This window comes from Salvia splendens, chromosome 19, assembly GCF_004379255.2.
Source record: "Salvia splendens isolate huo1 chromosome 19, SspV2, whole genome shotgun sequence".
Classification (NCBI taxonomy): Eukaryota; Viridiplantae; Streptophyta; class Magnoliopsida; order Lamiales; family Lamiaceae; genus Salvia; species Salvia splendens.
Window position 1 is genome coordinate 26,071,207 of NC_056050.1, and position 59,683 is coordinate 26,130,889.

The following is a 59,683-nucleotide window of genomic DNA, read 5'->3' on the forward strand; positions in this document are numbered from 1 at the left end:
AGCCAAATGGACTATAATACCCTTCAGCCCATTTGGGCATTTTCGTCTGAAAAATGGCAAAATATGCACTGTTTGTGATTATATATTTTGTTAGATACCTGTGTAGTGATTTTTAAATGTTAGGGGTGTCTGCTGTTACAAGGCGAAAAGTTAGGGGTCTTTTATGTAGTTCACTCTTTTAAAATTTATGGAGTAATATAAAATTTCAAATATGGATTACTATCAATTAAATTAATACTCCTAACAATTCTCTATAGAAGATGTTAGAAATATTGGATATAAATAAGTACTCCTACTTATTTTAAAAAGTAGATCGAATTTTGATGATTTAGTTATTTTTTGATTCAAATTTATAATAATTACAAATTTACAATATATTTGTAGTATTTTGTCATTGATAAATAAATAAAATTTAAAGGTCGAGTCACACTAGATATGACCAGAATCGAACACAAGACCTTTTAATAGTGTAGTTGTTTAAGATATGAGAGTCACACTAGATATGACCAGAATCGAACACAAGACCTTTTAATAGTGTAGTTGTTTAAGATATGAAATCACAGTCATCATAATATTATGATTAAATTTCTACCAACACATTAACATTAAATCATATAACATGTACACATTATTCGATAAAAGAACTAAAATATCTTATTCATGCATTACATAAAACACCTTTCAATTTAATATGTCAAAAATCTAAGAAAATTGTTTTTTAAGTGCTCATATTTGATCTTTTAATAAGTTTGACAGCTTATGTTTAGTTGATGCCAATATAAAATCATAACAAAGCATAAAGCGATTTAATCCTTTAATGCTATTTATATTCAACTGTACATTTTTATGGTAACGATGGATTATACTATAAATTGTATCCGAATTGACAAAAATATTTATAATTTATATTCGTATTCATTTTTCATATGTCCCAAAATTAAATGAGTTATTTTCCTTTAACAAAAACCAACTATTTTACTATGTTATTAGTATTTTTTTCTTATTTATTTTATTATAATTTCTTTTTTTATTGTTTAGGCAATTAACTCAATAAATATCATATTTTTTAAAATTATATCTCATATTTATTAAATTCAATTCTCTTGACACTTGTATGAAAAGAAATATCTCGATTACTTTTGAGATGGAGAGAGTATATTATTACTATTTTCGAAATATAAATATAAAAAATTAGTATAGGTGATTTTTATTCGGTTGACCAGTACACAAAGAGTGATGGATTAGTAGTTGACTTCAGTCAAATCAGTTGCTATGGGCTAATTTCACTATGATTTATCATTAGGATAAAGTGATCAATACTATATTCCCAAATTAACGATATTTATGGGATAATAGTTCACAGATTAGATTATTGTATCACCAGTTCACCACACAATCACGAAATAAATGGAAAATAATTATTGACCTCCTCCTAAAAATACCTCCCAAATTAACTAAATAAATTAAATTCCAGCAACACATTGTACGGCCTCCACGTTTTCAAAAAGGGCCTTTTTCATCTCAGTATAAAAGCGAGTTTTCCACCTTTCATTTCTTCATCAACTTTTCCTTTTCTCTTTGCGAAATTCGTCGGAAAATTCAGATGTCGACCTCCGGAGATTCTCCGGCCACCGCCACGAGCGGCGTTAGCGAGATCATGCTGTTCGGTGTGAGATTGAAGGTCGATCCGATGAGGAAGAGCGTGAGTATGAATAACCTCTCCGAATACGAGCAGGTTAGTAACGCAAGCAAGCCGGAGAAGGCGAAGGGGCGCGGCGGAGCTGCCGGATACGCCTCCGCGGATGACGCAGCGTCTCAGGCGGCCGGAGGTATCGGCGATCGTAAGCGAGGTTAGATCTATGAGTATTTTTGTTACTACGAATTTAAGTTTCGTTTTTATTTAGGTTATTAATGTTATGATCGTGAAAATTGAGTTGTTAATTTAGCTTAATTTCAGTTTCGTTTTGATTTAGGTGATTTAATATTACGATCGTGAAGCTCTTGAGCTGCTAATTCAGCTTAATACTTTCTAATTTGTTTATTTGCTTATCCGATTTCTGTGAAGATTAATTTCGTGTAGACTATGTAGTTTACTTGTTTGTGAAAATTACTTCAAATATATGGAATAAAAGCATGTCAATTCCGTTCACGAAAAGAAATCGAAAAGGCAAGTACTTAACACAAAGTTAGGATGTGAGTATTCAATCTGAAGATAGGTTTTATTGTGCTTACTTCTTTGATTAATGAAACTCGGTCTCACAATTGAGTCGGTGTGGATTTGATTTCATTGTTCAGGAACTCCATGGACAGAGGAAGAGCACAAGCGATTCCTCGTTGGATTGCAGAAGGTTGGGAAAGGAGATTGGAGAGGAATATCTAAGAATTATGTGAAGACTCGAACGCCGACTCAGGTTGCTAGTCACGCTCAGAAGTACTTCATCCGCCGGAGCAACCTCAATTGCCGGCGCCGCCGTACCAGCCTCTTCGACATCACCACTGACTCGGTAGATCACCTAACCAATAGCTCTTGTGCTCATGGTGTTAATTGTTTTTGCTTCATAATTGTTCTTGCTGGTTTATGAATCTGATTGAACACTCAAGGATATAGATTTCTGATTGAAAAGTATGTTTATGTTCACTAATGATAAATCTGATTGAAAAATATGTTGTCCTGTTTCGAATTAGGTTGCTGCAATGCCAATGAAAGAGGCCAGAAACCGGCAACAGATCCCGGCTCAGCCCGTTGCACGGCCACCCTCTGTGCCTCGGCCATTGACATCCAATGCCAATCTATTCTCAACTATGAATGGTCCTGTTCTATTACCAATGCAAGGTGGGAATCCATCACAAAACTGTCAAGATTTCTTAGCAAACAACTCATCAGCCATGTTTGTTCATCGTCGCTCTCCGCCTCCGACCTCAGCCATGGCTGAGCTGAGCTTAAACCAGCAAGTTCCTCCCGAGCTATCTCAATTGTCACTGCGGCTGTCCCTGTCCACGGGTTCATCGTTCCCGGTGACGCCAAGCTACAAAAAGGGAGATGGCATTGTTAGTGTTGCTTGAGGAAGAATAGTTTTGGAAAAGAATGAGGAGCATGGAGGAATAGGGCACATCATAGGTATTAACATTCTTAAGATAAATAGAGAAACATTTATTAAGAAATAGATTGCTCAACTAGCTTTGGACTATTAATCCCTTCTATCTATGCATTGTACATGCTGGAAATAGTATATTTAATGTCTTGTACTGCCCATTTTTATGATATTTACAGTAAGTATTTTGCTCTGCTTCTCTCTTTTCTTAGTGGTTTTTTATTGAATACAAGTAGTAAGGTGTTGAGTGGATTACTAAATATCATTTCATTTGTTATGTTGCTTCTTTGTTGGGAGTACTCAAATAAATATCGTATAATTGACCAGCTCAAATTTTTAGAAATGTTTAACTTTATAAAGTAAAATAAAAAAAATTAGTGAATCTATTTTTGTTTATATTGGTTTTATATAATAAAATATCATAATTAAGTATACATCATCAATTTTGGGTCGGTTTGATGAATTTAAAATGTGATACTATTGTTTATACAATTACTCACCTTTTCCACTTTTGGCCAAATTAATGACGATGTAGTTGGTAGTATTATTTGTTTGTCACATCACATTAGTATTAGGTCTTTATCAATTTGGTGAAAAATGTAAATAGTGCAATGTTTTTATGTCATGAGAGTGTCACCACACTAACTCCAAATTTGCTAAAAATTGAAAATTATATGAAATTAGAAAATAATAATGTGAGAAATTTACGTTTAGATATTTGTATGCAAAATAGGAAACAATCCGAAATCTATGTATTTTACGTAGTAGCCCCATAATAAATTATTTAAAATGAAATTTTTGAATAATCAATTTAGAAATGAAATGATAGTAAAATGGAATGAAAGAATGAAATGAATATTGGATTGTCATTTATCTTATAAACTGAACAATGTTTTTGCATTATTAATTATTTATTACAGTATCATCAAATTTCTGATAAAATATTCAATAAGTAGTCTACAAATAAAAAAGTATACCAATTTTTTTAGCAAGAAGAATAAATAAAACTGAACTAAAATAAAATAAAAAAGAATGATGCAATAGAGCTCCACATATCCATCTTCTCCACTTGAATTCCCCAAAACTGAAAATCAAAACCCTAGCGATGATGCGAAGCCTCTTCTCCCGAAATCTAATCAATGTCGCCAAATCCTCCACCGCCGTCGCCGGCGGCCTAAGGTGCTATAGCCTGGTGCCCGTGGTGATCGAGCATTCATCGAGAGGGGAACGCGCCTACGACATTTTCTCTCGGCTGCTGAAAGAGCGCATCATTTGCATTAACGGCCCCATCTCCGACGATACCGCCCACGTCGTCGTCGCGCAGCTGCTCTTCCTCGAGTCGGAGAATCCCGCCAAGCCAATTCACATGTACCTGAATTCCCCCGGTGGCGCTGTTACTGCTGGTACATTTGTTAAATTTCCCGTTTTGTTGATTTTTTTGTTCAAAATAAGTTTGGTTTTGATATTTTTGATGGAAATTTTAGTCAGTCTCGGGCTACAGAGGTTTTTTTAATTGATGAGGAGAAACTAGGAAATTTTAACATTGTTTATCTATCGTTGAGCTGAAGTCTTATGATTAGAATTGGATATCTCTGTGATAAATTTTGAATGGCATTGTAGTCGATCATGATAAAGTTTCAAGCTTTGGTTAAACCGAATCAGGACTAATACTCTAAGCTTATCTACATTAAGTAAAGTCCCGTACAAGGCGATTGATGGGGGATTTTGTCCGGTTTTCAATTTTTGTGAGCTGTGTTAATGTTTTGGATTCTTAGTGGGTTTAGTTTGGGGGAGATGATGAGAATGTCATAATTATTTTTTGTTACTGAGGAGTTGTGCATATATATTGCAAATTTTTGTTAAATTTGGTAGGATTTACTGTCACAATCAATGTTCAGGAACAGTAGAGAACTAGAGATTAGTCTTGAATATTCAAGCTTTGGTAACGGATGGGGATGAACTTGCACTCTGATTCAACTTGATGATCCTTATGCAACTTAATATGAGGAAATGTTCCTATGCTTTTTTGCTACTTTGCAGAGAATCCTACTTTGCAGTATGTATTTATATTTAACTTTCTTTGAAAACTCTCGAACTCAATGTTAATTGATTGATGATGTAGGTCTTGCTATCTATGACACGATGCAGTATATCCGGTCTCCCATCAATACTATATGTCTTGGCCAAGCTGCATCAATGGCTTCTCTCCTACTGGCTGCTGGTGCAAAGGGTGAAAGGCGGTCCCTCCCAAATGCTACAATCATGATACATCAGCCTTCTGGCGGCTACAGTGGGCAGGCTAAAGACATAAGTATCCACACCAAGCAAATTATTCGTGTTTGGGATGCATTGAATGATCTCTACTGTAAACACACTGGACAGTCACTTGAAGTAATCCAAGCAAACATGGACTGTGATTATTTCATGACAGCGGAGGAGGCCAAGGAGTTTGGAATAATAGATGAGGTTATAAATGAAAGACCGATGTCACTTGTGGCTGATGCTGTAGCAAACGAGGGGAAAGATAAGGGTTCAAGTTAATCTCAATGTAAGATCATGATTTTCATCACATTGTTCTTTCCTTTTTTTTACTTTATGTGATTACCTTTACTAGGTTAGAAAATATAGCTTTTTATATGAATCATGTCACTGATTTACAAATATGCATGTTCAGTTTTTGAGGGGTTGCTTTGACCTGGAAGGCTGGAATTCAGATTGTCCCTTCAAACAGTTTCAGTCGCAGGCCTTGTTCACGAGTACTTGTCACCTTTAGTAAGTGAGTTATCTTTATATATATTTCTTGGACTGGCACTTGAGTTTTCTTATATAAGTATGGTGTAGTTTAGATTAAGAAAAGAAGAAAAAAGTTTTAGTTTTTACTTGCCATTTTGCTACCTACCTAAACATTTCAAACTGAGCCATTTCATCTGATTCCTATAATAATAGAGTCCCTGTTAACTTATTACTTCCCTTTGCTACTTTATAGTAAAAAACCCAGAGAACTAAGATGTTATGGAAACAAAAACTCGATGGTCCTTCATATCCTGACAGTCTTCATTAAGGAATGGCATTTAGATGACTAGGACAGAAAGAACTGACGCTTTTACATGGATCCCGTGTTGCTCTGCGTCTACATCCTGCAGTTGTTCCATCTTGTACTTCAATTCATGTTATCTTCCTTTGGTGCAGTTATTCCCATCTACTGGATGCAATTCTGACGTCGCTTCTTGGTGAATTCTTCTTGGCCAAGAGTGCACTAAGGGGGAAGTAATTGTGACCAAATCACAATAAATCTGTCACTAATCTTGTTTTTCAATCTTATTGTGGCACAATCTTCATCAAGGAAAGAATCATCTTTTGTTCCTTGCTTCCTTCCTACTCACTTCCCCTTCTCTTTGATCGTGTAGTTATACTTGCTTTTGAAAGTGAACTGGTTTGTTAATTATGTGTTCCCTTTGTATTGTTAGAAATCTAAACCAAGTGATGAGATTTAAGCAGCAAATTTGTAAGAACTCAACTCATAATACTGTTGCTGAAATTAATCAAAATGTGAAAATGAAGCTGCCATTAACAAGAATTCAGACATGAACCAAATTTATAATAAAGTGATTTTGCCCCCAAAAAATTGACCAAACCAGAGACTTACAACCGTCTGCCATATTTAAGCTATCCTTCACAATAAAAAGATTATGTTTTATCTTTGAAAGTAAAACACAACAACACAACCTCTCACCCTCATTCAAACTAATATGAAATGGCAAATGAACAATATACAAATATGGAAGTGAAACAAAAAAGTTGCCTCAACCGAAACCGAAGACAAGGGCAGAGAAAAAATAGCCCTTCTCTGTCACTCACCAACTATGATACAGAAACCATGTTCAGTTCAAGAGGCCTCAAAGCTCCTTGAACAATCTCTTGAACGGATCTATTACGTCTACAGACCTCGGATAATTCTTCGATTGGAGTCGTCAGGCCATTTACAGCTGCACCAGACGTCGAATCTGACAAAGCTTGCAGAAAGCTTGACCTTTCCACCTCTGTCACCGCGTTTGATGGAATTAAGGAAATAGCCTCCTTTGCCCACTCTAACGCCTTTGAACTGTAGGCTCGTGTAATAGCTAGAAGCGTGTAAGTTACCTATTGCAAATGAAAATTGAAGTGTTCAATATAGCAAATGGAAGCCTTTATCATGCTAGCATTTATCTGCTGAGGGGTCAGAGATGTAACCGTTTCTAGTCGCGAACTTGGAAGTGCTCCTGTTAGAGCAGCTACAAGAACTCTGGTGATGACAGCTCCTCTTGGAACAATCACATTGTCCCGGATGGGTACATAAGGCTTCCCATGAGTAGAATTTGCAAGATCAAAAACATCCGATAGGAAATTTAGTATGGAGTTGGAGGCCTCCCTGCGGTGAAATGTGACAGTTTCAATATTTTATCAAAATCATGCTTGTCGAGTAAGAACATAAGAAAACACTAAATTTTAGAGAGGGAAAGAGAACCTATGCTGCACAGTGATGCCAATCATAGAACAGTCCACCAAGCAGGGGAATACAGGAGATGTAAAGAATAATTGCGGACAATAACGGATGCATCTTGATGCTAATAAAAAACAATCATCTACCAGGTCGGGTCGGGAAGAGAAGTCCTGCCACATGGGTAATAACATCAGGAAAACATTTCACAATCTCAATAAACAGAGCTGACAGTTATTAACCAGAGACATTACCTGAACTTTTGTAAGCACAGATGTTGTATGGTTGAAGAGAGATTCAATCAAGATTGTCAAATAGTTTGTACAAGATGGATCTGAACCAAATATCTAGAGAAGAGGATTCAAATATAAGTTAATCAGAAAAGGAAAACTTATCGAGCAATATATTGACCCAGAAAGAACCAGGAATACGAACCTTAATAACTTCACTAGAGAGATAGAGGAAACAAGGTTGCTGATGTTGTTTGTACAAACCTTGTATCTCCTCGAGCATTACACCAACCGTAACTCCCATAAGAGTTTTAGAGGTCCTCACCTGGAAAAGAAAAATCTCTTATCAGGAAGACTCTCATACAAGCAACATAATGATGCTGGAAACAAAAATTGAAATTGGAGTACATTCCTTTCGAATACTATTTGAATGCTTTCTGCTGTGGACAGTCCAATGAAAGTAACAAGCTGATATAATAGCATAAAACAAATTGAAATCTGATATGATACACGCAGAATTTCTTACGACTCCAGCCAGTGTAAGTTATTATTATGAAGTAAGAATGACTACTATGGAGAAAAGGCGATAAGGGTTCAGCCATGTTACAGAAAAAAAACATAACATTGTTGGAGGTTTTAGAATTACAAGAGAAGTACTGCCAGCACGATAGAGAATATATGATCTGTATGCATAGCCATACCGGGATGAGTAGATTAATCATGGTGTCATCAGTCATGTCATGTGAAACACACTAAAAGGGTGCTTCAACTGGAACAATGGGTATGGCTGAGAAGGTCAATTACAATGGAAATCAAGTTGATCAATTGGAGGGTAATTATTTGATTCCAGAACCAACATACCAAGTACCATGAATAGAATTGATTCCCCTTGGGCTCTCATTAAATTCTATTATCCCCATTTACCATAGTTGATAAGTGAGAGTGATAATACTAAAAAAGCAAATGCTGTCTGCCGACACAAGAAACTTTGAAATAACCCCTCGTCAAAATTCCATAGTTCAGAAATCTTACCGCATTTTTGCACGCTCGACAAAGAGATTCCATAGTCCGCATGTCCCAAGAACGACTGCAGCACAAATATTTGAACTCAAACTTATCTTGAATAAAGTACCAAAGGCAATACAATTAAAGTATTTATCAAATCAGCTGATCTAGCACTGACATATCAAAGATTGATTTGAAGATTGGCCAGAGTCTTTGAACAGCATCTGCAACAGCCTCCGGATGATTCGCATGTCTGAAGTTGCATAATTATTAATTGAGCTTCATAAAAAGGTACGACTAATATAACCAATACAGATATATGTTGCTTACCTAAATATATTTGCTAATCGGTCTATATGAACAGTTAAATCTCGAGCAGACTTCTGTCCCAATACTAAAGGGCCTTGATTGATGATGTCCTGCTTATTGACCATGCAAAGAACTTACTCAACAACATATCAAAACATGCCTGATTCCTTAAGACAATACTAACCTGTAAAGGGGCAACAGTGGGCAAGCACAGTGCCTCCAAGGCTTTCTTAGCATGTTCAGAAGGAAGTTCTGTGACGACCATACTGTGGATAAAGATTTTCTAAATAAGTTAACACAACACAAAATACCAGCCAGTGTCTACGAGTCATAAAAATCATTAATACCTAAGAGCCTCAACTAGATGCAACGAGTCTTCTGCAGAAACCTTGAAGGGGCCTTCTCCAATCATTGCCCCTTGGTATATTTGAAAAAGACCATCCAAGGACCCACATAGTTTTTTCTTACAGTCTACAGGCAAAATAAAATATAGGCAGAGTTCAAGTAAAATATAGCTATTGCAAAGCCCGATAACAAAGGTATAAAATTTTGTGGGAAAAAAAGCAATAAGGTAAGAAATAATGGACATAAATAGAATATAAAAGAAGCCCCTATTCAAGAAAAATAATGCTCGACATTTTACTCCTAGAACGCAAATTCTTTGTTATTGTGTAATCTCATAAAGACTAGGACCATCAGCCAGAGCTACCCTATTAGAAACGAAGAAGATCAAAGTTTGTTGAAGAAGAGAGAAATAACAATATCTGAGATATTACAAGAATTAAACCATAAAGCATGAAATTAGAAGCTTAAAAAACATTGAATGTTAGTTTTAGCTGTAAACTATTAGTACTAGTCAGGAAAACAAACATGAGAAGCTAAGCAAACAAGACTATTTACCATCACATATATGACGAAAAGCCACAGCAGCTGCAGCTGCAGTGTCCTCTGATATACTCATACCGCTAACAAGAATATTTATAAGAGACGACAAGAATGAAGGTCCACTTGGTGCAGTGTCGAGCCATTTTGAGTAAGCCCCAATTACATAGCATACTGAACAATGATACAAAAAAACATAAATAAGTAACTCGAGAACACCGAGTCAAAACTACTCCCTGATGAGGAAGTAATAAAGACATTTTGAGAGACAAAAGGATGTTCTCGTGGATTTTAGAACATATAAGGCCATTACCTGTCTGTAGCAGTTGGGGTTGATGAGGAAGTTGAGGAAGTAAATTCATGATCTGACAAAACAAAACATGTTTGATATGTCTGAATTGGTAAAGCATTGAACACAGTCTTTATTCTTTAATTATGTGTTCATACACCAAAGGACTAAAAGGAAATTTTGTCTGATCAATAACTAGGAAATACATTGATCAATGGGAAACACCACAAAAAACGTGAAGCAAAGCTAGCTAGCTTTATAAATTGACAGCCTGATATGGGAGAATGTTCAAACCTGAGGCATCACATCTCCTTCAGTATTAGATACATAATCGGATATTGCTCGTATACTATATAAAGCCGCTTCTGCTGGACGCCAATCAGTTTGCTGGACCTGCCCGCAATTTCTAACAGCCTATACATGATTTAAAAGGGGGAATGAGACATCATTGATAAATTCATGTACAAACAATATTTTGAATTCAAAGAATTGCATGATATGTAATACTATATGATAATTATGTTGGTGGTCTTCAGAGTGGGCCCCAATCTCCCAAGTGAGCCTGGGGTCGAAGTAGTGGGGCATATGGTGAAGCCTTAAATTGATCTTTTTACCCACTGTCTCTTTTTCAGATCTTTTTATCATGTTTCTTTCCAGAAATTGGGTTCAACATATATTTATTACACATTGCAGGTTATATCAAAGTAATGAGAGTGTGAAAGCTACAAGAGTCAGGAGTACAAGGGAAGTTATTTGTAATGTATACAACGATTATGAGTTGTTCCTAATCTTTGGGGAAACAAGATATCAATGAGTACAACACACAACTAGAAGATCTCCAATATCTTTTCCATCATAAGCTGGAACCAGAACTCTGCCATAATATCGCTTATATTATTATATATGTATAGAGTATGGTGTTTGGCACATCATAAGAACTTATTACGTACATAGCCTTTAAATTCTTTTCCATCGTGAGCAAAATATCTATATGATGAGTGATCATACAGACAAGAATTTGTAATGGCTGCAAATGCTGCTTTATGCCTTTATTAATTAATTTGTTACAGAATTTTAAATGGTTGACAGACAGTATCTCTACAGCATTAACGAGATTACATGTACCTCAATAAGCTTCATGTAAAGAATCTTCAGTGTAGCATCACCACCTAAAACTAGAGCTGCATCAATGAGGACATCCGCAACAGCTGCCAGCATGATAGTTTTGTGAAAACCACAAAAATGTTAGATCTAAAAACACGTCACCTCAAAAAGTTTAGTGGGAGGGGGAAGACCTATAATGTTAACATCTAGACAAAAACAAGGCTATGACTAAAGCATACAAGTCATGTGTACATTAAATAATTCTGTATGCTTCAAATGCAGAAGGCATTCTGAAATGCCTAAATAATACTCCCTCCATCCCTGAAAAATATGCCTAATTCCAAGGCAAAACAAAATGTTTCTTCTATGTATATCGTATTTGACAGTTTGTTATATATATATATATATATATATATAGGGTAGTGATATAATGTAAACTCATATATTGTACAAACTCCAAACTATGATCTGGACCATTAAAAAATATCAACAGATAACAAAATAGTAGCAACAAAAAATGTCAACACAGTGTCAACACAGCATCAACCGTTGACACTGTGTTGACATTTTCTGTTACTACAATTTTGTCATCTATTGACATTTTTTAATGGTCCAGATCATAGTTTGGAGTTTGTACAATATTTAGGGTTTGCATTTGATCACATTCCTATATATATATATATATATATATATATATATAAACTACATAAATCATTTAATAGTATGTAGATACATGCAGCAAACCATTATCAGATCAAACGGCAAATGTACCATATCTGGTTTGCTTAAAATCTTTCTGGTCCTCTCTTGAAAGATCAGCATAATCCTGGGGATATTCAACCTTGACACTAACCTGAGAGAAAAACAAATAACAGCTCAATCATATAAGAAATCATTTAATAAAAGTAGTCAGCCTTAAAAACTAGTAACCACATTCTTAAATACTTGGGAAGCTGTAAACAAGGAGGCCAGAGTCATATCCTCCAGATATCATTATGATGGTAAGACAATTACAGCAATGATCTTTGGAATGTATTTATATTATCTCAAAGCAAATGGAGAAAAAACACCAAGACATTAGTATACCTTGTTATGCTCTTATTTATTTTGGAAAAATTATATTACTAGTTTAGAACAAAATGCTCCTCTCCTTTGGCATTCTTAAGGAACTATGCAAAGTTGCAAACACTTCCATTTTGTATTAGAAGAAACTTAATCTCGATGCAAAACCTAAAACTATGTAAAGACCATAAGAAAAGCCTCACCAAGGAAACAAGTGCTTCATACGATGAATGGAATGCCAGCAGCTGAGGGGATTTCTCAGGTTCGGAAGATGGTTCATGACCGTGCGGATGAGGATTACTCCTAATCCATTAGAAATTATACAGTCATATAATGATCTAGCGCACACACATAACCTTACAATAGAAAATGTCAGTACCTCTCAGTTATTAGCATTTGAAGACTATGCCAAAAGTTAAAGGTCATTGAAGCAATATCAAATTCTGGATGTGAAGTAGCTTCAAGTAGTGCTTGCACAATCACCATTGATTCATCAGAACCTGAAGAGAAAAGTTACTTTTTATTGTAAGACGTGTCCCTGTTGTACAAGAAGCAAGGGTAATGTCCTCACTAAGATACAAACTAATTAAGCATATATAAAACCCCAAATACTAAATTTAAAAGAAACCAAGTGTGTAGAAGGTTGCAAGGGTTTGCAGGCTATATACCAGTAGCAATCAATTCAACGTATGCATCTCCCATGTCAGCAAATAAGCGAGCAACAGCCTTCACATCCTCCTCATCCTGAGATCAGTGGTGAACAGTTGTCATATAGAAATATCATATATAACTGCACAGAAGAGAGTATAAAGATGGCTTTGAGCTTGTACTGCAAATAAGAAATTTAATGTTTATCTAATTATCTCTAGCAGACTTATCATATATACATATACATATACATATATGACATGTTGAATCTAGTCCCATCGCACGTTCTTTCCACAAAATAAATCTAATATAAATGGCAAAAAAATGGTTTTCACTGGAGCCCAGACCAACTCTAGGTTATACCATAATCAAAATCCACTTGTTTTTACATGCTTATTGTTTCAATCCAGGTTTCAATTTACCTTATATGAAACTCATGACTAACATCTTAAAACTACCTTGGAACCATTTGTTGAATTTATTACATTAGTAACTTTCATTACCATTTCACAAAATCACAACCATTGACACCACTCCTCCATGCTAACATTGTCACTGTGCAAGACAATTTCATAAGAACCACAACTTAATACGAGTGACATGATGCAGAAGTACATCAGGAGGACTAGATGTCCCTCCTGTTTCATCTAAGAAGAACTAATGGTGAGGAATGGTTCGAAAAGAAGATGGAAGACTAGATGCACATAATTTCCCACCCAAGGCTAACCTGCTGGGGTCAAGCAAACTGGTCCAGTCTCCCAACTTCTGATAATAAACCTTAGTTGCTAGACGTGGTTCTTCATTTTGCACTTCTTGTTAGTTTGCAGATTGCGAGGCTAATACGAGGTAGAAATCTAATGGAGCTCTAACTTTTGCTGGAAGAAACTCAGACCTTCTGACACATCTCCCAATTGGAGGCTCAAGCCAGAGAACTCAAACTCCAACCTTTCACTTGATCACTTCCAGCCTACTATTGTCTAAGATTTCCAACCAATACTATGTTATGTCAAACAACTAGATCAGTACCATGTCATGATTTGTGTAAAATGTGAATAGCAATGGACACAAGAATATAATTTCTAGAAGTCTAATAGGATTTTGAAAATGAGCATATAAATGACAGCACCAACTATGAAACACAGCACAACTTTCAAGCATGGTTTACAAAGTGATGAAATGACCATGTATACGGGCATCATCTTTGACAAATACAATGACAGATTTGAATGGAATAAACACAATACTCAAAATGGAAAAGAAAAAAACTAAGACCCTGCTTATGTAATACCTTGGATGGATCTCTAAGTAGAGGCTTCAGATTCATAATCCTAGGCACAAGTACTTGAATTAATGGCATCTGAGAAGTAACTTCATCAAGGTTTCTCACTGTTGTATAGTGAATCAATTCAGAAATAACTGCAGGTAGAGAATGGATAAAGGTAAGCATCCTTAATATTGTATATAGCATTGGTGATGATCCTAAAGAACCTAAATATCAACTGGATAAACATCATGCAATAGAGAGAGCGTAATCTGACATAACTGTTTTGCATTGCCTATGCATTTCTAAACTTTATGTGAAGCTAATTTCTGAAGCCAAATCCAAATCTTTGAATCCTACTGCCTGATTAACTTCACCTAGCAACCACAAAACTTAGCTAGGCTACACTCATAAGTGTTGAGGCCATTCAAGAGCTACTTTAATCAGCTTCCCCCACTAAATATGACAGCTATCTTTAGTTTTGTTGAACTTGAATCATACTACTACCCATACTGATCCAAAATGCCATGCTTATACAGAACCCAAGATACTATACCCTATATTTATAAATCCAATAAGGAAACTAGTATTTATTTCATATCAAAAAAATTTCTCTTTTGGGCAAGCCATCACTTTGATTTTAAGTTTTCATTGTTGAAACTATCAGTCACTTGTTCTTACATTTAACATAGAAGTTCACCTCCATTCAGAAAATCATTTCCCTGTGACTTGGCACTAGATAACCAGCTAAAATTCTGGGGAACAAAGACTGTATGTCTATCTACTTTAACTGAGTTCCATCAGAATGAACATGATAGGGGTCTATAAAAAATGCTTAGGAAGAGACCTAAAAAGATTGAAGAGTAATATAGTACTAATGCGATGAAAGAATTAGCATGTAACTTTCACCAACCATTAACAGATGCTTCGGACAGTATATCACTATTCAATCCTGAGAGAGCTGTGTGCACCAACGGATGTGAAGCCAGAGCTGAAGCTGGAATCCTGGAACCAATAAGTGAATTTATCAGTGGTGAAAACAGGTGAGAGGATGGGGGAGGGGGCTACAGCCCTTCACAATCAGAAACTCCCCCTCAGCAGGTTGGGGTTGGCGGTTTCCCGGGCTACAACCCCCATAGAGGCTGCATCGTGCGCAACCCACTTTTATACATACATTCAAATACCAACTACCATTTCCTCACACAAGCACTAATATAAATTCACTAAGTGTCAAAATCAATACTAACATTTAAATGTATTAAATATTTTCAATGCTTTCATAATTATGATTTTTTAATCGTAAAATGTCATTATTAAATTTATTCTAGTGCATGAAAAATTTACATTAGATGGTAGGCTCCTGCTACTGAACTTAAGGTGCATGTAGTAATTCACGGATCCATTGGAAAGACAAGCTGCTTTTGCTAGCATGTACCTCATGTCCGCATCGAAAAGAAACATACTTCAGAAACAAATATTCATATATTGCTGCCCTAAAATCCATTCATTTAACTCAACTGTGGTAAAGTGAGATATACAAAGATCCATGAGGATAGAGCATACTATTCTCCATCTGATAATATCAGAAAATGCAAGCAACAAGTATATCTACGAGAATGAAGTTCCAGTTCAGATTTGGTTTATGTAAAAGAAGTGATTACCTGTGCCTTAGCCGTAGCCATGAAGCAAAAGCCTCAAGTGCCTGCCAAGTCGTAAGAATTTAGAAAGGATAACAACAATTTTATGCCACAGACACAATAAGACTTTCAAAAAAGCAGTATAAAAATAGTTCAATATTTTAAGGATTTATAAACCCACAAATATGAACTTCATGACAACACATCAAACTATATAGCATACCTGTTCCGACAGTCCAATTATATTCAAGCAAGCGGTGAAGACATTAAGAGCAATCTCCATCCCAGCAGCAAGCTCATTTTCAAAACTCCGGCGCCTATCGGGACGAACTGCTATTTTGTAGTTGAAAACTTCCTGGATTTAAGGAAATTGTTGTTAGCCATTTATTCTGATACCAATAAAAAAGATGAAAATAACTTCAGATATATTACCAGATTCACTACAATCTAATTTAACTTATCTAAAATAAATAGCTTATCCAGGCACATCAAATTCTAAACTAAGAATGGTTTCACGATAGCCTGCTATTTGGGTGGAATGGTGGATACAAATTAGATAAACAGTCATGCCTGCGAAAACACACACACACACACACATATGCTTCACACAAGTAATAAAAATAAAACAATTCCAACAGCAAGTAATCCAAAAGTTCAATTAGACATTTTTAACAAATACGCATCATGGGGCTGCTATAACACCCTTGAGCTTAACGGATTGACTCAGTGTTCTTTGGTATACATTAAAGATTACATATATTAACAACATAAATCAAAACAAAACTGAAGAGTGTAACCATTTTTTGCGTGCCAAGCATTGATTTACTATAGTATAATATTGTAAAAGAGCCTGACTTTTGCCAATCTGCACATTCGCATTCATTACACTATTATGATGGTTAAATCCATCTTCCAATTAGGTAACATTGCGCGCGTGTGTGTGTCTGAGAGAGAGATGGGAAATAACAGATTTCTCAATATTCGTATTATACTTACCTCAGGTAAGACTCTCAGAAGTTCCAGAAAACTTGGTATGCATTCAGGGTGTGAGTTCATCTCATCTCTTATCCAGTTTAAAATACCACCATCTCCCCAGTCTTTTGCTGGTACATGAATAGCCAATGCAGCCACTGCAAGACTAATCTATATCTTCCGACATTTAGCCTTCTTTGAATGAAGATGTGATAAACCAATTGAAGTAACAAAGATTTACCTGAGTCCTAACTTTAGGAGGTCCCTTATGAAATGATTTTAGTAAAGTCTGCATAAAGTAGATCAAAATTATAACACTGGATAATATCATGGATTTGATAAAGGTTGTTCCAATAATAGATGTAGCATCTCAGACATAATACCAATCAATGAATGAAAGACTGCACAAACAATTGAATGATACCGACTAAAGCTCTTAGCTACCTACAGCTACACATTTTCAGGGAAAGAGAGAAAATTCAAAACGGAGTACTCTGTGGAAGAATGAGATGGATCAGAAATACACAAGCTAATAATACATCCTTACATTTAGAGAAATACGTAGCGGACGAAAAGCTTCAGATGGCAGTTCTTCAAAATCACGCTGCACCTGCTTCCACAAGAGAACACTTGTAAAAATCATCTTGGCATACCATTGGTGGTTTTATAAAGAACTAGGAGTAATTAACAAGGAGTAAATACTAAACAGAATCTTGATTCCAACCAAAAAAAGAAGGAACTAAGTACCTTGCTTCTGAGAGTTTGAGAGCAGAATACTGAAGTTTCTATGTTGCTGGAAGTATCATGAAGCAAATTATCCGCCACCTATTCACATGTGAGCAGGTCTAATTTTCAGTAACAAAGACCAGAAAGAGAGAACATTGCTGCTCTAGATGTTTTATAGAAAAAATGCTAGAATAAGGAGAGGTAACAAAGAAGTAGAAGGGATCACAATCATCACATTAATTTCACTTTTTCTAGCGATACCTTTGCACCAACAACTGGTGATAGTCTTTATATCTATATAGTACTCCTAGTAGTATAGTACACACCTAAAATAACAAAGACCAAGACCCTCCACGTATTTTGAGCCAACCTAAGCTGCCCTACACCTAAAAGACAACATGAAACCACAATGCACTAGCAAGTAACACATTTCCTTAAAAAGCATATGAAGCATAGCTTTCTGTCATACAATACAATATCTAAAAACATGCCAAAAATCAAATAGAAGAAATCCATACTTGATAAGTAAACTATCACACCCTACCATGCATCGACATCAACTTCTGATAATCAAATGCATCCATTCGAGCTAATAAACCGAGACTCAATCGCAAAACAGAACTACTCCACATACTAGTCGAATACTTCAAATTCAAATTCAAACTCAAACCCCAAAATATTCACCTGAAAAACATCAATGCTACCCCTCACGATATTCAAGCAGATTAACCTATACAGCCGCACTCAAATCCGAGGTCAAAACCACTCTTAACTTAATCCGAATCAACGCTCCAAATCCTCTCCCCCAAATCAACAACCAATAAAGCCACTAGAAATCCGGCAATCAGTTAAAAAATTAAAAAAAAGCGGCAAAATCACCTGCCAAGCATCAATCGTGCGCTGAAAATCCTGAAGCCAGCGATCGGCCTGCATCCGAACGGCGTCGTCTGGATGGTGGTAGAGCGCGTTTAGGGCTTCCTTGACAGTGTTCTGCAGCTCCATAATTTTTGATTCCGATTGATTGGATTGGCGGATTGATGCAGAAAGAGATGAATTGATGATGGGTTGGAGTGTCTTTGCTGTGCAGTCAAGCTGTGTTTTTAAAATTGTGTCTATCTGTAAGTCTGTTTCTGTGCAGATATGTGTATCTATATATATATGTGTGTGTGTTTGTATAGTGGTCTGAAATTGAGAATGTGTGTTTATATAATTAATTAAGAAAATATTAAATAATTATAAAATTATAAATCATACTGTACAATACTAATTATCAGTGTTATATTAATACAGTAATCATATTGTTATTATTGATAATTTTTTAATATAATCTACTAAAATGATAATTCGAAGAAATTTGAATAATTTTCAATTGATTTTCTAAAAATTGAAAATGAAATTTGTTTTGATTGTTTATCAGTTAATAATGTTGAATATTGGAGTATATTTGGAAACATTATTGATTTGAAATTTATTTAAAATACAATCGATTTTGTTTTATTAGTAGTAATAAAATACTATTAAAGTTTAATTTATTTATATATATATTTTCTTATTATTAATTTCAAGCTGGACACACCACACGCCGCCGCCGGCTCCAGCTGCCACCGCAAACGAGCTTAACGAGAGAGAGAAGTAAGGGGAAGAGAGAAATCATCTTCACTTCTCAAGTATGGAGGCAGCTGCAGAAAAGGAGAGCCCTTCACCAAAAATCTTTATTCCTATTGAATGGTCGACGGCAGCCGACTTGATAGCCTTTGGCTCTGTTTCTTTTCCTATTGCTTTTGTCTGCGGCCCCAAAAACAGCGGCAAAACAACCTTCTCCCGCCACCTCGTTAATGTGCTTCTCCAGAATTATACTCACTCTTTTATGGATTGCAAAGTTACTGTCTTTTTTCGGTTTTTGTATGGGTTCTTGATGTTATATGATGGGATTATAAGTTGCACTTTGTGGAAGTTAGAACCTGGAAATTGGCAATATTCTTGCTTATATGTTTGTGTAATCTGGAATATCAGAGGTTGTGGTCATTTTAGGATTATTGTGAAAAATTTATGCATACACAATGACATTGTGACTTGTGAGAGGGGATGCTTGATTCATATTGTTTGATTCACAATGACATTGTGACTTGTAAGATATTTAAGGCATGTGGAATTGCTTGATTCATACTGTTTTGGACAATTGAGATCATTTTCAGGCACAAAAGAGTGGCTTTTCTTGAAACTGATGTCGGGCAGACGGAGTTTACTCCGCCTGGTCTTCTAGCACTAACTGTTATTGACAAAATAACTCCAGGTAAAATTTGTTTTTGTAACTTTATGTTTGTATGTTTTTGTTTTTGTTCTTGAGTGAAGTGGTTGTTTGGAATAGTTATTCTCACAACTGTCTCTCTGTTTGGTGCTAGATTTGACGATTCCATGCGTGAAAACTCCTGCAAGGTATGGTGCTTTAGTTCCATTCTTACTATTTTGTATTGATTGAAGCATGTGTACTTTTTTCATTCATTTTGGATACAACTGTATAAATGTAAATATTATAAACCTGGCAAAACTGGTGCATTGATTCTTATTTCTTGTAAACTGGCTTATTGACAGATTGCTTTTGCTAAGTTGGTTCAATTAAAAAAAAATGCAGGCTTCTATGGAAGTTGCATCTTGCTCATCTGACATTTTTTGTCGAAAAAACTAGACATGAATGATATGAGTTACAACATGAAGTTACTTATGAGGATCATTTGACATATATAATGTTTTTAATTTATTTTAAATGTGAATCCAAACTTTTCTAGTATAGTACTTTGGCTGTTTAGACTTTAGACTCACAGTCATGGATTCTTATCATGCTGTTCACATGCATCGAAATCATGTTATGTGTTGATATAGGTTCATATTTAGCCTCCTGAAGATGGATTTCTCTATTATATAGCAATGCAGCAGTATAAGTTATTTATTTTTAAATATAATTTCAGGTGCTTTTTCTTTGGTGACATATCCTCTAAAAGAGACCCAACAACTTATCTGGCTTATATAAAGGCCCTTTACGATCACTATATGGAAACAGAAATCCAGGGTGCAGGGCTACCGCTCGTCATAAATACCCCGGGCTGGGTAAAAGGTTTGTTCTTCTGTTTTCTTCCTCAAAATAAAAGTCCTGATGTTTCCGTTATAACTGCTGTTTCTAGCACATAGCAACATTCTATATTTTCTGTTCCAGGTATCGGTTATGAGATTCTGGTGGAAATGCTAAGATATATATCTGTTACACGTGTGGTTAAGCTTCAAAGATCGGTTCTCGCAAGGAACTTACCAGATGGGCCATTTTGGTTAGACGAGGGGGATGCTGATGCTGCCACAACTGTCATTGAGATCAATGCTCCTCCTCAGAACCATATAACTTCAATGTATGCTTCTCGTCTTCTTGATTTTGGACATGAGAGAGTTGGTTATGCATCTTACCCGAACTCAGCCTGTTTTGAAGTTCAATTTTACTCTCTATTCAAAATGTGTCGGTATGCTTAATCCCTACTAACTAATTTTCAGGGCGCCAATGCGAAAGGATGCACTTCTTCAACGGGATCTGCGACTAATGGCATACTTTAAGCAATGCTTTCCAAGTGATACAATTATCTCCACGATTAAGGAACTTTCTCATGCATTGGTTTCTCACCCTCCTTATGAGATTCCCATATCGAGCATCAAGATAAAACACCTCCATTGCCAGGTAGATCCAGCTTGTCAGTTCTTGAAATATTGATGCAGCAATCATTAGCATAGGAGTATCTTTCCTGATTACAGCAACTTGTTTCTCTCTATGTGAAGGATACTTAGGTTAAGGATACAGTAATATCGATACTTCATTTTGAGCCGTTGCTTCTTTTCCTTTTCAGGTGCAGGGCTGTATCGCCCCTTACTTATCTACGAACGTGCTCTCTACTAATTAGGATATACTACTTGAGTTGTAGTCGTATACTTATTTTACTATTGTTGGTGGCCTTTTATGGGTATAACGCATGTAGAAACGTAGATCATGGATAGTTGAACTGATTTTTACCTGCACATTTTATACAAATTTCTCAAGTTTATGACCAGGCTACCTAAGTTCTTGAATGAGTTCCATTTTTTTGCAGTATTTCAATATTACACATAAATATAGAAAGATTAAGTCCGTTTCTGTTCTCTAGCTTAAAGAAAGCTAAACTGCCTTCAACTTTTACATGCTCTTCTTCACTATCTTCTAAAGCATGTAAAACCTAAACTTTGCATACTGCCTATCATCATCGGAGTATATTTCCATCATGGTCAGAAGGAAAGGCTGCCTTCTGAGTCGGCTTTCTGGCTCGTCTGGCCTGCGAGTAGAGCGTCTATGACCTGAACATGTCATCCATTGCACCAAGATTCTTGAATCGGACTGAAAAGCTCCATTGCAACTTCACCTGAGCCACGAGCAATCAGGTACGTACGATCTAACGTGGAGAAAAGTAATGGAAAACAGAAGGGAAAGGAACTGCAAAAGGCAAGAAAAGGATTTGAGAGTGTTATATTGTAAATGATCGATATATTTCCCTATATGTTTCTACCTACATGACTCAGGTTCATGCATCCACTTTGGCGGTGAGAGGTTTCGTGCCTTGCCTAATCGCACGGAGATGCTCGGCTATCTCCATCAAAAGCTTAGCTCCTTCCTCTCCTATCTGGATGGTCTTAGCTGCATGCTTCAAGAAGCCACTGTCTGCTTCAACCACTCTCAACCTCTCCTTGATCATAGACACCTCTCTTGTAAGTACAGCTTTGTTTTGACCTCCTTCTACAAACATATCATTGTTTCAGTTTAAGTGACATAAATTAACCAAAAGGAAAAAAACAAGGGAAAATTGCCATATGAATCACGAAAGATGGTCAAATTCTGGTCCGTCCCACACTTTTCAAGAACTGAATTATAAATAATGAAGTTTGTAATTTTTCACAATCATCTCATCTGTCTTCTTTACAGTAACTCTCTTCCCTAGGGTGATACATGTTTATGTGTTGGGTGACGTGTTTAATATCGGCTGCCACATTATCGCGTATTTTGTCAGAAAGGAGACGGGATGTGATAATTGCAAAAATTGCAAACTTCGTGATTCATAATTTAGTTTTTGAAAAGTGTGGATGGACCAAAATTTGAGCATCTTTCATGATTTATTTGGCAATTTTCCCAAAAAACAATCTTGCTTGTACACATACCTTTGTCTTGGTCATCATTCTTGATTGCCTCCATCTCTGCGAAACTCGATTCTCTATCTGAACTCATCTTCTTCTCCAGATCAGTCAAAAGACCGAGAAGATACGACCGCTCCCCCTCAAAATCTAACGACGACTCTCCCTCCATAGGGCCCTGAGAAGGATCCTCGCACTCTCTCTGCTCACCACCATCCAAACTATTACAATCTGACAACCTCTCACTAAAACCCGACGAGTGAGACTTCATCTCCGGGAAATCATCATCAGCGTCAACTTCACAAATGTCGCTACCATACTTATTGATCGGCCCATATTTCATCCGGTAGACGTCGAGCTCAGAGCTGAGAGCCTTGACATCATCCTCCTTCTTGAAGAGCATGTCCCTCATGAGCTCCAAGGCCTCCTCGTCGTACTCCGCCTGCTCCTCCATCATCCGCTGGTACTGCAAGGCCTCCATTTGGATAGCCGCCTTCTCCTGCTGGATCCGAGTGATCATAGCCATCGCATTGTTGGCGGCCACAGCTGCAGCACTCCTCTCCTTGTCCAGCTCCATGTACACCGCCATCAGGGTGTCTTGGTCGAGATGGGCTTGCTTCTTGAGACGGTTGAGAACGTCGCTGTCGACCTCGTTGAGAGGGCTTATGTCGAGGGGCTCGACAAGAGTGTCGACTTTGTCGAAATTCAGTTTCTTGCTGCTCCTGCTCAGACTCAGCCATCTAGGACTCTCTTGAGCTGGATCGAACGGCGCCCCGAAATACTTGTTTGCTCTCATGTAATTCGGAGTTCTGTTTGGATCTTCGCCTAGATCCTTCGAGTCTTGCAAGAATGGCGTGATTGCAGCTCGAATGTCCTCTTTGCTAGCTGCAGCTCGCCATTATCAGTAGTCATGTTTTTTCATTTTGATCGTCTACAAAAATTAGTCTCGTTCCATTTATTGGTAAGTTACCTTCTCTAATGAGCTAGACTTATTTTCCAATAACAATATTGGTTAATGTCTTACCTTGATTATCAGCATCATTCTGTGCAGCGTCCAACTCGACGTCGGACATGAACTTAAGCTCAGTGTACCTCGACCGCGGCGTCTCTATCTGCCGGAGCTCGTCGTTCCTGTTCGTTAGCCACGACATCCGCGGAGACAACGTCTCCATCGCCCGGAGCTCGTCGTTTCTGCTCGCCATCCACGACATCCTAGGCGACGGCGCAGGAGCTAGAGATTTCGTCGACAAATTCCTCAAAAACTTCTTCGATGCCCTCATCGTCAGCGGCTCCCCGCAGCAAGAGCACCACGAATTCGGACCAGACCTGTCATCACCACCGACGTCGCCGCCATCCTTCTTCAGCCGCCTGAGCATCGTCCGCCTCTCGTCGTCCACGATGCGATCAATATCCTTGTTCAGGATATCGGCGACCGTCTTATACTTGTCGCAGTCGGAATCCTTCTCGGTGGCAAACGAGACGCTGCAGACCTGTGGTATGGATATATTTATTTGTTTTACGCATGAAGTTAGCTGATAATCTCTATATTACTCCCTCTGTATGGGACTTGTTTTCCTTTCTAAGATGTACCACTCAAAGTGACATGTATAGAAACATCGTTTTCTACTTTATTCTCTCCACTTTAACTCATAGGATAAACTGTTTTTTTTGGCAAAAATGAAACGCTTCACCTTAGATGGGACGGAAGTAGTACTCCCTCCGTCCCTTAAAAATAGACCAATTCTATTTAAGGAATCTTTTTTCTCTCTAATGAGGTGGGTTCCATTCTCCACTAACAATACTCCAATACATTTTCTTTTTATCTGTCACTTACTTTACCAATTTTGCATTAAAACCTGTGCTGATCCAAATATTGTCTATATTTTAGGGACGGAGTGAGTATTATTTAGCATTATCTTTATGATTTACTTCCATATCTATTAGGATTTTATTTGATCTATCTGTATCAAACCTGGCACATGGATCGGATATCGGAGAGCTTCTGGTGGACGCTGCAGTACCCGAGCGATGACACGTCGCGCTTGTGGATGTCGCAGATGGAGTCGTTGTAGTAGAAGCTAGCGGTGCGGTAGACGAGGACGTGGTCGATGCGGGTGCAGAGGAGGCAGGGGGTGCGGAGGCCGAAGAGGCGGGCGAACTCATTGGAGAAGAAGGCGAGGAGGCCGTCGACGAAGAGGAGGACGATCATGACCCACTCGAGGATCGCGGTGCGGAGGGCGTCGGGGAAGGACTCGAGAGGCTGTTCGAGGAGCCACTTCACCAGCTCAATCGGCATTTTGTTTCAGTGAATTAATGAAAAACTTTTTTAGAGAAATATTAGTTTGATAGGATCATGATTCATGAGTCGAACTGATGAGAGCAGGACTCAGATCTAGTGACTAGTCTCTCTCTCTCTACCTTTCCCCTTTTGCTCTCTCTCTCTCTCTCTGTCTCTCTCGATGTGATGCCTGGGTTTGGACAGTTGTTCGGAGATGGGAGTTTTGGTGTTTTTTTATGGTGGAAATAACTGATTTAACGGTCAGTCGTGGAAAGGACATTCTAAATTTAGGTTAGGGAGCATTTGTAGGGTATAGGATCGAGTAATCTTCATTAAATATTTTTGTGTTATATATAGCAAATTTGTTGAAAATCGTTTATAATTTTTGAATTGGGAGAAGATAAATTATGTTGACGAAAGGTTTGATTATTACACGACGTCGCCTAATATAACTAGCTACAAATAAGTATTTGCTATGTTCCAAATTAATTAATGCATTTCTGTTTGGCATGAGATTTAAAAAATTTATGTTTATGTGTAAAGGCTCTAGAGAGAATCAAGTAACATAAGAGATTGTCAAAAAAAAATATGAAGTAACTTGAGACGCAGAAAGTATAACTTTTATTTATAAGAACAGACTCGTTTTCAATTATAAGAACATTACTTTGACAATATCACACTAACCCAACGGACCTCCCCTTTCTTTCTGGGCTCTCTCTCCCTTCCCCTCCCACCTCTTCAACTCTCCTATGTATAAATGGGTGGCCGACACCAGACAAGCCCCCGCTGGAGCGAGGGTTTGGCCATATGCTGGTTCCATTAGTGACAGTAGGCAGAATAGGATATTCTTTGAGAGATTTTAGAAAAAGGGACCAAATTCATTAAAATACACACACATCACCCGCATCATAATATAAACAAGTACGTACGTAGGTTCTTAAACACAGTAAATCCATCTCCTCCACAATTACAATATACATTATACACTATCAATTAATAATCTTCAATCTTCAACAAAATATCATACCACCCCGGTATATTGAATTCCTCGAAAACTAAGGATCTACAATTGTGAGAGGATGTGAATGAATCCCTTGCACAAGAAAAATGAATCCAATAATCGCATTGTGAGCATGAGAAAGCCGCTTGATCTACCAATCCTGGAATGATTTTGTGGCAATGCCCACACTTCTCATTTCTTCCGTAGGCAAGCATCCGTGTAAGGGTGAGAGGATGAGAGTGACAAGGAATATCAAATTTGCCTCCGAACTTGACTTTGGACAAATAGCCAAGCGAGGGAATGCAGTTTACGTGGAAAGAGTAGTCACATTTTGCACAGTGGTAGAACCAATACTTGCACTCTATTCCTTCCTCACACACCTCGCATATGTCTTGATCACTACCAATACTATTACTAGTGATCAAATGCAGAGGATGTTGATCAAATTTACGAAAGTGAACCCTTTTTGGTAGTAAGGCGCACCTTATATGAATGTAGAAATCGCAGTTAGTGCACCTATAAACATCATGAATGAAGGAGCCGCGGGAACAACAACTGAGGGGGTAGGCCCTCGAATGGCGGGTGGTGCGAAAGAGAAGGTATTGGCTGTGTGAGCTGTGCTTTATAATGCTTGGGGCAGCCATGCACGACAGATCAACCATCAAGACACCTAAATCATCATCAGGAAAGTGATAGCAAGCTGCATTGCTAGGAAGAGAGCAGAAAACACAGAAAAATATTGAACTGAAGAACCATTTGTCCGGGTACAGACAAGGTTGTGCCTTAAATGCTTTGTTGCTCTCATCATTTGGAATCTCAAACTTGAGAACGGGGAGAAGGTCTGCACAGACTTTATGGGCATAAAAAGAGCAGCCACCAGTTTGTTGAGCGCATCTGTAAAATGGAGATGGAATAGTAATGGTTTGTGTGCATATATCACACACTAGAACTAGTTTGTGATTATACTTATAAGTATGATCCTCTTCCTCGTCACCAACTAGCATTAAAGGATGCTTGTGAAAATTCTCCATTGCAAGCTTCTTGTCTTCATCACCAATATTATGAGCTTGGTTTCTGTGGGAGTATGTACGGATCTCCAAACTTGGAAATGTGTCCAAGTCGTCGTGTGGCAGTTGGATCAACTCTAGCCTTGTTTCTGCAATGAAGGTATAGTATTATTAGTATGAGTCGACTGCATTAGTTATACACGTATTGATCCTTACGTACTGGATTGAATCTTCTGGAGTCCACATTTGACATGAGAAAATCTCACAGTTTGGGGGCAAAAATAGATGGCGTTATGGGAAAGAAGCAAGGGTTTGTCACAAACTATGCACTCAATCATTCGGACAGTAATAGAATAAGCAAGAAGGTAGGGTTCAGGATCAGAGGAGAGAATGAGAGCGGTAGGCAGTATGGTGCAGGCTTGATGAATCCAGAAATTACAGAGTTGGCACGAGAAGAAGAAACCATCATGTCGCTCCCCACAGGCATCGCACAAAGACAAAATATCTCTACAGTGAGCCACGAGCGGGTGAGGTGGATGGCTCTTGTGTTTGGTTATGATCTCAACACCATCCACTGCTGCCAAAGGATGCATTTCAAAATCGCAATCCTCACATTTGTATGTGAAATTGGGACTTCCTTCTTGGAGACAAAGGGTGTGGACTTTATGTCGCGGCTTATGATTGGGATGGATAGTTTTTTGTTGGAATTTATGCGCACATGATTCGTGCAGAAAAAAATCACAAGCAGCAATGGTGCAAGTGTAGGAGGGAGCAGATAGAATTGGCAAACCACAAATTTTGCAAGAATGATAGTTATCAGCTTCCATCTCATCTACTACAAAGGAAGTCATTGGATGAGGATGACTGAAATGCCTATCACCCTCCATACCAACTGTGATTCAAAAAAACACACAGAGAGAGAGGTGCTGTTAAAACATTGACAAGTGACAAAAACTTCGAGTAAAAGAGATTAACTCAAAATACCAACCTAAGGTAAGAGCAGTCGACGAAATGCGGAAATGCTTGTGAATAATTTCCCTCTTCAGTGATGCATGCAATTGAATGTGAGTGAGGAGAAGATGTGTTAAGACATGCCAACAACTTCCATTATATATACATGAATGTTTTAGATGGAGTTGGAGTATATATACTTGACTTGGCTAGTAGGCTAAGAATATCAATTGAATATCACTACAACGATAAGGGAATGTTTACTACACTTATTACCCTTATTCTTTATTAGGCTTTTCTTTTTAGCCCATGATTTATGAAAACAATTAGGTAGCTAGTGCAAAAAGAATAATATAGGTGGTAAAATAAAATGGAAAGAATAAAGTACAAGAATTAAAAAGGTTGATTGTTGCCTAAAATTAAATAAAATGACACAGTTACGGTGGAATGTAAAAAAAAAGAATAGAGGTTGTATTATATATAATGTAAGAAATGTGTCATTTTCAGAATGTGAATGCCAGTAGGAATCAACTATTGTGCTCAACAGAGAATATATGTTACTATTAAATTGTACTCACTATCCTCTTAAAGCAGCTCATTTTCCTTTTTGAGATATCTTGAGCATATTTTCGAAAATGTGCACACTATCATGTCTATTTTTATTATTTGTCAACTCACAAAACAACTCTGCATAAAATCATTTTCAAATATATTCTATTATAAAAATTTTGTGTGAGCTGGCTACATAGTTTTATTTCTATATATAGAGCTTTGAGTAGAGAAAGAATACATAAATTAATAATTTTAATTAAAATAGTTTATTAATATTTGAAAATCTAAATTTTAAATATAATGTCATAAAATTAAATCTGATATTGAAATAAAGAGATAAAGTGAAGGATGACAAAGGGAAGAAGAAAATGAATTTAAAATAATATCAGATTGAGAAAGTGAAAATTCTGTAAAGACGAAATTACCCAGTCCCCAAAAGGGCATTTCCGGGTGAAAAAAATGCAAAATGACTGATTTTGAAATAAACCCTTAGTCCAGAGACTACTGTAGATATTTTTAAAGTCTGAGGACAATTGACGAAATAAACTCATAGTTCAGGGACCATTTTTGTCGCTCTACATATTCCAACCTAAGACTTTTAGTTTTAGCATCAACTATTCTATCACTGGACTAATTCATAAAATATTCATTCTTTCTAGGTTTTAGTCCCCGTGTAACCAAGTGGATATTGTTACATTGGTCAAGAATTATCGTATGAATTAAATGTCTTCAATATACTCACAAGTTGTACACTATTATGTCTATGTTTTGTCATCTAATAGGTCTAAGACTCGTAATATAAGTCTCTTAGTATAATATAGTTTGTACTCCGATGTTGTAGATATATTTTACACTCCCTTATTCTTAAAAAAACAGACTAATGTTACTCTTTTGAGCCGTTTCTCGAAATTAGACCAAACTTAAATATGAAAGATATTAACCAATTATAAGCTACTAATAATGTGGACCCTACAAATCCACTAACTAATACTATTTCACTATCTTTTTCTTTCTTCTTCTTTTACTTTTTCACATCTCTCTTACTTAATTAATTGCATATTAAAACTCGTACTATCATTTACAAGTTTATTTTGTTTTTTTAGGACTCTTACTTAATTGATTGCATATTAAAACTCATACTATCATTTGCAAGTTTATTTTGTTTTTTAAGGACGGAGTTAATTTATTTTTTAAGGACGGAGTTAGTATAATTGATTTGAGTAAATTTATAAAAAGACAATAATGTGTTAATTTGTTTCTTTTCAAAAGTCGTATCTGACGTCACTTATTAAATTTTTCTGTAATCAAATAAGATGTGGATATCCACCTAAATATTTGATCCTCAATAAAATACTCTCACATTTGTAGCTATATAGTATATACAAGTTTCATAAAATATTGAAATTTTTGTTACTAGTGGTACTTAAGCAGATGTCGAGGTAGCTGGTTTATATCCTTTTCATAAAATTATAAAAATGTTATAAAGTGTGTAAGTTGGGTAAGCAGTAGAAATGTTAATATATGAGACTAAAGATCTCTTATTTGAATCCTTTGTATTGCAACCTTTAAATTTAATTTATTTACTCATCTAAAATAAATAAATAAAAATATTATACAAATTTCAATAATAATTAAAAAGATTAAAAACTATTATACAAGAAAGTCTGCCCCTTTATTCTTGAGTGAAAGACAAGAATTCGATAATATCATAGTAACAAATAACAATATATACTATTATATGGAACCATCGACTAAGTAATGATTTATGCTACTAAAAGATGTTAATTAGTCTATTTGCTTGCTTCATGGATTTGGTATCTATTAATGAATTTTTAATTTCTAAAGTTGTAATATATTGCAAATAAAAATATATAAAGTTATTAATGACTTTTCTCTTTACAATTAGTGAGTATATGTTACTTAGTCTATTAGCTTGCTTCAAGGATTTGATATCTACTAATGGATTTTTAATCTCTAAAGTTGTACGTATATGGCAAAGTAAAAAAAGTTAAAAGAATTATTGTCTTTAATTACTTTGATTTCTAAAGTTGTATATATTGCAAATAAAAAATATAAAGATATTAATGACTTTTCTCTTTACAATTAGTATATGCTATTTAGTCTATTAGCTTGCTTCAAGGATTTGATATCTACTAATGGATTTTTAATCTCTAAAGTTGTACGTATATGGCAAAGTAAAAAAAGTTAAAAGAATTATTGTCTTTAATTACTTTGATTTCTAAAGTTGTATATATTGCAAATAAAAAATATAAAGATATTAATGACTTTTCTCTTTACAATTAGTATATGTTATTTAGTCTATTAGCTTGCTTCAAGGATTTGATATCTACTAATGGATTTTTAATCTCTAAAGTTGTACGTATATGGCAAAGTAAAAAAAGTTAAAGAATTATTGTCTTTAATTACTATTAATAACAATAGAAATACACATATTTTAATGAAAAATTGGTAAGTAAGAAATTGGTAAGATATTTATATAACACACCCTATATTTTAGTTTTAAAAAATTAAATATTTTAACTAAAACAAAACACATAATATTGTCTATATGATTCCAAATATGAGCATAATTAAAAATTCAAAATAATAAAGATTATATCCAATTAATATACTTTATTGATATAAAACAAATTAGAGAACAAATAATAAATTATTTGAGTATTCAATCATAAGGAACAATTGTAAACAGTTCACGAAAACAGAACTTCAAGGCAGAATAACGAAAAATGAAGGCAGAATAGCGAAAAATGCACTTGGGAGGATTCGAACCTGGGTCTATGCTGTAGCAAATCCGCATTTTACCACTAGGCTATTTGCCATTTTGGGGGTACATTCGTACCCCCTTGTTCTTAACTAGATCCGTCACTGCGTAACGTGACCGGATGGTGATCTTCGCGCGAGTTGCTGTGACCAAACCTTCGACCTGCTCGAAGGAAAGCTCACGATTTGCCGGTTCTCGGACGTTCTCCGTTGGGCAGCAAATAAGGAACGAAAATTATACTTGATACTCAAGACAAGTTTAGGGAAAATATGCAATTCATTGATTCATTGATTGATTGATTTATACAATGATATAATCTCTCCTATTTATAATACTAGAATACTAATACCCTAACTTAATGAAAAAGAAACAAATATCTAAACAAATATGGAAAATATTTGGTGAATAAAGGAAAACTCAATAATTGGAAGATCATAAGAGATATGATCGTATCAACTCCCCCACGGTTGAAATCCACCTTGTCCTCAAGGTGGGAACCACGAAGCAATAAAGAGAGTTGAAAGCCGACTTTGGCGAGACATCTCCTCCTGGATCAAACACACACCGAACAGCTGAGCGTCCCTCTTCATGACCTCCATAAAAAATCAACAAAGGCGGACTGATGTGGTCATCCAAATTCAATGCTAAAATGGAAAGCTCTGCCACACATCCCTGAATGCGCAAACACGGCTTGTTATTTCGCGGAGGAATCAACCTAGCATCGGTGTCGAGCGATGTTGGTCGATGAATCATACTTGTAACATCACCTACATTCAAATCCATATAGATACAAGCCATTAATGGCAAACTCGTGTACGAACCATCTCCTTTCTTACCCAAATCTTTAGACTTTAATATTAGCTTCACCGATTGAGGCTCCATCTCTATGAACTCCTCCTCATCAAAAGTGGCCTTATTTTCATGATTATCATCATCTAATAGAGATGATTTTGATTCATCAGCCTCATCAAGAAAACTACCCATCCAGTTCGAGGAATAATTTTTTTCCATTTCCTAATGAGCATCCGATTCTCGATCAAGGCTTGAAGAATGGCTGTCGGGAATCAATTCGATTTCATAGCAAAATTCTTCATCCACCATCTTCCCTTCCGCTCGAAAATCCTCCTCTTCTTTTTCGCCACAAACACCTTCCAAAGAAACAATCTTTTCCATTTCTAATGAACTCTCTTGATTAAAAGAGAAAGAAGGATTCAACAATTTAAAGTAAAAGGGCGAGGAGAAGTTTGACTCTTGTTCAAAATCCTCTGTTTTCACTGATGCTTGATCATATTCCTCTGTTTTTTCTGATACTTGATCAAATTCCTCCATCTTTTCTTCAAACCCCATGATTTCAGGGTGCCAAGGTTGTGTGCTCGGGTGTGGGCTGCGCTGCTACCGGAAGTGATCGGTTTGTCGCCTGGGTGTATCCCAACAACTAGGCAGACACGGTGGTGGCTGATCATAATCCGAGTATCCTTGCGATGCACGGTGAGGCGGTGGTTCCCAACAAGAGGGCTGCCATGACCGGTATAGCAGTGGTTCCGGCAGCGGAGGAGCACGAGTTTCTCCAACACGGTGACTGGAAGTTTCGAAGGGCGGAGCCCAGCCAGTTGGACGACGCCTAGGCGCTCCCGAATCGAAATCCGCAGAGGATTGTAGTCTATACGCTGCTTTTGACGCATGCAAATTTTTCACACGGAGATCGATTTCTTCACATCGCGATTCCAGCCTGGACTCTAATTTGTCAAATCGGGCCATGATCTTCTCCAGCCCGGTGGAGAGAATCTCGCTCGATCCCTGGAAGGCGCGTGGCGGATTGCTGCCTTCCGAATTATCGCTCATGGACAGCCCCGATTGACCATCCCCGCGGCGGGTCATCGCCGACAAGCGACGCGACGGATCGGGTGGATCCAAGTGGTGTGAGACGTAGGGTGATTCTGGATCAGGCCACGACGGCGGACGGAGTACCTCCACCCGGCTGCTCGGAGGGTCCCAACAGGTTACACGGCGAGGTTGGACCGGCTGGTAGGGACGGAATGGCTGTGTGGCCTGAGGGAAGTTGTATTGACGACGGCGGTAGCCGGCGTAGTCGTATGACATGTCGACGGACTGAAGCGTGGGTGTGGTAGAGATGGTGGTGATGAGGCTGACTTTTTTTTTTTATATTGGTGATTTGTTTGGGGGATATGGATGAATGGAGACGGAGGATGAGCACGGAATGAAAGTACCAGCTGTTACGGACATCCTCCATAACGTGACCAGATTGCGATCTTCGCGCGAGTTGCTGTGACCAAACCTTCAACGTGCTCGAAGGAAAGCTCACGATTTGCCGGTTCTCGGACGTTCTCCGTTGGGCAGCAAATAAGGAACGAAAATTATACTTATACTCAAGACAAGCTTAGGGAAAATATGTAATTCATTGATTCATTGATTTATACAATGATATAATCTCTCCTATTTATAATACTAGAATACTAATACCCTAACTTAATGAACAAGAAACAAATATCTAAACAAATATGGGAAAGATATGGTGAATAAAGGAAAACTCAATAATTGGAAGATCATAAGAGATATGATCGTATCAATGACCCACTCGAGGATCGCGGTGCGGAGGGCGTCGGGGAAGGACTCGAGAGGCTGTTCGAGGAGCCACGTCACCAGCTCGATCTGCATTTTGTTTTAGTGAATTAATGAAAAGCTTTTTTAGAGAAATATTAGTTTATAGGATCATGATTCATGAGTCGAACTGATGAGAGCAGGACTCAGATCTAGTCACTAGTCTCTCTCTCTCGATGTGATGCCTGAGTTTGGACAGTTGTTCGGAGAAGGGAGTTTTGGTGTTTTTTTATGGTGGAAATAACTGATTTAACGGTCAGTCGTGGAAAGGACATTCTAAATTTAGGTTAGGGAGCATTTGTAGGGTATAGGATCGAGTAATCTTCATTAAATATTTTTGTGTTATATATAGCAAATTTGTTAAAAATCGTTTATAATTTTTGAACTATTTTATAATTTTTGAATTGGGAGAAGAGAAATTATGCTGACGAAAGGTTTGATTATTACACGACGTCGCCTAATATAACTAGCCACAAATAAGTATTTGCTCTATTCCAAATTAATTAATGCATTTCAGTTTGACATGAGATTTAAAAAATTTATGTGTAAAGGCTCTAGAGAGAATCAAGTAGGAATGAGCATAACACAATAGATTGTCAAAAAAAAAATGAAGTAACTTGAGACGCAGAAAGCAACTTTTATTTATAAGAACAAACTCGTTTTCAATTATAAGGACATTACTTTGACAATATCACACTAACCCAACGGGCCTCCCCTTTCTTTCTCGGCTCTCTCTCTCTCCCTTCCCCTCCCACCTCTTCAACTCTCCTATGTATAAATGGGTGGCCGACACCAGGCAAGCCCCCGCTGGAGCGAGGGTTTGGCCCTATGCTGGTTCCATTAGTGACAGTAGGTAGAATATGGATTCTTTTAGAGAGATTTTAGAAGAAGGGATAAAATTCATTAAATACACACACCTCACCCGCATCATAATATAAACAAGTACGTACATAGGTTCTTAAACACAGTAAATCCATCTCCTCCACAATTACAATATACATTATACACTATCAATTAACCTTCATTCTTCAGCAATGTCATACCACCCCGGTTTATTGACTTCCTCGAAAACTGAGGATGTACAATTGTGAGAGGATGTGAATGAATCCCTTGCACAAGAAAAATGAATCAAATAATCGCATTGTGAGCATGAGAAAGCCGCTTGATCTACCAATCCTGGAATGATTTTGTGGCAATGCCCACACTTCTCATTTCTTCCGTAGGCAAGCATCCGTGTAAGGGTGAGAGGATGAGAGTGACAAGGAATATCAAGTTTGCCTCCGAACTTGACTTTGGACAAATAGCCAAGCGAGGGAATGCAGTTTACGTGGAAAGAGTAGTCACATTTTGCACAGTGGTAGAACCAATACTTGCACTCTATGCCTTCCTCACACACCTCGCATATGTCTTGATCACTACCAATACTATTACTAGTGATCAAGTGCAGAGGATGTTGATCAAATTTACGAAAGTGAACCCTTTTTGGTAGTAAGGCACACCTTATATGAATGTAGAAATCGCAATTAGTGCACCTATAGACATCATGAAAGACGGTGCCACGGGAACAACAACTGAGGGGGTAGGCCCGCGAATGGCGGGAGGTGCGAAAGAGAAGGTATTGGCTGTGTGAGCTGTGCTTTATAATGCTTGGGGCAGCCATGCACGACAGATCAATCATCAAGGAATCTAAATCATCACCAGGAAAGTGATAGCAAGCTGCATTGCTAGGAAGAAAGCAGACAATACAGAAAAATATTGAACTGAAGTACCATTTGTCCGGGTACGGACAAGGTTGTCCCTTACATGCATTGTTGCGGACATCATTTGGAAACTCAAACTTGAGAATGGGTAGAAGGTCTGCACAGACTTTATGGGCAAAAAAAGAGCAGCCTTGTTGAGCGCATCTGTAAAATTGAGATGGAATAGTGATGGTTTGTGTGCATAGATCACACACTAGTTTTTTATAATAATAATTATGATCCTCTTCCTCATCACCAACTAGAATCAAAGGATGCTTGTGAACATTCTCCATTGCAAGCTTCTTGTCTTCATCACCAATATTATGAGCATGGTTTCTGTGGGAGTATGTAAGGATCTCGAAACTTGGAAATGTGTCCAACTCATCGTCGGGCAGTTGGATCAACTCTAGCCTTGTTTCTGCAATGAACGTATAGTATTATTAGTATGAGTCGAATGCATTAGTTATATACGTATTGATCCTTACGTACTGGATTGAATCTTCTGGAGTCCACATTTGACATGAGAAAATCTCATAGTTTGGGGGCAAAAGTAGATGGCGTTATGGGACATACGCAAGGGTTTGTCGCAAACTATGCACTCAATATTTCGGACATGGACAGGAATAGAATAAGCAAGAAGGTAAGGTTCAGGATCAGAGGAGAGAATGAGAGTGGTAGGCAGTATGGTGCAGTCTTGATGAATCCAGAAATCACAGAGATGGCACGAGAAGAAGAAACCTTCATGTTTCTCCCCACAGCAATCACACGGAGACAAAATCTGCCTACGAAGAGCCACGAGCGGGTGAGGTGGATGGCTCTTGTGTTTGCTTTTTATCTCAACACCAAACACTGCAGCTGCAGTCAGAGGATGCATTTGGTTATTGCAATCCTCACATTGGTATGTGAAATTGGGACTTCCTTCTTCGAGACGAAGCGTGTGATCATTATATCTCGGCCTATGATTGGGATGGATAAATTTTTGGTGGAATTTGTGTGCACATGATTCATGCAGAAAAAAATCACAAGCAGCAAAGGTGCAAGTGTAGGAAGGAGCAGATAGAATTGGCAAACCACAAATTTTGCAAGAATGAAAGTTATCAGAAACATCCGCTTCCATCTCATCTACAAAGGAAGCCAATGGATGAGGATGACTGAAATGCCTATCACCCTCCATACCAACTGTGATTCAAAAAAACAGAGAGAGAGAGGTTATGTTAAAACATTGACAAGTGACAACAACTTCGAGTTAAAGAGATTAACTCAAAAATACCAACCCTAAGGTAAGAGAAGTCGACGAAATGCGGAAATGCTTGTGAATAATTTCCCTCTTCAGTGATGCATGCAATTGAATGTGTATGTATTTATGCAATTGAATGTGAGTGAGGAGAAGATGTGTTAAGACATGCCAACAACTTCCATTATATATATGAATGTTTTAGATGGAGTTGGAGTATATATACTTGACTTGGTTAGTCGGCTAAGAATATCAATTGGATATCACTACAACGATAAGGGAATGTGTACTACACTTATTACCCTTATTCTTTATTAGGCATTTCTTTTTAGCCCATGGTTTATGAAAACAATTAGGTAGCTAAGTGCAAAAAGAATAATATAGGTGGTAAAATAAAATGGAGAGAACAAAGTACAAGAATTAAAAAGGTTGATTGTTACCTAAAATTAAATAAAATGACACAATTATGGTGGAATGTAAAAAAAAAATACGAATCACTTAACAAATGATAAAGGTTGTATTATATATAATGTAAGAAATGTTTATTTTCAGAATGTGAATGCCAGTAGGAATCAACTATTGTGCTCAACAGAGAATATATGTTGCTATTAAAATTGTACTCACTATCCTCTTAAAGCAACTCATTTTCCTTTTTGAGATATCTTGAGCATATTTTCGAAAATGTGCACACTATCATGTCTACTTTCTATTATTTGTCAACTCACAAAACAACTCTGCATAAAATCATTTTCAAATATATTCTATTATAAAAGTTGTGTGTGAGCTGGCTACATAGTTTTATTTCTATATATAGAGCTTTGAGTCGAGAAAGAATACATAAATTAATAATTTTAATTAAAATAGTTTATTAATATTTGAAAATCTAAATTTTAAATTTAGTGTCATAAAATTAAATCTAATATTGAAATAAAGAAATAAGGTGAAGGATGACAAAGGGAAGAAGAAAATGAATTTAAAATAATATCAGATTGAAAAAGTGAAAATTTTTGTTACCAGCAGTACTTGAGCAGATGTCGAGGTAGCTGGTTTATATCCTTTTCATAAAATTATAAAAATGTTATAAAGTGTGTAAGTTGGCTAAGCAGTAGAAAGGTTAATATATGATACTAGAGATCTCTGATTTGAATACAAATGATTTGAATCCTTTGTATTGCAATTGATTGTGAGTGATGTGTTAAGACATGCCAACAACTTGGAATATATATATGAATCATGTACAGTAGATATATACTTGACTTGGTTAGTCGCCCAAGTATATCAATCCAATATCACTACATCCACTTTGTTACTTATATTGTTCAAATCAACAATGCATTTTAAAGTCATGTTTTTAAGAAAATACAACAAATTAATGCTATCAGGGCATTAGACGATAAGGCACAACTCAATTGGCAGCAAGACACTTCTTCAGTTATGTACCATCCAATAAATCGGGAGTTCAAGTCATCATGTGGGTGGGTGAGTATAAATATAATAGGTTATGAGAATGATTGTAATCAGTTGTCTTAATTATACTTCGACGCCATTGATATATTTTTTATTGTATGAGTAATTTTTAAAAAAAATTCCATGTTGCATTCCTTTCGAAAACCGAGTCCATATTTGATTATTCAGTAATCAAGGTATGTTACTTTTTTCACCTCATTATAGAATACTCTCACATTTATTGCTAAAATATTCTGAGTAAGGTACTAAAAACTTGTACTCAAACCCAAATTATATTCGAAGAGTAATTCTTTTCTAAGGTAACAAAGTTTGCACCTTTATTCTCGAGTATATTAAACAAACAAATATTCGATAGTATTATTTGGCATTGTTGACCAAGTAAAGTTTTATAAAATCAAGAAATATGCTAGTTAGCTAGATTAGGTATATACTAATCAAAATTTTAATTTCTAAAGTTGCACGTATCTAGGAAATAAATATTTTTACTTCTTCTACCTCAAGAATTGTTTTATTTTTGGGCTCTGTTACCTCTGTTTTTAGAAGAGTTTCTAAACAGAAGATGTCCCATTTTGGGGCTTTTCCGATGCTAACATCTTCCATAGCTCCATATCATTCAGCATTTTGATTAGAAGATTGTGGGTTATTGGTCACACACGAATTATGGCCGAATTCCGGATTTTCCCAAGTTTTAATAAATTCGTGATGTTATTTTGAGACAGTACCTTAGACCATCTCCAATCGTGCTTGAAAATGCAAAATGAAGTTAAGAATCTCCTCCAACCGTGTGCCAAATGTATATTTGCATTTTCATAACCGTAAAATTGTTCAATTTTAGTGTATTTTGGAAAATGAGAAAGAGAACAAAAGAAAGTCACATCATCAATGTGACTCGTCTTCAAATACCTTTGAATTAAATTGTCCAAGACTTTTACATATGTTCCACCAACAATCAATAAAATATGGAGTAATATAATCTAACTTACAAAAAACTAGAAATTGGAGAAAGTGCATTGAAAAGGATATAATCTAAACTCACAATATATATTATTGTCATAAAAACTAGGCAAACCCAAACTCATTACTATAACAATTACTCCCTCCGTATCTGAAAGTTTGTCCCATTTTTCTATTTTCGTCCGTCTCACAAAATTTTTCTCATTTCATTTTTTACCATTTTTGGTAGTGGACCCCATATTCCACTAACTCATACCTACTCACATTTTATTATAAAACTAATATATACAAGTAGAACCCATGCTAACTTTTTCAACTCGATTTTCATTACATTTCTTAAAACTCGTGCCGGATCAAAAGTGGGACGATATTTGGGGGACGGTGGAAGTAATTCATTAAATACGCACACCTTATCCTCGTCACAATATAACAAGTACTTGCGGTTTCTTATACACATCAAATCTATCTCATCCACAATTACAATATACAGTATAGGGGTAGTGATAAAATGCAAACCTATCTATTGTACAAACTCCAAACTATGATCTAGACCGTTAGAAAATGTTAACAGATGATTAAAATACATCAACAGAAAATGTCAACACAACATCAACCGTTGACATTGTGTTGACATTTTTTGTTGATATAATTTTGTCATCTGTTGACATTTTCTAACGGTTCAAATCATAGTTTGGAGTTTGGACGATATTTAGAGTTTGCATTCGATTACATCCCGTACAGTATAATACTACTATCAATTAATCTTTAGTCTTTAACAAAACCATACAACTCATGTTAATCGATTTCCCCAAAAACCAAGGATTTGCAATTATGAGACGATGTGAATGAATCCCTTGCACAAGAAAAATGAATACAATAACCGCATTGTGAACAGGAGAAAGATACTTGATCTACCAATCCCGGAATGATTTTTTGGCAATACTCACACTTCTCATTTCTTCCGAAAGTAAGCATCCGTTTTAAGTGTGAGAGGATGAGAGTGGCAAGGAATACTAAATTTACCTCCAAACACTTTGGATAAATAGCCAAGCGAGGGAATGCAATTTACGTGAAAAGAGTAGTCACATTTAGCACAGTGGTAGAACCAATACTTGCACTCTATACCTTCCTCGCACACCTCGCATGTGTCATGATCACTACCACTACTATTACTAGTACTGGCAGTGATCAAATGAAGAGGATGTTGATCGAATTTAAGAAATTGAACCGTTTTTTGTAGTATGGTGCACCTTATATGAATTTAGAAATTGCACAGAGTGCACTTGACATCAAACATGATGGAGCCGCGGGAACAACAACTGATGGGAAAGGCCTTTGAATGGCGGGTGGTGTGAAAGAGAATGTGTTGGTAGTGTGAGCTGTGCTTTAATATGCTTGGGGTAGCCATGCACGACAAATCAACCATGAAGGGGATATCATGCAAAGGAAGATAAGCCCAAGGAAAGAAGTAGCAAGTTCCATTGCAAGGAAGACAACACCATCTACAGTAAAATATTGAATTGAAGAACCATTTAGCCGGGTCTGGACATGGTTCTACCATCCATTCACCGGCAAGAGTTGCAAATGCAAACTTGATAATGGGGAGGTTTGTACAGACTTCATGGACAAGGAAAGAGTACCCGCCTTGTTGAGCGCATCTGTAAAATCGAGATGGAATAGTAATAGTTTGTACGTATAGATCACACACTAGTTTTTTATAATCATGATCCTCCTCATCATCACCAGCTAGCTAGGACCAAAGGATGCTTGTGGAAAATCTCAATTGCAAGCTTCTTGTCTTCATCACCAATATTATCAGCTTTGTTTCTCTGCGAGTATGTACGAATCTCCAAACTTGGAAATGTGTCAAACTCGACATCTGGCAGTTGGATCAACTCCAACCTTGTTTCCGCAATCAATGAATATAGAGTTAATAGATATTACTACATTTGTCCAAAAATATTAGATAAAGGTGTATTTGACAAGGGTTTTAATGCACAATCAGTAAAGTAATTATTCTGGTATGCCGCGATATTGATGGTATTTGTCCCAATAAATATTTTCTTCAAATAGATAAAAACAAGATAGGCAAATCAAATTTCGAACAACCAAGCTCTTTAATAAGTAATTAATTTATTAAAGTCACAATACAAACAAGTGCGTACAGTTTCTTAAACACAGTAAATCCACCTCCTACACAATTTCAATACATATCAATTAATCTTGTAGGTTTACAATCACCAATATCATACACCTCCTGGTTATCCATTTCCCAGAAAACAGTGTAATAACAATTATGAAAAATAAAGAATGAATACCTTGCACAAGAAAAATGAATCCAATAATCGCATTGTGAGCATGAGAAAGCCGCTTGATCTACCAATCCCGGAATGATTTGGTCGCAAAACCCACACCTCTCATTTCTTCCGAAAGTAAGCATCCGTTTGAGGGTGAGAGGATGAGAGTGGCAAGGAATACTAAATTTGCCTCCGAACTTGACTTTGGACAAATAGCCAAGCGAGGGAATGCAGTTTACGTGGAAAGAGTAGTCACATTTAGCACATCGGTAGTACCAATACTTGCACTCTATACCTTCCTCACACACCTCACAGATGTCATGATCACTACCAGTAGCAGTGATCAAATGAAGAGGATGTTGATCGAATTTACGAAATGAAACCTTTTTTGGTAGTAAGGCGCACCTTATATGAATGTAGAAATTGCACATGGTGCACTTATAGACATCAAAACGGGTAGAACCGCGGGAACAACAACTGATGGGGAAGGCCATCCAAAGGCGGGAGGTGCGAAAGAGAATGTGTTGGCTGTGTGAGCTGTGCTTTATAATGTATGGGGCAGCAGTGCACGGCAGATCAATCGTCACCGGAAAAGAACCATCAGGCGAAGAAAGGTTGTAGCAAGGTGCACTGCTAGGTAAACAGCAGCAAATGCAGAAATATATTGAACAGAAGAACCATTCGTCCACGTGCGAACAAGGTCGTGCCTTAACTACTTCATTGCCGTGACCATCTGGAATCACAAACTTGACAATGGAGAGAAGCTGAACGCATACTTTATGGGCAAGGAAAGAGCATCCTTCTTGAGTGCATCTGTAAAATTGATATGGAATAGTAATGGTTCGCATGCATATATCACACACTAGTTTTTTATAATTATAATTATAATTATAATTATGATCCTCTTCCTCATCACCAACTAGGATCAAAGGATGCTTGTGCAAAATCTCAATTGCACGCTTGCTATCTTCATCACCAATATCATCTATTTGGTTTCTCTGCGAGTATGTACGGATCTCCAAACTTGGAAATGTGTCAAACTCATCGTCCGGCAGTTGGATCAACTCCAGTCTTGTTTCTGCAATGAATGAATGCATAGTTAATAGTAGATATTTTTATTATCATAATATATGAAGTTAGATACGATCCTTACGTACTGGATTGAATTTTCTCGAGTCCACATCTGACATGAGAAAATATGTGTGTACTAGGACAATAATAGATGGCATTATTGGTGGGAAAAAGGGTTATTCTGCAAACTATGCACACAATAGATGGAATACTAAAAGGAGAATATATGAGAAGTAAAGGCAGAGGATGAGAGGGGAGAGTGAGAGCAGAGGGCAGTATTGTGCAGTCTTGATGAATCCAGAAATTACATTGTTGGCAGCAGAAGAAGAAACCATCATGCATCTCTCCACAGGCATCGCAAAGAGACAAAGTCTCTCTGCAAATAGCCACGAGCGGGTGAGACGGATGGCTCTTGTGTTTGCTTTTGATCTCAACACCATCCACTGCATAGAGAGGATGCATTTCCAAATTGCAATCCTCACATTTGTAACTGAAATGGTGACTATTTCCTTCTCGGAGACAAAGCATGTGGCGGCCATGACTAGGATGGATGAATTTTTTGCGGAATTTGTGCGCACATGATTCGTGCAAAAAAAAATCGCAGGCGGCAATGGTGCAAGTGTAGGAGGGAGCAAATAGAATTGGCAAACCACAAATTTTGCAAGAATGAAAGTTATCAGTAACATCGGCCTCCATTTCATCTAGAAAAGAAATCAATGGATGAGGATGACTGAAATGTCTATCACCCTCCATACCAACTATGATTCAAACAAAGAAAAAGAGATAGGTGTTAAATTTTGGACAAGAACTTCAAATATATATATGTATGTCTTAGATGGATTAATGATGCATATATACTTGACGTAGTTAGTTGGCCAAGCTAGCTGGATTGTATCCTTTTCATAAAGGTCTTATTAAAAATATATAAAATCCAATATAATACTATAAAAGATAGTTGAAGCCAGGAGACAGGACTAAAGGTTCTAAAACTTGTAGCTAAATTCAAAATATGTTGCATAACAAGAGTATTTAATTTTAAGCAACAAAGTGATCTGCACCTTTATTCTATAGTGAAAGAAAAGGATTCGATAATATGACTTTATTGAATGGCAATATTATTATTTGGCATCTTTGACTAAGTAAAGATTTATATAGTACTAAAAGAGGTTAATTAGTCCATTGCTTGCTTCTTAGATTTGGTATCTACTAATGAAAACTATTAAATTTATATAGTTGTACGTATATGAAAAATAAAATTTTTAAAGATATTAATGACTCTTTTCTTTACATTTACGTTGAGTAAACATCAAGTGACTTTGTCGAGGTCCCACGATGGGGCCTGACGGTTTTCCGTCGGCGTTTCCGAATGCGGAAAGGCCTATTCTTGCCCATTGTTAACAGTTTGTCGGCGCGTTACCCGAACTTCCAGCATAGTTGGGACGCCGCCGACAAGCCTGGACTGTCACGACTAGTCAAGTGCACAACTGCAATTAGGCAGTTGGCATACGCAGGATGTGCCGACATGTTCGACGAATATCTTCACGTCGCCGACACCACTGGTCGCGATTGTCTGAAGAAGTTTTGTTAAGGCGTGATTCAGACTTTCGGCTCCACCTATCTGTAGAAGCCGACTGCGCAAGATTGTCCTGCTCGATTTGCAGGGGAGGGTGCACGGCTTCCCGGGTATGCTGGGAAGCATAGATTGTATGCATTGACAGTGGAAGACTGTCCGACCTCTTGGAGAGGCCAATTTACGATCGGGTTCAAGGGCACACACCCAACCATCATTCTGGAAGCCGTTGTCGACCAACGACTATGGATTTGGCATGCGTACTTCGGTGTGGCTGGTCGAACAACGACCTAAATGTCCTGCAGTCCTCGCCTCTATTCAACGACCAATGCCAGGGAATAGGCCCCTTGGTTGAATTCACCGCCAACAACAACTAGTATCATAATGGGTATTACTTGGCGGACGGCATATACCCAACTCAGCTCGTTTTTGTGATGACGATCAGTTGTCCCACTGAGCCGAAAAGGACTTATTTTACTTAATGGCAAGAGGCGGCGCGAAAGGATGTGGAGAGAGCTTTCGGTGTGCTCCAATCGCGTTTTGCATTGGTCAAAGGTCTGACGCGGTTCTTCTGTGAAGGTGATATCACTAATATCATCTACGCCGCTATCGTATTGCATAACATGATACTGGAGGATGAAGGTGAAGACGTCGGCGACGTCCTCGCTAAACACATTGCAGGCCCAAGCCGCGGTGTCACTAGCGAGTCCCACCGTCAGGGTGTCCCTCACGGATATGCCGAGCGTCTTCGGGCATTTGTTGATATGCGCCAAAAAGAAGCTTACAATCGTCTACAAGCACGATATGATTGAAGAAATTTGGGCATAGAGGCATAGGCACTGATGCTTTATTTTTAGTTTTATTTTTAGTTTTATGTAAAATTTGCATCTCGTTGTATTCTATTTTCCAATTTTGTAATACAACGAAGATTTGCGTATTAATATTTTTGGTCCTAAATTAATTTAATTTGATAACATATTAAATACTTCATCCGTCCCATAAGAATATGAACTTTCCAATTTTAGAAACTCGTTTCTCTCTTGGAGGTAAGACCCATTCCCCACTAACAATACTTTAACTACTTTTTCTCTCTACCTCTCTCTTACTTTACCAATTTTGCAAATTAAAACCCATGCCGAACCCAAAGTGCATATTCTTTGAGGATAGAGGGAGTATAGAAGTGTTAAAAAATTAAACAAAATAGTGATGATGTAGAAATGAAATGAAATGAAATAGGAGGGCCCTTCCATTGCAGGGAGATAGGCCCTTTGGCCAAATGCTGATGTGGAATGGGAGGCCCTTCCATTGTGAGTGCTCTTAAGATCGTCTCTTCTAAGAGCATTCACAATGGTTGGCCGATGGAGAGGCCTTCCCAATCGGCGCCCAACTGCCAACCATTGTAGGGAAAGGGCCTAATAAAGGCCATTGCTTCTCTCTCCCTTTTGGCCGATTTATGTATATGAGTGATGGCCGGTGATAGGCTTCCGTTGTGGAAGAAGGGCCTATCATCGACACTTGCACATATATTTTTTTAATTCCATAATTTATAAACTATATATATTCCATAATATTTTTATTTAAATTTGCATCTCGTTGTATTCTTTTTTCCAATATTGTAATACAACGAAGATTTGCGTATTAATATTTTTGCATTCAAATTTATTTAGTTTGATAACATATTAAATACTACATCCGTCCCATAGAAATAAGCCCTTTAGGGTTGACACGAATTTTAATATGTAATTGGTAAAGTAAGAGAGAGGGAGAAAAAGTAGTTGAAATTGTGTCGTGGGTGGTGGGACCATAAATGATAAGTAAAAGAGAAGAAGAAAAAAGGTTACCATAAATGGATATGGACTATTTCTATGGGACTGACGAAAAAGGAAATATGGTCTATTTCTATGGGACGGAGGGAGTATAGAAGTGCTAAAAAAACTAAAACAAAATAGCGATGATGCGGAAATGAAATGGAAAAGGATAGGTCCTCTGGGAGGGCCCTTCCATTGTAGGGAGATAGGCCTGACTCATGCTAATTTTGCATTAAAAAGCGTCACCAACACGTGTACGGGGTATGTAGCACGTGGCAAGTTATATTATCGATCCTCGAAGACTAAAAGCCGGTTTGAGTATTACGATGCAACTTTGAACACTATTTAGACTACTAAAAGGGGTTTTTGGTTTTATATAACTAAGATCAAAGAACAATTAATCAAGTAAAGACAAATAACTAAGCAAGACAAACAAATGATGGTTTTTCACACAAATTTGGAAAGGTAAGGATATGGATCAATCAGTATGGATCATGGGTTTCACCTGAGATCATGCTCATCTATTAGTTCTCATGTGTGGCTAGGAAGGTTGGGTTAATTGGTTAGACCCGCTCTCGGGTTCATCTAATTCAGGGAACGTTTGAGGTAAATATGCTAGTAGATAAAGATGTTTTACATTATAGGAAAAAATTAAGAGAATGAATGCTCACATATAAAGTTTTGAATAATAACACAAACATTAATTTGAAACTCCATATCATGAGGCAATTGTAAAAACTCCTTTGGGTAGTCTTCATACAATAATAAACATCATGCTTTTAATATTCATATCTTTGTTTAATAATTGAGCAATAGTAATTTGGCGTTACCTTTGGGTAATCGACACCAATTTATATTATTAACTCCATTAGTCTCATTATATCGCAAAAGACTATTTCCTTTGGGAATCTAGACTTTTTATGACAAACGAACTATGTAGATAATGAATATAATTTATAGTCATAACAAGCATGACGATTAACTGCATACATAGATCTTCATATTAACTTGATTGTAAACTCTTCTTATTTTACCTCACTTTGGTGATTGCAAAATAAACATAATATAATCAAGAATGTATAGTGACTAATTGTTTAAGCAGATTTCACATTAATTTGATTATAAACTCTTATTATTTTACCCCACTTTAGTGATTGCAAAATAAACATAATATAATAAAAAAATATAGTGATAATAAAAATTTTGATTTTAATAAATCCAATTATATTTAGGATTCTATCACATGTCACATGTGTATATAAAACTTACAAGAAGGGCCCTCTGGGGGGCCCAACCATTGCTAATGCTCTAATATCAGAGATTTCGCCAAGGCCGCATGATCAAGCGTTTTGCAAGTGTCAAATTGGAGTCCAGAGAATTTGCTCGGACTGGGAGTTTTCCATCCAAAGAAACGCACGGTCAGGCGTTTTGCTGAAGATCGGGGATCCCGTGAGAATGCCCGGACACTTTTCAACTTACATATCGCCCGATCCATCTGAAGCCCTTTTTGAGGTATAATAGAACTCACACACTCGATTCCACAATTAAGTTAAAAATTAGATTTGGAAGGATGAATTGAAGGCCAAGATCCACTCAAGAGATTGAAGGAGAAGACTTCTCATCAACAATTCCACCCATTGGGAGTAACTGTTACTTAGTTTACCATGTTTTCTTCTATTTCTAGAGATTTGTTTTTGTTTATGGATGATAGGATGAGTAGCTAAGTATTTAGTAGGTTTTTGGTGAAGATTCTTGATTCGAATGAGGGTGGCCAAGGAGCATCTTTCTTTCGACGCGTCTTGACCCTCATATGGGGGTTTCCCATGTCCTTTGATGGGTCCGGTCCGTTCCTTGACACGACTCATCCATGTTCGCGTCAAAGAAGGTTGAGAAAGAAGAAAGAAAGGTTGTGCAACAGAATTAGAGAAAAAGAATGTTCTGTTTATTTAAAATTGTAGGTAGAATGGGATTCTTGATTTTAGTATGCCATGATATTGATGGAATTTGTAACAATAGTCAATAAATAATATTGTCCGCAAAATAGACAAAAAAACAACATGGGCAAAGTACGTATAGTTTTTTAAACACAGTAAATTCACCTCCTCCACAATTACAATATTATACTATCAATTTATCTTCTAACTTCAAAGAAATCATAAATCGCCTGATCATTGATTTCCCCAAAAACCTTGGATCTACGAATGTGAGAGGATGTGAATGAATCCCTTGCACAAGAAAAATGAATCCAATAATTGCATTGTGAACAGGAGAAGGCCGCTTGATCTACCAATCCCGGAATGATTTGGTCGCAAAACCCACACCTCTCATTTCTTCCGAAAGTAAGCATCCGTGTAAGGTTGAGAGGATGAGAGTGACAAGGAATATCAAATTTGCCTCCAAACTTGACTTTGGACAAATAGCCAAGCGAGGGAATGCAGTTTACGTGGAAAGAGTAGTCACATTTAGCGCATCGGTAGTACCAATACTTGCACTCTATATCTTCCTCACACACCTCGCAGATGTCATGATCACTAGTACCAGTGGTGATCAAATGCAGAGGATGTTGATCGAATTTATGAAAATGAACCCTCTTTGGCAGTAGGGCGCATCTTATATGAATGTAGAAATCACATGTACTGCACCTATACACATCATTAATGCTGGAGCCCCGGGAACAGCAAGTGATGGGAGAGGCCAGCGAATATCGGGTGGTGCGAAAGAGAAGGTGTTGTCCATGTGAGTTGTGCTTTGTAATGCTTGGAGCAGCCATGCACGACAGATCAACCATCCAGGGGATATCATAGATAGGATGATAATTCTCAGGAAAGAAGTAGCAAGGTCCATTGCAAGGAAGACAACACACCACACACAAAAATATTGAACTGAAGAACCATTTATTCGGGTACGAACAAGGTTGTGCCTTTGATACTACTCTGGAGTCATCACCAGGGTTCTCAAACTTGAGAATAGGGAGAAGCTCTAAACAGACTTTATGGGCAAGGAAAGAGCAGCTGCCACTTTGTTGAGAGCATCTGTAAAATGGAGACGGAATAGTAATAGTTTGTATGCATATATCACACACTAGTTTTTTGCAATTGCAATTATAATTATGATCATCTACTAGGACCAAAGGATGGTTGTGAAAATTCTCGACAGCAAGCTTCTTGTCTTCATCACCAGCTTGGTTTCTCTGCGAGTATGTACGGATCTCTAAACTTGGAAACGTCTCCAAGTCGTCATCTGGTAGTTGGATCAACTGTAGCCTTATTTCTGCAATGAATGAATACAGAGTTAGTATATGAAAAGTGGAGTGAATGAGTTACATATGATCCATGCGTACTATATTGAATTTTGTCGAGTCCACATCTGACGTGAGAAAACTCCATGGTTTGGGGACATAAATAGATGGCGTTATGGGTAAGAAGCAACGGTTTGTTGCAAATGATGCACGCACTATACCGGGAATTGGCAGGAATAGAATATACGAGAAGCAGAGGCAACAGAGGACGAGAGGGGAGCGTGATAGCAGTAGGCAGCATGATGCAGTCTTGATGAATCCAGAAATTACATTGTTGGCACGAGAAGAAGAAACCATCATGCCTCTCTCCACAGGCATCGCATAGAGACAAAGTCTTTCTGCAAATAGCCACGAGCGGATGAGACGGATGGCTCTTGTGTTTGCTTTTGATCTCAACACCACCAACCGCAATCAGAGGATGCATTATAGAACAGCAAAGCTCACATTTGTAGAAGAAAAAATTGGGCCTCAGTTCTACGAGACGAAGAATGTGGGGGTTTTCCCAGTCTCCTATCAATTGGCGGCCATGAATGGGATGAATGAATTTTTCGCGAAATTTGTGCGCACATGATTCGTGCAGAAAAAAATCGCAAGCAGCAATGGTGCAAGTGTAGGATGGAGCAGATAGAATTGGCAACATACAAATTTTGCAATAATGATAGTTATAAGTAAGATCCACTTCCATCTCATCTACCACAAAGGAAGTCAATGGATGAGGATGGCTGAAATGCCTATAGCCCTCCATGCCAACTGTGATTCAAATAACAGAAAGAGGTTGTGTTAAAACATCGACAATGACAAGCTCACCATTGGGTTATTATGCAGAATTCTATATTCAATTAGAGTAAAGAAAAGGGATTAACTCAAAAAGACCAACCTAAGGTAAGAGAAGTCGACGAAATAAGCAAATGTCTCTGAATGTGTGTGTGTTTATGCAGTTGAATGTGAGTGAGGAGAAGCTGTGTTAAGACATGGCTTGATCTTCGAATATATATATATATATACATATGAATGTTTAGATGGATTAGTGATGCGTGCAACTTTAACAAATCATGTACAGTATATATATATATATATACTTGACTTGGTTAGTCAGCCAAGAATATCAATCAAATATCACTACATCCACTTTCTTCAAATGTCATGTGCACATTACTTATATTCATCTCGTGTGAATTAATTTATTTCAAAGAAACAAGGAATTTCAGAGTTATGGTTTTAAGAAAATATAACTAATTAAGGCTATTAGGGCATTAGATGATGAGGTGCAGGAGGTTCAAGTCATCACGTGGGTAAGTATAGTATAATAGGTTATGAGAATAATTGTGATAAGTTGTCTTGTACTTTGACGCTATTGATATACTCCATCTGTTCCATAGTAGTGGAGACATTTCTTTTCGGCACGGAGATTAAAAATTTGTTTAAGTGAGTTAAGTAAAGAAAGAATAAAATAGAAAAGAAAAAAGGTAGAAAGATGAAGAAAGAATAAAGTAAGAGAGATTAAAGTAAGTGAAAAGAAATGTGTTAACTTTTTACTAAATGGTAAAATGACTCTACTACTATGGAACAGAGAGACTACATTTTTTGTTCTATACGATTAAATTTTTAAAAAAAAAGTTACCATGTTGCCTTCCTTTCTAGAACCGTGTCGATATTTGATTATTAAGTAATCAAGTAAGGTGCGTTACATATTCACTTTATTATAGAATACTCTCACATTTATCGCTAAAATATTCTATGAGTAAGGTACTAAAACTTGTAGTCAAACCCAAAATATATTACTAGAAGAGTACTTCTTTTCAAGTAACAAAGCCTGCACCTTTATTCTCGAGTATATAGCATTATTTGGCATTGTTGACCAAGTAAAGATTTATAAAATCATGAAAGATGCTACTTAGTTTGTTTGCTTGCTTCTTAGATTTGGTATATAGTATACTAATGAAATTTTTAATTTCTAAAGTTGCACGTATACAGGAAATACTTTTTTTTTACTTCTTCGAATTGCTTTATTTTTAATTTTAGGATGGTCTCTATAATACCCGCTTCTTCCTTGCCTTCTTTTTTTCGGTTGATGAGTTTTGGTCTCGTGTTCCGTTTAAGTTTAATAAAACCCGTTGCCTTTTTGGCTTGAGTATTCGTGGGGCTAGTTTCGCAAAACCGAAAGTAAATGAAATAAACGGACGAACTAAATCAAATTGAAGGAAATGTCCAAGAAATAAAAGGAACATAATAACAAGAATACAATGATATTGTATCCCGACCAGAAAGTGCTCGAGAACAAGTACACTAATCTCTATATGATCGTTACTTACACTACTCTTTTCCAAGTATCTACGAATGGGCCAAAGAACTAAGGAAACAAGAACACTTGGGGCCTTCCTTTCGAGTCCTTTTCCCCACCTACAAATAGGAACAAATCTCAAAGGCTAGAGGACAAGAAAAAGTTATGAAGCATGGTTCTTTTGGGATGAGACCAAACCTCTTTAGCAAGATAGACCAAGGCTTACCCAAGAGGGCAAGCCGAGGCTGCCTGCAACAGCCCCTTTCCAACACCTTTGAGCTCCTACAACCTACAACACAAAAGGAGTTATTAACTAATGTACCATGAGGCCATGTAAGATCAAAGATGTTGTTAAGTCAAACCCCTTGTACCACAAGAACAAACAAGAAGCTTAAATGCCAAATACCAAGTACCACAACACACTGACGGAACCAGGAAATTAAATAAGCCGGGGCTGAAATTTTTAAAATAATAATAATATTAACTTTACATGTAATGTTTGTACAGCTTTTACGACACACTAGATGAAATTCCTCCGTCCGCGAATAGGAGTCTCATTTCTTCCGGCACGAGTTTTAAGAAATGTTAAGAAAAAAGTGGGTGGAGGAAATTTAGTGGAATATGAGTCTCATTTTTATATATTAGTAGTTTTAAATGAAATGTGAGGGGATTGAGTTAGTTGAATGTATGCCTCTTTTCCATTTATAGTAATAATTAACCTAGACTCCTATTTGCGGGTGGACCAAATGAAAAAACGGGACTTCTATTCGCGGATGAGTAATTGTTTTTGACAAATCGCTATGTCTTGAAATCGCCTACTCATTCTAATTTTTTTTTAAATTATTCCTCAATGTATACAACTAATATATTATTAGTTCATTCATCTCCCATTATATTTTAGAAATATATCTTAAATAAGTTTCACATACTAATAAATTTATTAACAACTATTTGCATAACACTTGCAAATAATTTTATACTACTAATTCTAATTCTACCAAAACACCAAGTGATCTATTTTACAAAGATATCATAAATAAGTTTCACTTACTAATAAATTTATTAACTACTACTTGCATAACAATTGCAATAATTTTATACTACTAATTCTAATTCGACCAAACCACCAAGTGATCTGAATCCAAGTACCAAGTAAAGCAGAAGGTTTGGGAGCAAACAAAATTTATAAAAAACATAAGAAGTATTGCACACTACACTTCAAATTATTTTATTTGATAATATTATATACATTTACATATCCAATTTTTATCTGGATCGGCTAATTATGTCGAGGGCATCATTAGTTTATTATATCCAAAAATTAAAAGCAGCCCAACAGTTATATAAATGGCCCAAAACTTATAAGCCCAAGTCTCATCTTCTCCAACAATTTTTCAATTTAGCAGAATCAGCGGCGGCGGCGGCGGATTCCATGGAGTCTGGACGGTTGGAGTGCAGGGCTTAATATGTGGCGGAGATCGGTCGGAGAACGGAGGAATAAGGCGGGGTCGGGGTTCGGTGCCGATCAAGCCCCCGCTCCAGCGGGGGCTTGTCCCTACGTAGTTCCGTCGCTGCCACAACATAAAGTCGGCCCATTATTCTACAGTGAAATACAAGGATTCCGGATTCGATAATATCATACCGTAAGACTTTTTATTAAAACAATACTCTCTCTTATCAATAATAATGGACTCATTTTACTATTTTAATATACATATTCCATAGTAGTGGAGCCATTTTCCTTTTCGGTAAAAGTCAACATATTTCATCTCACTTACTTTACTCTCTTATTTTATTATCTCTTCATCTCTCTGTCTTTTTCATTTCCTACTTTATTCTTTCTTTACTTAATCACTTAACATAATTTTTCTTAAATCACGTGTAAAAAAAACGTCTTTACTATTATGGAACCGGAACGGATGGAACTATTATTTGGAACCATAGACGAACTAAGTAATGATTTATACTACTAAAAGATGTTAATTAGTCTATTTGCTTGCTTCTTGAATTTGGTATCTACGAATAAATTTTTTATTTCTACAGTTGTACAAATAATGAATTTTTTTACAAATAAAAAATTTAAAGATATAAAGTATAAACAACTTTTCTCTTTACTATTGGTAGATGTTATTTAGTCTATTTGCTTGCTTCAAGGATTTGGTATCCACTAATGAAATTTTAATTTATAAATTTCTACGTATGTGGCAAATAAAAAAATTAAAGATATTAAGGACTTTTTTCTTTATGCTTAGTAGATGTTAATTATTCTATTTACTTGCTTCAAGGATTTGGTATCCATTAATGAATTTTTAATTTCTAAAGTGAGCTACCACTATTAGCACTTATTCTAGCTCAACAATTCTTAAATTTTTTTATTTGCTAATTTTGGATTGGTCTCTAATATAACGGACCTAATTAGTTCGGCATGACCTAAGTCTGACCCATCAAAAAATGTGGGTTTCATTGACTAAATTGTGCTCTAAGCCTCTTAACACATTTTTTTTAGTTCAATACCCAGATCTATCAAAAATCCAACCTAGTCTAATACAGACCAAAGCCCAAGATCGGTCCAAATATGATCCACAATTTCATCTAATTTAATATTCATTTATATATTTTAATTCTCTTCGTTCCATAAAATATTTGCAATTTTCATTTCCGCTTGTCAATTAAAATACATACATTTTCGTTTATTAAAAGTTATCTCCAACTAATTACTCGTATACATTAATTTATTTACAACTTATACCACCATGGTCACCATTACAACTCATTAAACATATAATATTGTGAATCTCACTATCCACCAACACTATTTTAAAATTCTCTTTTCCTCCTCTTTTGTTTTACTAATTGTGCATTAATTTCCTTGTCATCGAACGTACATATTTTTATGGGACGGATGTAGTATTTTATCGAAACTCCTCTTTGCAATTATATTTTCTCAAAAAAATTGAAACAAATGAAGTTTGAATATATATTTATTTAATAAATAACAATGTAGTATTTCGTGTAATTCTAAAATTATCGAATGAATATATATTTGAACTACAAATGAAAATATAAAATCTTTATGATTAATTTAATTTTCCAAATATAATGATTTTCAAATTATAATATCTAATAAAAAATTAGAAAAATACATGAGAAATTAAAAGGCACACAGCTCGATCGCTCCAGCTGCGCTCACTTGCTAATTGGGCCAGAGCTAAACTGTATCTATATTTATAGAGCCAAAACCAACCCAATCTCTAGCCCACTATAGACATGGGTTTGGGCCAGGCCAGACCCAAATATGCCCGATCTTACTCCGGACTCAACCAGGTTGGGCCGCCCAATCTATTTGTTAATTTTGGGCTTAGTTGATAGAGCACCTTGTTCATGCATGCTCTAATGTTATTTATGTAAATCTTTTGCTTATGAATTGTGGAAGTTGAAAGGTTAACTTTTAGTTTTTGTTTATAAATACATATTCTTTCATTGTTATTCATATTTGCATATTTTGTGGACATTATTGGGGTCCCAGGAATTATAGGAAAAATATGGACATGAGCCTTCCCAGTCTTATCGACGCGGCGGACACATCAATGCAAATGACGATCGACTATTTCATGTATGTGGCAGCGATGGAGCCATGAATCTAAGAGTTTTTTTGTGTTGTTTTATGTGATTTCACCATTAGGGTGGTCATATTTGAGTTGTCTATAGTTGTTCGGTTAGTTGGTTGACGAGTATTTATATTTTGTGCATGATAGTAGAGGCACCACAAATTTAGGAATCTGTATCATTTTATTGAGTTTCTCAATAAAAAATTGTACATACATTATTAAGAACTAAGGTAGAAGGATGATGGATGAAGGAAGAAGGAAGGTTTAGGCTCTTTCGGTATTTGAATTATTAGTGTGATTAGTTGTAGTCTTTAATTGATTAGATTTATTCTTTTAGTTAATTGGGTACTGAATTATTTGGCTAATTAAGTATTTTTTATTGCGTTGCAATCCGTACTAATTTATTTATCCACCATTTTGGTTGATTTAAATCACGGATATTATATTACTCTTACGTACTATACGTTTGTTAGTTTAAGTATTTTTTTATTGCATTGCAATCCGTACTAATTTATATAACCACCATTTCAATTAATTTAAATCACAGTAGTTATATCTTAATCTGCGTTATTTAAAAATTTCTTATTCCGTGCATAGCACGGGAGTAATACTAGTTTTTATAATAAAATGTGAGTGAGAATAAGTTATTAGAATGTGGGATATCTACTATAAAAATGATAAAATTGACAAATTTTTAGTAAATGACAAAAATATTTAAGGACAGAATGAACAAATTACTAATTCAATTAATACTATCAGTTTGGCACTCCATTACTATCATGTGTAACTAATACAGGTACTATACACAACTAAAAGCAAGAATCCCAAATTCAAGCCTAATATTCGGCTTTCACACTAATTCATATGTAAAACTTTAAATTTGTTAATACATCAAGATTTCAATTATTAAAGAATCTGACTTTTGGAGAACATATCTCTAGCACTGTAGATTTATATTTCAATCTGACTTTTGGAGAACATATCTCTAGCACTGTAGATTTATATTTCAATCTGACTTATCTCTAGCACTTTTGAGCAACAATAGCATCACTGGCTCTCTTCCCTCAACTATCACCCAACTAACAAGAGTACAATTCTTGAAATTGGAAGTCAACAGGTTGGAAGGTGTTTTCGAATTGGGGATAGTAAATCTTCCTTGTATGAAGGTGATAAATCTAAGTAGGAACTCAATCAAAGAGCAGATTCCTTTGAACTTTGTAGATGATGCTATATGGTTAGATAATATCCATCTTTCTTGGAACAATCTTTCTGGTGGAGTTCCTCAATCTCTTTTATATTTCAGTGATTATGTTTCGACAGAATCATTCTTGGGCAATCCAAAGCTAATTGTTCCAAATGAGTCCATGTGGACACCACCAATTGCGATGAAAAGAGAGAAAACATCGAAACAATTCAGTTATAAATATAATTTATGCTGTAATGTTTGTGTTTTGAATTAGCTTTGGATTATTTTTCTTAAGAAAAAGAGCATCATCATCAAAGACACCGGATCCAAGACATGGTGACATATTGGAGTGTTGGCATTGGAAGTCATGTTTGGAGATCATCCGGGGGATTTCATTTCCTCCATGATGGCGATGAAGAGATCCACGCATTTTGCTCAAAACATGATGGTGCAACAACTCATGGTGTAAGAATGTCGAGGGAAGTGATCGCAGTGGTTCTGAAATGCGTAAGCTGTGATTCAAAGTCACGGCCGTGTATGAAGGAGGTGTCTCAGGAGCTCGCTAAGCATCCACCACGATTGACAATGCCGTGGCTGGACCCGTGGCGTTTATATCAGGGTCTAGGCGGACTATCTCGTAGAACTCGTTAGCCGTGGAATGAGCAGCCAGCACTGCTAACGATTGCAAGGTTATGAGCCGCGGAGAAGGTTGCACCCCGCGAAGTGCCACCGGTACTCCATTCTGGGAAAATTCCAAGGTCTTCCCCACAAAATCAGCCGAGATTTTCCCTAATGATTCCAGCCAATCCATCCCTAGCACAATATCTGGGCCATGAATCTCCATGATGTGCAGGTCTAGCAGGAAGTCGATGCCCTGGATAGAGAGTTCGGTCCTGCGAGCTATATGAGAACAAAGCAACGATGCCCCGTTGCCTACATAGACTCGAAATGGCCGAATCGGGGTCAAGCACAATTGTAACTGGCCCGCCACGCGTGGATGGAGAAAGTCATGATTGCTTCCTGTATCAATAAGGATGCTGACTGTTGTCGCGCCGATTGTGCCGATGACGTTGAAAGGTCAAGATTTGCCCGACCCAGTCAAAGAATGGAGATGCGAGAGGTCCGTTGTGATCACTGTTTCCGGGTCATCGCCGAAGTCGGAGTCATCCAACTCAGCGGCCCCCTCGTCCTCGCCTACATAACACAGCATTTTCAGTTTGCACACGTGTCCCGACACCCATTTTTCCGGACAATGGTAGCATAGGCCCTTCCGTGAGCGCTCAGCTTTTTCAGCATTCGAGACCCGGATGGGGCGAAATCCAGGCTTTGCTGGCTCTTTATGCTGTGCGGCTGGTGGCGGGCTGGTGCGGTCGGCCGTGGTAGGGTTGGCGGAAGCGCCTGAAAAACGGGATTCCCGATTGCCCCACTTACCCCGAAACTGATGTGGATGGCGCCCTTCGTGTGACGCAGCCAGCCTTAACGCCAAAGCCATTGCTTCCGCCAATGAAGATGGTTGTTGTAACTCAACCTTCTCCTGTATGGGCTCCTTGAGACCCGTGATGAATATCGGGATTAGGGCCTCCTTGGAAATCCCTTGCACCCTATTAAGGTAACGATCAAAAGCGTCATGATACTCTGCTACGCTGCCCGTCTGTACTAGCTTCGATAAGGTCCCGCACAATTACGGAAACTCTGTGGGTTGAACATGTGGCGTACATCCTCAAGAAACTCGAGCCACGTGACGACCGGGTTATTAGCCCTGTAATTAAAAACTCATTCTGCCGTTGGGGGCTGAAACAACATTACCACGTAGTGGAGGCGATCTTCATCTGCCATATGTAAGTGGTCGAAATAATATTCGACTCTAGAAATCCAATTCGAAGCGTCTGATCCATCGAAGCGCGGGGCCTTCATGTCCAGATCCCTCGGTGTGTCCATTCTGCCCGCGTTGTGTGTACGGCGGTGTGAGGGTGGGTCCCAGGACGTCGACTGGCGGTACCCATTAAAACCGCGATCCAACTCCTGAGGAAAGCGGGGCGTCGGTCTATCCCAAGCCGATCCGTATCTAGAGCCTGGGCGGCCGCGACGATCAGGAATGCCCTGATGCCGAAACGCCATCACTCCCTCCCGCCGCGGTTGATCACGAAAATCCACCCGTCGTCGGCGGACGTCCCCACCACGAGCGCGGCGGCTGTGGTTGAAAAACCGAGGGACATCCCCGTCGGAAGCCATGACCTCGCGATGAGGGTGACGAGGAATCACATCCGTATCATCCGAGAAATATGGTGGATCCGGATCCGAGAGGATTGGAACCTCCAAATCGTCAACCCGCCGGTCCGTTGCCTCCAAGCGACATTCTAGTTTGTCAAAGCGCGTCATGATCCTCTCGAATCCTATGGACATCGGATTAGAGGGACCCGAGCCGCCTATGTGGAGAGAGCTTGATTGCGGCTCGTCGCGTGGCCCGTCGTTGCCACGGCGAGGTATCGATGCCTCGCGATGGGGTTGACCTGCCAAAATTTCTTGAGCGTTGCCGCCGGTCAGCAGGCCGGTCGGTGGAAGAATAGAGTCGGTAACATCCATGGTGAGTACGCAATGAAGGCACCAGTTGTTAAGAGTGAAAACTCCTAACGAAGGATTCAGCGAGCAAGAAACACGTCGGGAACGATCCGGCCCCCAGGAGGTCTGGGTCGGCGTCTATTTCCGGCGGCGGCTGTACGCGAGCGAGGGTCTCGTCGTCAGCGATAGGGTTGCGTTTCTTGTTGCACACGATTGGGCCAGAAAGATACGATTTTATTGATATCTCATAATGAAAGCTGTGGCCCTATTTATACTAAACCCTAGGGTTGATTCGACCTATCCTAAACGTTCGGGAAATAATCAACGAAGAAAACCCGAACGGGGCTTATAAATTGCCCGACGCAATTACAATAAAATAATCGATAATTCCTACTTAATAATTACGAAAAAAGGAAAGGAAAATAAATAAAGAAAAGACAAATAACTCTACTATCTAATTACGTCTCTACTTCGCGACGTAGTTGATCAGCTTCTGCGGAGGCTTGATGCGATCTCTTGGCCTCAACGATCTTGC

The 59,683-nt window shown here is 37.3% G+C and overlaps 10 protein-coding genes across 14 annotated transcripts; 3 read left to right on the forward strand and 7 right to left on the reverse strand.

Annotated features, from left to right (window-relative positions):
- Nucleotides 1-1,549: 1,549 nt before the first annotated feature.
- Nucleotides 1,550-3,296, forward strand: LOC121778355 (transcription factor MYB1R1-like). The gene is made up of 3 exons (XM_042175687.1): nucleotides 1,550-1,850; nucleotides 2,296-2,504; nucleotides 2,686-3,296. The coding sequence occupies exons 1-3, from the start codon at nucleotides 1,604-1,606 to the stop codon at nucleotides 3,061-3,063; spliced, it is 834 nt and encodes a 277-aa protein (XP_042031621.1). The 5' UTR covers nucleotides 1,550-1,603; the 3' UTR covers nucleotides 3,064-3,296.
- An 843-nt stretch (nucleotides 3,297-4,139) lies between these two features.
- On the forward strand, nucleotides 4,140-6,455 carry LOC121779655 (ATP-dependent Clp protease proteolytic subunit 2, mitochondrial-like). Of its 2 annotated transcripts, none has more exons than XM_042177017.1 (4): nucleotides 4,140-4,495; nucleotides 5,215-5,640; nucleotides 5,767-5,868; nucleotides 6,282-6,455. In XM_042177017.1, exons 1-2 carry the CDS (start codon nucleotides 4,198-4,200, stop codon nucleotides 5,631-5,633), a joined length of 717 nt encoding a protein of 238 aa, XP_042032951.1. In that variant the 5' UTR covers nucleotides 4,140-4,197; the 3' UTR covers nucleotides 5,634-5,640; nucleotides 5,767-5,868; nucleotides 6,282-6,455. The 2 variants fall into 2 exon arrangements, with proteins under 2 accessions (XP_042032951.1, XP_042032950.1); XM_042177016.1 differs by having other exon boundaries at nucleotides 5,767-5,864.
- A 187-nt stretch (nucleotides 6,456-6,642) lies between these two features.
- LOC121779654 (transportin MOS14-like) lies at nucleotides 6,643-18,831 on the reverse strand. Of its 2 annotated transcripts, XM_042177014.1 has the most exons (27): nucleotides 18,574-18,831; nucleotides 17,716-17,793; nucleotides 17,516-17,578; nucleotides 17,210-17,257; nucleotides 16,993-17,139; nucleotides 16,220-16,351; nucleotides 16,021-16,061; nucleotides 15,273-15,364; nucleotides 14,387-14,514; nucleotides 13,119-13,194; nucleotides 12,830-12,950; nucleotides 12,654-12,753; nucleotides 12,160-12,241; nucleotides 11,410-11,492; nucleotides 10,579-10,698; nucleotides 10,309-10,360; nucleotides 10,014-10,169; nucleotides 9,461-9,584; nucleotides 9,298-9,379; nucleotides 9,135-9,223; nucleotides 8,983-9,057; nucleotides 8,832-8,886; nucleotides 8,005-8,124; nucleotides 7,824-7,916; nucleotides 7,597-7,742; nucleotides 7,323-7,500; nucleotides 6,643-7,232 (listed from the first exon to the last, which is right to left on the reverse strand). In XM_042177014.1, the coding sequence occupies exons 1-27, from the start codon at nucleotides 18,694-18,696 to the stop codon at nucleotides 6,954-6,956; spliced, it is 2,883 nt and encodes a 960-aa protein (XP_042032948.1). In that variant the 5' UTR covers nucleotides 18,697-18,831; the 3' UTR covers nucleotides 6,643-6,953. The 2 variants fall into 2 exon arrangements, with proteins under 2 accessions (XP_042032948.1, XP_042032949.1); XM_042177015.1 differs by lacking the exons at nucleotides 17,716-17,793; nucleotides 18,574-18,831 and having other exon boundaries at nucleotides 16,993-17,134; nucleotides 17,516-17,577.
- A 1,026-nt stretch (nucleotides 18,832-19,857) lies between these two features.
- LOC121779242 (polynucleotide 5'-hydroxyl-kinase NOL9-like) lies at nucleotides 19,858-23,132 on the forward strand (the record flags this gene model as incomplete). Its single annotated transcript, XM_042176559.1, has 7 exons — nucleotides 19,858-19,987; nucleotides 20,097-20,130; nucleotides 20,661-20,806; nucleotides 20,906-21,092; nucleotides 21,232-21,412; nucleotides 21,995-22,467; nucleotides 22,994-23,132. Coding segments are annotated over 6 exons (747 nt in total), but the record flags the coding sequence as incomplete, so codon positions are not given.
- LOC121779243 (probable myosin-binding protein 5) lies at nucleotides 22,284-24,822 on the reverse strand. The gene is made up of 4 exons (XM_042176560.1): nucleotides 24,817-24,822; nucleotides 23,912-24,377; nucleotides 22,915-23,778; nucleotides 22,284-22,495 (listed from the first exon to the last, which is right to left on the reverse strand). Exons 1-4 carry the CDS (start codon nucleotides 24,820-24,822, stop codon nucleotides 22,284-22,286), a joined length of 1,548 nt encoding a protein of 515 aa, XP_042032494.1.
- Nucleotides 24,823-24,832: 10 nt separating this feature from the next.
- Nucleotides 24,833-25,556, reverse strand: LOC121779779 (probable myosin-binding protein 5). Its single transcript, XM_042177195.1, has one exon. It carries the CDS (start codon nucleotides 25,181-25,183, stop codon nucleotides 24,854-24,856), a length of 330 nt encoding a protein of 109 aa, XP_042033129.1. The 5' UTR covers nucleotides 25,184-25,556; the 3' UTR covers nucleotides 24,833-24,853.
- A 379-nt stretch (nucleotides 25,557-25,935) lies between these two features.
- On the reverse strand, nucleotides 25,936-28,260 carry LOC121778579. The gene is made up of 4 exons (XM_042175948.1): nucleotides 28,161-28,260; nucleotides 27,393-28,064; nucleotides 26,649-27,321; nucleotides 25,936-26,564 (listed from the first exon to the last, which is right to left on the reverse strand). Exons 2-4 carry the CDS (start codon nucleotides 28,057-28,059, stop codon nucleotides 26,159-26,161), a joined length of 1,746 nt encoding a protein of 581 aa, XP_042031882.1. The 5' UTR covers nucleotides 28,060-28,064; nucleotides 28,161-28,260; the 3' UTR covers nucleotides 25,936-26,158.
- A 6,709-nt stretch (nucleotides 28,261-34,969) lies between these two features.
- Nucleotides 34,970-37,182, reverse strand: LOC121778667. The gene is made up of 3 exons (XM_042176058.1): nucleotides 37,090-37,182; nucleotides 36,305-36,994; nucleotides 34,970-36,233 (listed from the first exon to the last, which is right to left on the reverse strand). Exons 2-3 carry the CDS (start codon nucleotides 36,987-36,989, stop codon nucleotides 35,098-35,100), a joined length of 1,821 nt encoding a protein of 606 aa, XP_042031992.1. The 5' UTR covers nucleotides 36,990-36,994; nucleotides 37,090-37,182; the 3' UTR covers nucleotides 34,970-35,097.
- Nucleotides 37,183-41,209: 4,027 nt separating this feature from the next.
- On the reverse strand, nucleotides 41,210-43,628 carry LOC121779244. The gene is made up of 3 exons (XM_042176561.1): nucleotides 42,925-43,628; nucleotides 41,789-42,845; nucleotides 41,210-41,372 (listed from the first exon to the last, which is right to left on the reverse strand). The coding sequence occupies exons 1-3, from the start codon at nucleotides 43,589-43,591 to the stop codon at nucleotides 41,210-41,212; spliced, it is 1,887 nt and encodes a 628-aa protein (XP_042032495.1). The 5' UTR covers nucleotides 43,592-43,628.
- Nucleotides 43,629-48,281: 4,653 nt separating this feature from the next.
- On the reverse strand, nucleotides 48,282-50,180 carry LOC121778478. Of its 3 annotated transcripts, none has more exons than XM_042175835.1 (3): nucleotides 50,157-50,180; nucleotides 49,557-49,852; nucleotides 48,282-49,486 (listed from the first exon to the last, which is right to left on the reverse strand). In XM_042175835.1, the coding sequence occupies exons 2-3, from the start codon at nucleotides 49,753-49,755 to the stop codon at nucleotides 48,348-48,350; spliced, it is 1,338 nt and encodes a 445-aa protein (XP_042031769.1). In that variant the 5' UTR covers nucleotides 49,756-49,852; nucleotides 50,157-50,180; the 3' UTR covers nucleotides 48,282-48,347. The 3 variants fall into 3 exon arrangements, with proteins under 3 accessions (XP_042031769.1, XP_042031770.1, XP_042031768.1); XM_042175836.1 differs by lacking the exon at nucleotides 50,157-50,180 and adding an exon at nucleotides 49,959-50,074 and having other exon boundaries at nucleotides 49,676-49,852; XM_042175834.1 differs by lacking the exon at nucleotides 50,157-50,180 and adding an exon at nucleotides 49,959-50,068.
- Nucleotides 50,181-59,683: the final 9,503 nt, after the last annotated feature.

Coding starts and splice junctions, on each gene's coding strand:
- LOC121779779 (XM_042177195.1), bottom strand. CDS start 25,183: ATGCCGATTGAGCTGGTGAAGTGGCTCCTCGAACAGCCTCTCGAGTCC.
- LOC121779243 (XM_042176560.1), bottom strand. Junction 23,779..23,911: donor GAATGATGCTGATAATCAAG/GTAAGACATTAA, acceptor GATAATGGCGAG/CTGCAGCTAGCAAAGAGGAC. Junction 22,496..22,914: donor GAATGATGACCAAGACAAAG/GTATGTGTACAA, acceptor ATATGTTTGTAG/AAGGAGGTCAAAACAAAGCT.
- LOC121778579 (XM_042175948.1), bottom strand. CDS start 28,059: ATGGAGGGTGATAGGCATTTCAGTCATCCTCATCCAATGACTTCCTTT. Junction 27,322..27,392: donor ACTCCAGAAGATTCAATCCA/GTACGTAAGGAT, acceptor CCTTCATTGCAG/AAACAAGGCTAGAGTTGATC. Junction 26,565..26,648: donor GATTTCTACATTCATATAAG/GTGCGCCTTACT, acceptor TAGTATTGGTAG/TGATCAAGACATATGCGAGG.
- LOC121779655 (XM_042177017.1), top strand. CDS start 4,198: ATGATGCGAAGCCTCTTCTCCCGAAATCTAATCAATGTCGCCAAATCC. Junction 4,496..5,214: donor CGGTGGCGCTGTTACTGCTG/GTACATTTGTTA, acceptor TTGATGATGTAG/GTCTTGCTATCTATGACACG.
- LOC121778355 (XM_042175687.1), top strand. CDS start 1,604: ATGTCGACCTCCGGAGATTCTCCGGCCACCGCCACGAGCGGCGTTAGC. Junction 1,851..2,295: donor TATCGGCGATCGTAAGCGAG/GTTAGATCTATG, acceptor TTCATTGTTCAG/GAACTCCATGGACAGAGGAA. Junction 2,505..2,685: donor TCGACATCACCACTGACTCG/GTAGATCACCTA, acceptor GTTTCGAATTAG/GTTGCTGCAATGCCAATGAA.
- LOC121778667 (XM_042176058.1), bottom strand. CDS start 36,989: ATGGAGGGTGATAGGCATTTCAGTCATCCTCATCCATTGGCTTCCTTT. Junction 36,234..36,304: donor ACTCCAGAAGATTCAATCCA/GTACGTAAGGAT, acceptor CGTTCATTGCAG/AAACAAGGCTAGAGTTGATC.
- LOC121779244 (XM_042176561.1), bottom strand. CDS start 43,591: ATGGAGGGTGATAGACATTTCAGTCATCCTCATCCATTGATTTCTTTT. Junction 42,846..42,924: donor ACTCGAGAAAATTCAATCCA/GTACGTAAGGAT, acceptor CATTCATTGCAG/AAACAAGACTGGAGTTGATC. Junction 41,373..41,788: donor ATTCATTTTTCTTGTGCAAG/GTATTCATTCTT, acceptor TGCGGAAACAAG/GTTGGAGTTGATCCAACTGC.
- LOC121778478 (XM_042175835.1), bottom strand. CDS start 49,755: ATGCTGCCTACTGCTATCACGCTCCCCTCTCGTCCTCTGTTGCCTCTG. Junction 49,487..49,556: donor ACTCGACAAAATTCAATATA/GTACGCATGGAT, acceptor CATTCATTGCAG/AAATAAGGCTACAGTTGATC.
- LOC121779654 (XM_042177014.1), bottom strand. CDS start 18,696: ATGGAGCTGCAGAACACTGTCAAGGAAGCCCTAAACGCGCTCTACCAC. Junction 9,224..9,297: donor CCACTGTTGCCCCTTTACAG/GTTAGTATTGTC, acceptor GTCAATAAGCAG/GACATCATCAATCAAGGCCC. Junction 7,917..8,004: donor TCTCTAGTGAAGTTATTAAG/GTTCGTATTCCT, acceptor CCTCTTCTCTAG/ATATTTGGTTCAGATCCATC.